At 43.6% G+C, this 61837-nt stretch overlaps 2 protein-coding genes across 2 annotated transcripts; both read left to right on the top strand.

Annotated features, from left to right (window-relative positions):
• Positions 1–20154: 20154 nt before the first annotated feature.
• LOC109210687 (pentatricopeptide repeat-containing protein At5g66631) lies at positions 20155–22836 on the top strand. Its single transcript, XM_019374138.1, has one exon. It carries the CDS (start codon positions 20454–20456, stop codon positions 22419–22421), a length of 1968 nt encoding a protein of 655 aa, XP_019229683.1. The 5' UTR covers positions 20155–20453; the 3' UTR covers positions 22422–22836.
• A 995-nt stretch (positions 22837–23831) lies between these two features.
• On the top strand, positions 23832–25757 carry LOC109210683 (serine/threonine receptor-like kinase NFP). The gene has a single exon (XM_019374134.1). The coding sequence runs from the start codon at positions 23892–23894 to the stop codon at positions 25722–25724; it is 1833 nt and encodes a 610-aa protein (XP_019229679.1). The 5' UTR covers positions 23832–23891; the 3' UTR covers positions 25725–25757.
• The last annotated feature ends 36080 nt before the right edge of the window (positions 25758–61837 follow it).

The following is a 61837-nucleotide window of genomic DNA, read 5'->3' as shown; positions in this document are numbered from 1 at the left end:
AAGTTACTTAGCCATACCATGAAAGTCTGGGAGAGAGTGGTGGAGGTGAGGGTGAGGAAGACGATGTCTATATCCGACAATCAGTTTGGGTTCATGCCGAGTCGCTCCACTACGGAAGCTATCCACCTTATTAGGAGGTTGGTGGAGCAGTACAGGGATAGGAAGAAGGATCTGCACATGGTGTTTATTGACTTGGAGAAAGCGTATGGCGAGGTCCCCAGGGAGGTGCTCTGGAGATGTCTTGAGGCAAAGGGCGTGCCGGTAGCCTACATAAGAGCAATCAAGGACATGTATGATGGAGCTAAGACTAAGGCTGGACTGTGGGAGGCGACTCGGAGCATTTCCCGGTTGTTATGGGATTACACCAAGGCTCTGCGCTTAGCCCGTTCTTATTTGCCTTGGTGATGGATGTATTGACACACCATATTCAAGGGGACGTGCCATGGTGTATGTTATTTGCTGATAACATAGTTCTAATTGATGAGACGAGGGTCGGTGTTAACGAGATATTGGAGGTTTGGAGACAGACCCTCGAGTCTAAGGCTTTCAAATTGAGCAGGACTAAGACAGAGTACCTGGAGTGCAAATTTAGCGTTGAGTCGAGGGAAGTAGGCAGGGACGTGAGGCTTGGATCACAGGTCATCCCCAAGAGAGATAGCTTCAAGTATCTTGGGTCGATGATCCAGGGGGATGGAGAGATCGACGAGGACGTCACTCACCGTATAGGGGCGGGCTGGATGAAATGGAGGCTTGCATCGGGAGTCTTGTATGACAAGAAAGTACCACCGTTACTCAAAGGTAAGTTTTATAGAGCTGTTGTTAGACCGGCCATGTTGTATGGGGCAGAGTCTTGGCCGGTTAAGAACTCCCATATCCAGAGGATGAAGGTAGAAGAGATGAGGATGTTGAGGTGGATGTGCGGGCACACTAGGATAGACAAGATTAGAAATGAGGATATTTGGAAGAAGGTGGGCGTGACACCTGTGGATGTCATGATGCGGGAGGCGAGGCTCAGATGGTTCGGGCATGTGCGGAGGAGAAGCCTTGATGCTCCGGTGAGGAGGTGTGAGTGGTTGGCCGTGGTGAGTACGAGAAGAGGTAGAGGGAGGCTTAAGAAGTACTGGGGAGAGGTGATCAGGCAGGACATGGCACGTCTGCAGATTTCTGAGGATATGGCCCTTGATAGGAAGGTTTGGAGGTCGAGCATTAGGGTTGTAGGGTAGGGGGTAGTAGGGCTGTGCGTACTTCATACCGGGGGTGAAGCGGGGTTGGATTAGGGTTGATCTTAGATAGCTTGTAGTTTATGTTTCCACACTATCCTTGCTGTTTATCTTAGCCCCGGGCCTTAGTTACTGGTTACTGTTATTGCATGTCATTTATCTTTTGGTTATTATGCTTCTGTTACTATTATGGTTTCTACTGGAGTTACTAATGAATTGTCTTCTTCTCTTTTTCTTTTTTCTGAGCCGAGGGTCTATCGGAAACATCCTCTCTGCCCTATCGGGGTAGGGGTAAGGTCTGCGTACACATTACACTCCCCAGACCCCACTTTGTGCGATTTTACTGGGTAGTAGTTGTTGTTGTTGTTGTTGTCATCCCTTGTATTACAAAAGTGTTAACGGATTACATTTATATTTTTTAGATAGAAGTGATTTTTAATTTTGACCAATGTTGATCTGAAAAGAGACCAACTTTGGTTGCTAATTATCCAGAAATTAAAATTAACGACCAAAGTTGGTCGCTAATTTTCCAGAAATTCAAATTAGCGACCAAAGTTGGTCGCTAAATTTAAATCAGATTTATTTATATTTTATACAATATTTAAAATAATAATATAATTGTTAAACGTTAGAACTGGGTCCCAGATTAGCGACCAAAGTTGGTCTCTATCTTCTTCCCCTTTCGTAAGCGACTAACTTTGGTTGCTAACTTTGAATTTCAGTATTTCTTTGACCAAGCAAGTCTGACCAGTACGGTCAATATTTTGACCAAATTATCGACCAAAAAGCGAATGACATTTTGATAGGGCCTTCGTGCTTTTAATATATTATTATAGGTTATAGATTATAGATAGATTATAGATTATAGATTATAGATTATAGATATAGATAGATGATAATGAATTCAATCAGAAATAGGTGAAGGAAACTCTAATAATAAATAATGTTGTAATCTTTTATGGATACTGAATTTAGTATTTACATATTTAGTTTCACTATCCGAATATTAATTTGTAAATATTGAACACCAATAGTTAAAATATTAAAGCAATTTATTTGAATATATTTCAAGTGAAATAACAATTTCAACTTACAAAAATCTGTAATTTCTTTTCTAAGAGATCTATGTCCTAATACGACTTCAACTTTTTTACTTTCTCAAGTTCTTTTTTTTTTTGAGCAAACAGGAAATATATATAAAAATTACGTAATGTTTGTTACATCATGGCCTTGTTGTGTGCCGCTTAGGACACACTGATTTCCTAAACTTGCTAATCTATTGCAAGTATCCATAGATAGATATTTAACAAAACAACGTTGACTATCTTCGTCATACATAACAGAATTAAAAACAACATTGGGAGGGGATACAAAAAATTTTTTCTTCCTTTCTAGAGTCCTTCCCAGCTTGGCCATGGTGTGAGCGACTGTGTTTCTTTCCCTAAACGTGTGCTGGAGGAGAGTCACCTTCCCTTGGTGCATTAACGACCTGCAAAAATTGACAACATTTTCAAAAAGTTTATTACCACATTGTATAGTTTGTATTGTCTCCGCACAATCCTTCTCTATTTCCAGTGGGAATAAATCCCACTCATGGGCTATTTTGAGTCCTTCCTATATTGCCTTTAGTTCTGCCTCCAAAGAGCCTCTAGCTTGTTTGGACTTAATGAATCCAACAATCAGTGACCATTTGCATTGCAGAATTCCCCCCAGTCCACTTTGGCAGTTGTTATGACTAGCATCAATATTTAATTTGTACCATCCTTTTGGGGGCTTTTGCCACTTGATTTGTAATTGAATCCTTTCAATGGGCAGCGTGTTATTTTCCGTAAGAAACTTGAATTCCACAGCTTTTTGAATAATATGGTTTATGTTAATAGCGTTCCTCAAGTTGCTTTGATTATTTGCGTTTCTGTTAATCCAAATTTCCCATAGGGAGAAAGGGAGGATATAATTCCATTCGAGTAGGTTGTGTCTCATAGAGTAAACTTGATTTTTTAATTGAGCAAGCCAGTGCCCCTTTGTGGGATCATAAAAGGTTACCCCACCCAAATTATCCCAAAACGTTTTGTTCACTTTGCAGGTGAGAAAAATATGAATGATAGATTCTTCTTCTTTCATATCACATATAGGACATTGGGGGTCAATATTAATTCTAATCTGGGCTAGGTATTTCCTACAAGGTAGCCTGTTATGGAGACATTGCCATAAATTTTTTTTTATCTTATTTGGGCAGGATAAAGACCAAATCCAATCGTAGTCCAACTGATTATTAATAATTGGTTCAATAAGATTATAAAAACTTTTGGTAGTAAAAATTCCTTTGGATGAAAGAGACCATATAGGAATATCATTTAAGGGTCCGTTTGTTCGAATTTTAACCTTAAGGAAGTTTTGTTGAATTGCAGTAGGAATATCCACCGATAGCTTTGTGAGATCCCATTTGTTATTGGTATAAATATCTCTTATTTTAAGATTGTAAGTTTTAGGCATAATGGGAACTTCAATTAAACTTCTTAGGTTTGTGGAGTTTGGGATCCATCTTGTATCCAAAATGTTTAGGTTTGAATTTAGGTGGGGTGACCATGTGATTCCTTTAGAGCATAATTCCCATCCTTTAATGATAGCCTTCCAGATGAAGGAATAATTTATTTTAGAGCAACTCTCTCCATATTTAGTAATAATCAGCCTTGCCCAAGGAGAGGTGGCTTGTGTAAGAAATCTCCAAGCTAGGCTAGCAAGGTTAGTCAAATTCTTTGTATGTGCACTATGGATGCCCAGTCCCCCCGAAGACTTTGGTTGACAGATATTTGTCCATTTTACTAGGTGAAGTTTTTTTCTATTCTCATTGGTACCCTAGATAAAGTCCCTCTGAATTTTGTCAATCTTCTTAATGGTCTTTTTGGGAGAAGAGTATATTGCATGTAAAAGTTAGGTATATAGTTGAGGCATGCTTGAGCCAGGGTGGTTCTCTCGGCTATATTAATGAATCTCATTTTCCAAGAGGCAAGTCTTGTCCTCATTTTGTCAATTATAAATTGGTAATCAGACGGCTTTGGATTTTTATTAAGAATTGGAAAACCTAAGTATGTACCAAAGTTTTCACTTCTCTTAAAACCTAATGTATTGATTTGTCACGACCCTAAACCCAATCCGGTCGTGATGGCGCCTCTCGTGAAGACAAGGCCAGCCGACACACTTCCAATTCACTTTAAGCAATTAAAATAATAACTACTACGTCTTTAATCAGAAACAAAATCCCAAATAAGCATTTAATAGCATAATTTGCGGAAATAAAACCAACACAGTCCGACATCGGGGTGTCACCAGTCATGAGCATCTAAAACAATACTAGAAGTCTGACTAGTCCACTTCTACATAACTGAATCAAAAAGAACTAAGATAGAGGGAGAATGCACTGGGCTGCGAATCGCCAAGCAGCTACCTAGTAAATCTCCGAAGACCTGCTGGAACTATCAACCCTCAGGAGCAGAACCTGTAGTGCCCGAATCTACACACAGGGGTGCAGGGAGTAAAGTGAGTACTCCAACTCAGTGAGTAATAAAAATAAATAAAGACTGAGCAATATAAAATCACGTAAGGCACAACATTAAGCTAAAAGAGGCTCAACACAATCAGTAAATATAATTAAGCAGTGAAATCTCATAAACATCCTTTAAACAGTTATACAATATACAAGAAAAAAACAACTAAAAAGGTAAACACATAATAACTGCCCCTCGGGCATAGTAACAACAGAATCAGCCCCTCGGCCAATATCACAGAATAATACCAGCCCCTCGGGCTATGTCTCATATCACAATGGGTACCCGCACTCACTGGGGGTGTACAGACTCCGGGAGGGGCCCCTTACGGCCCAAGCACAATATCAAGCCAACTCGTGGCATCATAAACAGGCTCTCAGCCTCATATCAATCTCAAGCCACCTCGTGGCATACAATCTCAGGCATAAGTCAACATCCAATTGACTTTTCCAACTTAAGCCTTCTTAAAAGAGACTAAGTGTTTCAAACCTTCTCAAAACCTTTCCGAACCCGAGCCAACCAACCCGATCACATATAAAACCGATAATTAAAGCAAATAGAAGCAGAAATGGTGAAAACGGAGGGGTAACTCATGAGACGACCGGCCGGGTCGTCACATCCTCCCCTCTTAAACAAACGTTCGTCCTCGAATGAGTCAAGAAACTTACCTGAAGCCTCAAATAGGTGAGGATATCTGCTCCGCATCTCCTGCTCGGTTTCCCAGGTAGCCTCCTCCACGGGCCGACCTCTCCACTGCACTTTCACTGAAGCTGTATCTTTTGATCTCAACTTCCGAACCTGACGCTCCAAAATAGCTGCTGGCTCCACATCATAAGTCAGATCACCCTCCAACTGAACCGTGCTGAAATCCAGAACATGAGACGGATCCCCAACATACTTCCGGAGCATAGAAACATGAAATACTGGGTGCACACCTAACATGCTGGGTGGCAAAGCAAGCTCATAAGCCACCTCCCCAATCCTCCGAAGTACCTCAAAAGGTCCAATGAACCGTGGAATCAATTTACCCTTCTTTCCAAACCTCATAACACCCTTCATGGGTGAAACCTTCAATAGAACCTTCTCACCAACCATGTAGGACACATCACGAACCTTCCTGTCAGCATAGCTCTTTTGTCTCGACTGCGCTGTACGAAGTCTCTCCTGAATCACCTTCACCTTGTCTAAAGCATCCTGCACCAAATCTGTACCCAATAGCCTGGGCTCGCCCGGCTCAAACCAACCAACTGTAGATCTACACCGTCTCCCATACAAAGCCTCATATGGAGCCATCTGAATACTCGACTGGTAACTGTTGTTATAAGCAAACTCCGCGAGCGGTAGAAACTGATCCCATGACCCTCCAAAATCAATAACACAAGCGCGTAACATATCCTCCAATATCTGAATAGTGCGCTCGGACTGCCCGTCCGTCTGAGGGTGAAAAGTTGTGCTCAACTCAACCTGAGTACCCAACTCTCGCCGTACCGACCTCCAAAACTGTGAAGTAAACTGAGTGCCCCTATCTGAAATGATGGAAACTGGGACACCATGCAACCGAACAATCTCCCGGATATATATCTCTGCTAACCGCTCAGAGGAATAAGTAGTACAAATAGGAATGAAGTGCGTGGACTTGGTCAGCCGATCCACAATCACCCAAATAGCGTCGAACTTCTTCAAAGTTCGTGGAAGTCCAACCACAAAGTCCATAGTGATCCGCTCCCACTTCCACTCTGGAATATCCATCCGCTGAAGCAAGCCACCCGGTCTCTGATGCTCATATTTCACCTGTTGACAATTGAGACACCGAGCCACAAATCCCACAATGTCTTTCTTCATTCTTCTCCACCAATAATGCTATCTCAGATCCTGATACATCTTCGCGGCTCTTGGATGAATGGAATACTGTGAGCTATGGGCCTCCTCCAGAATCAACTCTCAAAGCCCATCTACATTGGGCACACATATCCGGCCCTGCATCCTCAACACCCCATCATCACCGATGGTCACATCCCTGGCATCATCATGCTGAACTCTGTCCTTAAGGACAAGAAAATGTGGATCATCATACTGGCGCTCTTTGATGCGCTCATATAAGGAAGACCGAGAAATCACACAAGCCAATACCTTACTAGGCTACGAAATATCCAACCTCACGAACCGATTGGCCAAAGCCTGAACATCAACTGCAAAAGGTCTCTCCCCAACTAGAATATACGCCAAACTCCCCATACTCACCGCCTTTCGGCTCAAAGCGTCGGCCACTACATTGGCCTTCCCCGGGTGATACAAGATAGTAATGTCATAATCCTTAAGTAACTCCAACCACCTCCGCTTCCTCAAATTGAGATCCTTCTACTTGAACAAGTGCTGGAGGCTACGATGATCAGTATACACCTCACAAGACACACCATACAAATAATGCCTCCAGATTTTCAACGCGTACACAATGGCAGCCAACTCCAAATCGTGAACAGGGTAGTTCTTCTCATGAGGCTTCAACTGACGAGAAGCATAAGCAATAACTCTACCGTCCTACATCAGAACACACCCAATACCAACTCTCGAAGCATCATAATATACGGTATAAGAACCTGAAGTCAATGGCAATACTAGCACTGGAGCTGTGGTCAAGGCAGTCTTGAGCTTCTGAAAGCTCTCCTCACACTCATCAAACCACTGAAATGAAACACCCTTCTGAGTTAACTTGGTCAAGGGCGATGCAACGGACGAGAATCCGTGAACAAAAAGGCGATAATAACCCGCCAAGCCAAGAAAACTGCGAATCTTTGTAGCTGAGGACGGCCTGGGCCAACTCTGAACCGCCTCTATCTTCTTCGGGTCCACCTGAATACCCTCGCTGGACACCACGTGCCCCAAGAAAGCCACTAAACTGAGCCAGAACTCACATTTGGAGAACTTTGCATAAAGCTTCTCCTCTCTCAATCTCTGCAACACCATTCTCAAATGCTCCGCGTGCTCCTCCTAACTACGCGAGTATACTAGAATATCATCAATGAAGACTATGACAAATGAGTCGAGATACGGATGGAACACACTGTTCATCAAATGCATGAGCGCTGCTGGGGCATTGGTTTGCCCGAAAGGCATCACCAAGAACTCATAATGACCATATCGGGTCCTGAAAGTTGTCTTAAGAATATCTAAGTCCCTGATCTTCAACTGGTGATAACCTGAGCGGAGATCAATCTTGGAGAATACTCTCGCTCCTTGAAGCTGGTCGAATAAATCATCGATACGAGGCAAAGGATACTTGTTTTTAATTGTTACCTTATTCAACTGCCTGTAATCAATGCACATTCTCATCGTGCCATCCTTCTTCTTCACAAAGAGAACCGGCTCACCCCCCGGCGACACACTAGGACAAATGAACCCCTTATCCAGAAAGTTCCTGAAGCTGTTCCTTTAACTCCTTCAGCTCCGCAGCTGCCATACGATATGGTGGAACAGAAATGGGCTGAGTGCCCAGCACCAGGTCAATACCAAAATCTATATCCTTATCCGGTGGCATACCCGGTAGGTCTGCAGGAAATACGTCGGGAAAATCCCTCACAAATGGAACAGAGTCAATACTGGGAGTCTCTGCACCAACATCCCTCACAAAGGCTAGATATGAAAGACAACCTTTCCCAACCATACGCTGGGCCTTTAAGAAAGAAATCACTCTGCTGGGAACATAATCGGTCGAACCCCGCCACTGGCATAGCCAAAGTCACTGTCTTTGCATGACAGTCCAGAATAGCCCGGCACGGAGATAACCAGTCAGTGCCCAAAATAACATCGAAGTCCACCATACATAATAACAATAGATCCACTCGGGTCTCCAAACCCCCAATAGACACGACAAACGACCGGTACACACGGTCTACCACAACATTATCGCCCACCAGCGTAGAAATGTGAACAGAAGAAACAAGGGACTCGCAGGGCATATCCAAATAATGGGCAAAATAAGACGACACATAAGAGAAAGTAGAGCCAGGGTCAAATAACACAGAAGCATCCCTGTTGCAGACTGAGATAATACCTGTAATCACCGTATCTGAAGCAATCGTATCAGGCCTAGCTGGAAGTGCATAGAAGCGAGCCTAGCCACCTCCGGATCGACCTCCCCTTCTGGGGAGACCCCTAGAAGACTGTCCCCCACCCCTAGCTGGCTGGGTGGATGGTGAAGTGGCTGGGGCTGAGGCTGATGACTGACCCCTCTGCTGAGAACGACGAGGGCACTGCCTCCATAAGTGGCCCATCTCTCCACACTCATAACAACTCCCGGGTGCTGGAGACGGGGACTGATGCGAACCCCTAGCACCGGTATGACTAGCAGACGCCTCTAGCATAGAAGAATCCTGAAACGTTGGAGCACGGGACGAACCCTGGGCTGGAAGTGCACTAAGTGAAGAATGGCCCTACTGAGAACCGTGAGAACTATGGCTTGATGATGCCCCGCGATAACCTGGGCGAGCTGACTGAGCATGTCGGAACTGTTGGCCTCTGCCGTGCTAAAACTGGCCCCTCGAAGGAGTACCCTCAAAACTACCATGTCCTCGAGGCCTCTTAGCCTCCCTCTCCTCGCGCTCCTGGCGACGAACTGACTCAACCTCTCGCGCACTATCCACAACCTCCTCGAATGTAGCACCTGACACCCTCTCCCTAGTCATGAGAACCCGAAGCTGGTAGGTGAGGCCATCAACAAACCTCCTGATCCTCTCTCTCTCAGTAGCAACCAGCCAAATAGCATGTCGATCCAACTCCGAGAGCCTCATCTCATACTGGGTAACTGTCATATCCCCCTGTCGAAGCTGCTCGAACTGCCTACGCAGCTCCTCCCTACGGGACTGTGGGACATACTTCTCCAGAAATAGAGTGGAGAACTGCTGCCAAGTCAGAGGTGTCGAACCAACAGGCCTACGCCTCTCATATGCCTCCTACCATGTGAAGGCAGCTCCGGTAAACTGAAAGGTCGTGAATGCAACCCCACTGGTCTCTAGAATACCCGCAGTGCGAAGAATCCTCTGACATCTGTCTAAGAAACCCTGGGCATCCTCGCCCTCTGCACCACTGAAAGTAGGAGGCTGGAGCCTGCCAAACCGCTCCAATCGACGATGCTCGTCCTCCAGCATAACAGGAGCTACATAACCCTGAGCAGCTGCCACCGGCTGGGCTAGTGGTGCCTCCGGTGTCTGCACTCCCTGAACCACCGGATCGGGTGTGCGGGCGGCGGGAGTCTAAGAGCCTCCCCCTACCTGAGAAGTGGTTGCAGCAGTAGAAACCGCGACCACCTCTAGTACATACTGTCAATATTTGAGCCAATGTTTCCTGAAGACCCAGAATCACAATGGGCACAGCTGGTGCCTGAGCTGGTGCTGCTGGAACGTCTACCACTGGGACTTGACCCTGAACTGGGGCGGCTGGTGGATCTGCAGGTGTTGTCCCAGCTGCTGTGGGGGCTGTACCTCTGCCCCTACCACGGCCTCGGCCACGTCTTCGGCCTCTCGTGGCTCCCGCTGGTGGTACTGGTGGTCGTCCGTCCTGACCGGTAGCGCGTGTCCTCACCATCTGTGAGAGAATAGAATAACAGAAGTTTAGTACTCGGATCAATAGTTTCGCACGATAAGAATTTCAAGAATATGGAATTTTCCTAAAGGTTCTGCAGCCTCTCGAGGATAAATACAGACGTCTCTGTACCGATCCGCGAGACTCAACTAAACCTGCTCATGACTCGTGAGACCTATGTAACCTAGGCTCTGAAACCTACTTGTCACGACCCTAAACCCAACCCGTTTGCGATGGCGCCTCTCGTGAAGACAAGGCCAGCCGACACACTTCCAATTCACTTTAAGCAATTAAAATAATAACTACTACGTCTTTAATCAGAAACAAAATCCCAAAATAAGCATTTAACAGTATAATTTGCGGAAATAAAACCAACACAGCCCGACATCGGGGTGTCACTAGTCATGAGCATCTAAAATAATACTAGAAGTCTGAAGTCTAATCCACTTCTACATAACTGAATAAAAAAGAACTAAGATAGAGGGAGAATGCACTGGACTGCGAATTGCCAAGCAGCTACCTAGTAAATCTCTGAAGACCTGCTGGAACTATCAACCCTCAGGAGCAGGACCTGTATCGCCCGAATCTGCACATAGGGGTGCAGGGAGTAAAGTGAGTACTCCAACTCAGTGAGTAATAAAAATAAATGAAGACTGAACGATATAAAATCACGTAAGGCACAATATTAAGCTAAAAGAGGCTCAACACAATTAGTAAATATAATTAAGCAGTGAAATCTCATAAACATCCTTTAAACAGTTAAACAATATACAGGAAAAAAACAACTAAAAAGGTAAACATATAATAAATGCCCCTCGGGCACAGTAACAACAGAATCAGCCCCTCGGGCAATATCATAGAACAATACCAGCCCCTCGGGCTATGTCTCATATCACAATGGGTACCCGCGCTCACTAGGGGTGTACAGACTCCGGGAGAGGCCCTTTACGGCCCAAGCGCAATATCAAGCCATCTCGTGACATCATAAACAGGCTCTCGGCCTCATATCAATCTCAAGCCACCTCATGGCATACAATCTCACGCCCTCGGCCTCATTATCATAATTAGTACATCACTGTCGCGGCGTGCAGCCCGACCCAAAGTATCCTCACAATATAGGCCCTCGGCCTCAGTCAGAATCTCATAAACCCCTCGGGCAGTAGTAAAACATGAAGCTCAGCTCAAATATCTTTGAAAATATCATTTAAAGTGTTTAAAATCAGAATAGCGCAGCTGAGTTTTGAAAACAGTGAAAATATGGCATGACTGAGCCCAAGTATGAATCAAACGGTGAGGAGAATATCGTTTAAAATTCCCTAAGGGTTCAAACAGTTGGCACGAAGCCCACATATGGCATTTAGCCCAAAATATAATATATCAAACAATTAATTGTCAAATACGCAGTAAAACAGTCATTCGGGATGGACTAAGTCACAATCCGCAACGGTGCACGACCCCACGCTCGTCATCTAGTGTGTATCTCACCTCAACATAGCCGAACGCTATAAAATTCCAGGGTTTCATACCCTCAAGACAGCATTTAAAATCATTACTTACCTCAATTCGGCCCGAAATTTAGCTCGCAATGCCTTTGCCCTTTGAATCGATCTCCGGATGCTCCGAATCTACCAAAATCAGAATGTAACCATTAATTTATGCTAAAGGGACGAAGCCCACTCGAAAATAATCGAAAAACATCACAATATCCGAAATTACCAAAACCCGACCCCCGGGCCCACATCTTGGAATTCGATAAATTTTACATCTTTAGATTTCTTATCTCCCCACGATTTCATACATATAAAAAGTTCCAAAATCCGACCACAAATGGTCCTCCAAATCCTCAATCAAAGGCCTAGGTTTCTAAGCCCTAGTTTCTCAACTTTACCTTTAATTACAGCTCTAATCCATGCATTAACACCATAAAGACGAGTTTTCATAATCCAAAATATTACCTCAATGATGTCTCCTTGATTTCTCTCTTCAAAATCGTCCAAAGCTCCAAAATTCGTGTTAAAAAGTAAGAAAACCTTCTGAAAATCGCGAAGGAAATAACTTATATTTATGTCCAGACATTTCCGCATCTGCGGTCTAATATCCGCTTCTGCGGTACCGCATTTGCGGCCAATGAACCGCTTTTGTGATTCTTCACTTAACTCCGCATTTCCGCATCTGCGGTTCCATATCTGCACCTGCGCCATCGCAGGTGCGGTTCCTCCAATTGCATCTGCAGTTTTCTATCTCCCTAGCTCCCTTCCGCTTTTGTGGCTCCTCTCTCGCATATGCGGCGTCGCACCTGCGGTCCCCAATCCGCAGGTGCGGAAATACCAGAAGCAACATAATCTGCAGCTGCAACAATTCCTCAAACTCCCCGTCAACCATCCGAAATTACCCCGAGGCCCCCGGGACCTCAACCAAAATCACAAACATATCCCATAACCTTATTCAAACTTGTACCAATCTTCAAAACACCTCAAACAATATCAAAATCACCAAAACTCATCGAATTCAAGCCTAAGATTCTAAATTCTTCCGCATTCCGCTTTTGATCAAAAAGTATACCAAACCACGTCCGAATAACCTGAAATTTTGCATACACATCCCAAATGACATAATGAAACTACTGCAACTTCCGAAATTCCATTCCGACTCGATATATCAAAATCTCACCTGTCAACCGGAAAACGCCAAAAACTCAGTTTCGCCAATTCAAGCCTAAATTTACTCCGGACCTCCAAAGCACATTCTGATCACACTCCTAAGTCCCAAATCATCTCCCGAATCTATCCGAACCATTGGAACCCACATCCGATCCCTCTAACACATAAGTCAACATCCGGTTGACTTTTCCAACTTAAGCCTTCTTAAAAGAGACTAAGTGTTTCAAACCTTCTCAAAACCTTTCCGAACCCGAGCCAACCAACCCGATCACATATAAAACTGATAATTAAAGCAAATAGAAGCAGAAATGGGGAAAACAGAGCGGTAACTCATGAGACGACCGGCCGGGTCGTCACATGATTATAATTTGTGTGATGGTAGGGTTACAGTTTCGGGAGAATATGATTTTTGACTTGGAGTGGTTTATGTTTTGATCAGATAATGAACAAAATAATTCTAGACCTGTTTTAATAGCATAGCATGATTTTTCGTTTGCCTTAGCCGTTAGTGTTAAGTCATCTGCAAAAAATAAATGGGAGAAGGTAGGGCTTCTTCTTCCTATGGTGATTGGATCCCACTTACAAATGTCGACCTAATTTTCAATATACCTAGATAGCATCTCTAGACAAATGTTGAATATGTAAGGTGATAGAGGATCACCTTGCCTAATTCCTCTACTAGGTTAAAAAAAAATTGTGGTACAACCATTTACTAGGATTGCAATAGAGCTTGATGAGAAACAACTAAGAAGTAGGTTAGAGAATTTTGGTGGGAATTTGAAAAACCTAAGGGTACGATAAACAAAAGACCATTCTATACGGTCAAAGGCCTTTTCCAAGTCGATTTTTAATATCATATGGCCATGTTTGCCCTTGACCCTTTTTAGGTTACAAATTAATTCTTGGATTATTACAGCATTGTCCGAGGCTCTTCTATTTTTCATAAAGCTGGCTTGGAAGGGACTTATCAATTTTTCTAGGAATGGTTTGAGACGATTTGCAAGAATTTTGGTAATAATCTTGTAGATAGTATTACAAAGACCAATAGGTCTAAAGTTTTTAATGTTGTTAGCATTTGGCATTTTTGGGAATCAGACAAAGTTATGTCTTATTGATTTCCTTAGGAATTACCTGCGTGTTGAAAATAACATGGCAAAACTTAGTAACTGACTGACCTATGATATTCCAGTATCTCCGATAGAAAAAAGGGTGAAGTCCATCTGGCCCCAGGGCTTTGAAAGGTTTGAAGGAGAATATAGCCCTTGACCTCATTATCTAATAGAGGATTATCCAGGGATTTAAGGTCAATTGAAGTATGGCTAGAATTTGCTAACCCTAAGTCCTTCCAATGAGTACATGTATGTGAGGATGTAAAAACTTTTGTAAAGTAGTTTAAGACATGAGAAGTGATTAATTGATGATCATTGATCCAATTTCCCGCCTCATCCTTAAAATAAGTAGTTTTATTTTTTCTTCTTCTATTTGAGACAGATATGTGGAAGAACTTGGTATTCGCATCCCCATCATTTAACCACATTATTCTAGACCTCAGTTTCTAATAATCCTCTTCAATCTTGAGAATGTCATTATATTCATTATTAAGAGTACTCTCTAGATTTTGGAGGAAGGTTCTACAAGTGTAGTTCCTAGAATTTTGGATACCTTGGAGTCTTACCATTAATTTTTTTTTCTTTTTCCCATTAATCTCCAAAGGTCCTATCTTTCCAGGATTTAACACTACTAATAAAGGATTTGCTGGCCCTGAAATAGTCATTGCCAAGCCAGTTTGATTTAATAAAATTTTGAAAATCGGGGTGTTTGCACCAATAAGTCTCTAAACGAAAAGGTGGTACATGTTTATGTCTACTTCTAGGGATTAGTTCTACTAAAATAGGATTGTGGTCTGAATAGGTTTTAGGGAGATGAATTATAGAGTAGTTTGGAAATAGATCATACCATTTTTCATTTCCTAGTGCTTTATCCAATCTTTCCATAATTAGACCTTTATTTCTATGTCTATGATTTGAACAAGTGTATTTACACCCTTTATAACCTAAGTCCATTAGGTTACAATTTGAAATCTTTGATATAAGGTATTCTGCCCTATTATTGTTAATAGGTCTCCCCCCATATTTCTCGTATGAACCTAAGATATCGTTGAAACCACCCCCTATCAACCAAGGCCCATTATAATTGTTAGAGATGTTTTCTATGTTATTCCACAAAATATTCCTATATTGATAATTAGTTCTACCATAAATAGACAATAATCAAGTTTTGTGAATGGGTAATACCTCAATTGTAGCATGGATTTCCTGGTTCCTACGAACAAAATTGTGCTATGACCACCTCATGGTTCCACATAACAACCATTCCACCTGACTGCCCCTCCGCTAGAACCTCGATTAGCTCAGAAAATCTAAAATCCTCAAGCCATTGTTCATGATTAAGCATCACAGTTTCCATCAGGGTTACCATGCAGGGTCTATGAGTATCGATCATCTCCCTAAAATTTCTTCTGAAGTTGTCATTGTTCCCTCCCCGTATATTCCAAACAATAAAATTAGTTGGACGATTCATCGGATGATTTAAATTCCCGTTCACTGCCTCCCCATTCTCCCTCACCCCTCCCGGAAAGATAGGTTTCCTTCGTAGAGTTGGCACAAGTATCATGGCCCTGTTACCCACAGTTGGATCCTGTAGTGGCCTGATATCCATTGAGCACTTGTAGAGTGCTAGGGGACAGTTGAGTACGTGCCTCTTCTCCTGCATCTCCCTGAATAAAAACACCTTTACCCCGTTTAGATTTGAGAATTCTAGGACTTGCTCTAAGGCTAGGTTAAGGGGCTCTTCTACTTCTTCCTCCATTGCTACTTCTACCAGGCCTTGTTCTTGCATTGCATGTGGGTGGGGTGGTGGTGCATGAGGGTTCTCTTGGTTGAGAGGTTGTTCCTGTGGTTGATGATTGATTTCCCAAGGCATGAAGATGGGATTCAGTTGAGTTAGCATCTCTGATGGGAAGAAGGGAAGGTCTGGGAAGATATTTTGTGGTTGAATTGGGTTGAAGTGAGGTGGCATGTCCCACTGTTGTATCATTGCATGAACTAGATTGTGGTTCAATGATGGTGCTAGAGGGTGGAGGACATTGTTGAGCCAAATTCGGTTCAAGTAGTTGCTCATTGCCAGACCCATCCCCTCCGATATTAGTTGTGCTAGGTATTGAGTGTTGTGGAGGATTACTATTGCCTCCTGGCCATTGACGTGGATGCTGAACGAGACTGCATGTCTCATTAGCCCCATTTCCATCCACAAAAGTGGTTGGTAGTCTTGGGCTTGGGGAGGGGGGGGGGGGGGTTGGACATAGATCACTTGACTGTTTGCTGGTTGTGGTGGGTCTTGGGGTAGATTTTCCATGGTTGGATTTCTATGTTGCCTTAGTATTTGGATTAATCTATTCCTCCTTCTTAGAGAAAATGAGATTCTTGGCATTTTGAGTGGATTGATTGGTATTTAATGGGTTTCCAACAGGCGTGGGATTTGGGTTATCAATAAAGGGGATGGGATTGGTGGTAGAGGTAATGATTGGAGGATCTTCTTGCATGGTCTCTGAATGATCATCTTTTAGATTTATAGAGTGAATTTGAAAGGATTTGGTATCCTTGCCGTGTTCCCTTGGAATGGCCATTTGTTTATCTTTTGGTTCCTTAGAGGCCATGCGGACAACATGCTAAGGGGGTTTGATATTCTCAATTTTTAGGGAAAGATTGTTGCTTGTATGATCAATAATAGGAGGATTTGTAGTATGTTGATTAGCTTGTTTAGTGGCTTGCCGTGTAGTGTTAGTAGTCTTATTAGGGTTAATGATTTTATTGTTTATATCTAATAGCATGTCACGCTTTTTGTTGCTAGTAGAGGTAGGCACGTATGAGTCTGGTATTGCCACGTCACTCGCCAAAGAGTCCAAATGGCTAATTGCATGGGAGGTTTTAGGAGAAATATTATTTTTATTTATTTTAATTTTGTCCAAAACCATGTGCTCTTCATCTAAAATGGTGAAGTGGTTTTGGACTGGAAGAGTGGTATCATCTATGTTCTTCTTGGTCGTGATGTTCTTAGCAGGATCTTTTGATTTATATTGTAAAACTTGAGTGTCGATGTATTTACCTATGTTTGCATTGAATAGATTTACTGAGATACCTGGGCCTTGGAGCTTCTCCTTTGGGGTGTGGTTATTTTGCCGTATCGTTTGTCACATACTGTCTCTTGCCTTTGTTGAAGGTGACAATTTTTCATTCACCTTCTTGGTTCTCCTTAATTGATCTTGGTGTAGTAGTATCTGGGCAGGAGTTTGTTTTTGTATTTTGTTGGATAAACTTACACATGGTAGAGGTGTGCCCCAATCTTCCACACTTCATACATAGTAGATTTGTTTCTTCATAGTGAATATACTGCTTGTGAGTATCGATATAGATGAATGGTTGCACTGGGAGATCCAACGGAATTTACACACAGAGCCTAGCGTAGCGACCCCTCATTGTTGTTGATGTACAAACATCAATTTTTAGTAATCGACCAATAGAGTTGCCAATTTTTTCTAAAAGTTTTCCATCATAAAACTCTGTTGGTAATTGTGGCAATCTAATCCATATTGCTGAGGTAGTTAGTTTTTCGTTGGTAGCCACAAAATTTGGTTTCCATTTGATCACAGATAGATAATGACCATTTACAAACCATGGACCTTGATGAAGTGCTTCATCCATATTTTCCTTTTTTTGAATTTGATGATAAAATAGTCTTCTCCCAGATTAATTAAGGAGAAGATTTCCGTTGGTTTCAAAGCTCCTGAATTTTCTTTTTTAAGTATTGATGCATCATGCGTTTTCCAAACAGTTTGATAATGATGGAACATTGTCATGGTTCATAAATTATTTGCTTATCCTCCTCCGTAAGAGTGATCGATCTAATGCCTCGTGTGGGGGTGTGTATTAAAATTCCCAGTGCTTCTCCTTCTTCTGAAAAAGATTCTGACACCTCTATGTTGGATTGGCTAACATTTGGGGTAAATTCCATATGGTCTGAAGAAGTGACCATGTCCCTATATGACGTTTTAGCTTCTCCACCATCCTGTCGTGTTATAGATTGGGAGGTAATGTCAGGTGGTTTGGGGGTTTATTGAAGATAAAGATTCATAGGGTTGAGGGTTCATAGTAGGAGAACAGTAAATTTTGAGTAAATTTATTTATTATGTAATTTTTTCAAGTCCATATACTCTATTTTCTATCGAATCAGTGAAAACTCTCAACATTTTTTTTTTTTTGGGTAGGAGTATTCTGTCATGGATGGAGCATATTTTTGTTCCATTGCATTACATTAAAATGTACAAGAAAAGGTAAAAATAAGAGGAAATTGCTTTCTGCTTAGTAAATGAACATATTTGCGAGGAGTTAAACATATAAAATGCTTCCACCTCTAACGATAGATTATTGATTTTAGTCGGGTAAAATAGTGAGCACATGTGTTGATCTCTAATGGTAAGTAAAAAGAAAAAGAAAATTAAAAAAAGGTAAATGTTAATACTTGTAAGTTGTAACTCTCAACAGTAGCCCCCAAATTAATATATTTTGGACCATTTGTAGAACAAGATTCAAAATGAATTAATTTCTGTCCGTTACAACTGTAAGTCAGATAATAATCAAAAGAGTAAGTAATACTAATAACAAGGGGTATTAGGTAAAAAATTTACGGGGCGCCATATTTGGTCGTCGCTCGCTCCCATTTAACTTGTACCAATTTTTTTGAAAACGTTTAACTGGCACCTATGTAGTGGCATTTCATATTTTTCCGTTTTTCTGGCTTTTTATGCTTCTCTTCTTCTCCTTAGAAAAGTTTTATGGGCTATGTTGTACTTGCTGAAAAATCCAACAGGGTCTATTGTTTTCTCGTCATCTGCCGACGATCCTTTTCGTACTTCGCTAGTCGTTGTTTGCGCCATAAGAGAAGTTTAGCTTAAATGTGAAGAAATTCGAATTGAATTCGTTAGAGAGAGATAGCGCATGGTTGATGCTAATTAGGAATACCTATGGTTTAAGAAAAGAAGATAAGGTATTTACTCCAGAGTATGAAGTTAGAACTGCTTCACGTAAACTTCATACGCGATTTTAAAGTTAAATGGAAGTTATAAAGAACTTCAAATCCGACTTTTTGAAGTTAGATTGAAGTGATGGAAGAACTCGATTTTCTGAAGTTGCATTGAAACGATGTAATAACTACAGATCCGATTTTGAAGTTGCACTTTGAAGCGATAGAAAAACTTTAATTTATAATACTCTAAACTTGTAACTTCGGGGGCAAATTCTGTAATATAGTTTGAAGTGGGTAAATTTTACAAATTTTATGCAATATGGGTATGACTTTAATGATGGCCCAAAAATCAAATATATCTACACTACCCCGGGATAGGCAGTAGCTTCATCTGCATCCACAGCCCATTGCATGAAGCCCAAAAAGGATAGAACATATGCTCGATAATTTAGGGTAAAGTACACAAATAGTCCTCAAAATGCATTGTCTTGATTTTTTTCCTGCTTGAGCAAAATTTCAAATTTAACAAGTGTTGCCCCTCTCTTGCCCCATGAGCTATACTTTTAACTTTCGATCTTAAAGTTCTGCTCACGGGACAAGCAGGGTTCAAAAGTTAAATTATCGTATTTCTGCAATTTCTTAGATAATTAAAGATCGCGGCCCACAACAACTCATCCCGAATCTTTAGAATTTAGCCCTAAATAATGGGCTTAGTCCCTTTATCTACTCATCGTGAATGATAATTAAGAAATTGCCACTGTTTTAAAAGTAATCGAAGTTTAACAATTTTTTCATGTAAAGATAAAATCTAAACAAAAGCATCCTTAAAAATTTAGAGAAAATCCAGCATAATATGTTGGAGTTCGAATTTTTTACATAAGAGATTCAAGCATAATATGCTTAAATTTCATAATATGCTGGAAGTTTATTCGCAGGACTTAACAAAATAGCTGTTATTTTTCAATGTCTTTGTAAATCCAGAATATTTTTTAATTACCAATACGAAAATTAGCTAGCTTGTGTTATTTTCAGAGAATTTAGCCTTATAACGGGCTTAGTCCCTTTGTCTTGCTCTTTGTTATCTAACCACGGCCTTATCTGTTTTTCGCAAAATCGTCGAAATTCCTAAAGAGCGGTATCCAGGCACACCACCTGTTTGATATTTGTCGTAAATCGTTGAAGTTCCTAAAGAGCTGTCCACGCACACCACCTGTTTGATATTCTGTCGCGTCACTTTACCCTCGTCTCCTTCCTGGTAAAAATCCTGAACTTTCGTCCTCGTAACACCTTTCAAATTCTAGTAACTCTTCTGTTCCTTTAACTACATTCTTACCTAGCTTTTCTTAGGTTGTCATTTGCATGTAAGCTATATGTACTTCAACCGATTCTACAAAATAAACAGTACCTTCAATAATTTATCTTTGCAGTTTCGCCGTTTCTTGAGAACCCAAAATGTAAATAAAGTAGATTTGTATTTCCAGAGAGCGAGACTTATTGATTCAATCAGACTCGCTCTTCGGTCTAATTCTTCAGATAATCTTATTCCCCATCTCGAGAATCCTACTTTGGACTCTTTCGTAGTCACTAATGCACTTCAATCAGCTCCCTCTCCTGATTCAGCTCTCAGTTTGATTGAGAATCTCAAAACAATTCCCCATTTCGCGCATACCCACAACACACTTTATGCATTGGCCAAGGTTCTTGCTAAGGCGCATGAAACTGCTAAACTCCAAGCCCTTATCAATGCCATTAATTCGGGCAAGTTCATTAATGTTGCGCGTGTTAGTTATATGGATCAGATGCGATGGTATGCTATTAGTAAAGAGTTTAAGGAGGTTGTTCGTGCCTGGGACGAGTGGAGGATAACCCTTCAAAAGCATCCGTGTACTGAGTCTTATAACATTGTAATGGGACTATGTGTTCAGTTGGGTAAGGACAGTGATGCTGTGAGGGTATTCCATAGAATGATCGAAGAAGGGGCACTTCCTAATTGTAGGACGTACACTATTCTAATTGAGCATCTTGTTAGATCGAGAAAGTTGGATTCAGCCATTGAGCTTTTCCACATGTTGCCTCATGTTAGGATGAAACGGACATTAAAGCAGTATTCTGTTCTAGTGGAAGCATTCAGTATTGCCAATCAATTAGATGTTGTCAAAATTTTGCTTGATCAGATGAAGAGTGATGGAATATTGCCTGGTGAAGCTATGCTTTGGTCATTCCAGCAGATGCAGGATGCTGGTTATGATGCTGAGACAAATGAATTGCTAAGGGACATGTTACCGGATGGGAGGATTAAGAAGATAGGTTACTCTATGGACAGTAGTGAAGACGATAATGATGATGAAGATGAAGATAAAGAGAGTGACTGTGACCATACTAATGTTGTGGATCAACCTCACCTGAAGCCATGGTTGGATCCAGCTTCTTTAGCTAATGCTTTGCGGAAATGGGGAGCTGAGGAGGTGTCAGCATTGGAGGATGCAAAATTAGTTTGGACGACTAGGTTGGTTTGCAAGATGATCAGGAGCTTCAAGTCAGCAGAAACAGCTTGGCAATTCTTCTGCTGGGTTGCTTGTCAGCCAGGATTCAATCATGATATATACACAATTTCAAGAATGATCACAAGATTAGCTCGCCAAGGATGTGTCGATTTGGTTGATCAACTTTTGTCCAAGGTTGAAAGAGAGGGCATTCAATTGTCATTCAGCACGGTTCAGTTAATTATAGATTTTTATGGGATTTCTGGTAATGGGGATCCCGCCCTTAGGGTTTTCAATAGCATTAAAACGATCTGTGGTCCGATATCTAAAAGCAGTCAGCTGCTTCTGTACTCATCTCTTCTAAGGACTTTGGTAAAATGTAATATGAACCCGGACGCCTTAAATATTCTCGAAGAAATGAGTTTACTCGGAATTGTTCCAGATTTGCAAACATATTCTGGACTAATGAACCATTTTGCGCTTCATGGAGATATAAAAACTGTGCAGAGGCTTTTTGGGATGGTCAGGCAGAGCGGTATAGAGCCTGATGCTTATATGTATAAAGTTCTCATCCATGCTTATTGCAAATGTGGAAGAGCTGCTCTTGCACTCAGGGTTTTTGAGGACATGAGGAACTCGAGGTTGTTGCCTGATGCTAACACCAAACAATTGCTTGTCAAGAGTCTCTGGAAGGAAGGCAAGCTACGAGAAGCTGCTTCTGTAGAAGAGAGAACCGAGGAAATAAGTGATGCTCTTCCCCTTGCTTTGCCTGGACATATGTTTACAGTGAGCTCTGCAGATCTTTCAAGAGTCTATAACATTTACTCCAAAAGTTTCCAGTCGACATGTAGTTGAAGGACTTTGTCATTGATCAGGATATAGAGATGTAGTGCTTTTCCAGGTCAATAAGCGTCTTCCTTCATATTTCAGGTCAACATCATCAACATCAAGCCTCATTAAGGAGGTCTGGTTATATGTTTATAGCATTTTAATTATGTTGATCAGAAATGAAAGCTTGATCTTTGTAATACTGTTGCTGAAAATCACGAACGATCAACCAGCCTTTTACTTGGCATCTGACCAAAACTCCTAGTTGTCGATAATGTTGCTGTTTACTTATATGTGGTGATATCGCAAATCACCTATTTGCTAGGGTTTAGTTTCTATCTTGTATTTCTACTTTGTAATCAAGATATACTCGTGATATATGTTTTATCAGAGCGTAGAGCTTTTGCTTTTTCGTACGCTCTCAGATTTTCGTACGTCCACACATGATGGATGCCCATTTTTCTGCCTCTAATGCTTTTTTTTTTCTTCTGCCTCTAAGACATAAATTATAGTTCTTGGGTTTTTACCTTATTTCCATGTAAAATTAGTTTTCTAGATTCTCAATATTTTTATCCTGGAAACTAAGCAGCCCTCAGTCCCTCATATCATTTCAGTGGGAAGGGCAGAAATCTTGTCAATAGAGGACCCTTCAGTTGGTATTTGAAGAAATTTTTAGTAGAAAAGATTGATAATAACGGCCAAGTGTTGGTTAAAATAATGATATTAAAGAGTTAATTGCGAAGATGGGAGAAGGCATTTTCCTCCTTTTAGTGAAAAGTGTTTTCTTTGGAACATATTTTTTAGCAATCAAGCACCAGAAGACGACTTATTTCCTGAAAATATTCACCGAAAACTATTCTTCGTCATACCAAATACACCTGGAATATCTCCAAGTAACTGACAATTGAAATATCTCCAAGAAATTGACAATTGGAATTTTTGCTTGCGTTATTATGTCCCTTTCTCCTAAGTAAGAGAGTGACACAGGCTCGACTTGCATGTGTTAAGCATATACCTAGGCTCCTAGCATCTATAACCACCTCTAAGACTTCATGCGTATCTCTAATTTTTTATTCTTAGTTGTTTACTTTCTGAACTTTGATAGGAAGGGGGAATCCGTGCCGTCTGGATTTGGTTCTAGCATTAATCTAATAGCTGAAGCTTCCATAGAAAAGGTTTGAAAGGGAATGTCATAGTCAAGGAGAAAGTAATGATTATATATACAAATGATTTCCTTTTGCTTGTTGAGAATATTTTATGAAACATTGTTGCATAGTGACAGAGACAGCTGCATAGAATATGAGAGTAGGCAGAGAAGACGAGGGTATCTCACAGACAAAGCTACAAACAAGGTCTCCTAGACAATATTATATCCTTCCAAACTTCAAGAATTTCTGTAGCTTTCAGATTAACGTTTCATAAATCCCTAAAATCAACTCTTGCTAGAGCTACCAAATAAACTTTCTAGTTGGTGCCTTGCTATCTAAGCTTGCAGCAATGGGAGTTCCTCTTGTCTCCTTGTTTTACAACTTTTTCCTCTTTCTCGTACTGTCATCCTCTAACATAACTGCTCAAACATCTAGTACAGACACAGACTTTTCGTGCTCGATAAACTCTTCCTTGTCTTGTGATACTTATGTCACATATCGTGCTCGTCCACCAAATTATTTTGATGTGGGAAGTATCTCCGATCTTCTTGAAGTAAGTCGTTTAAGTATAGCTAAGGCCACAGGTCTAGTCTCAGAGGATACCGAGCTATTCCCTGACCAGCTTTTACTCGTACCTGTTAAGTGCGACTGCAATGGTTCTCATTATTTCTCCAATGTCACCTATCAGATCAAGAAAGGTGAGAGCTTTTATTCAGCTTCAGTAGGAGCTTTTGAGAACCTTACTGACTATCATGTGGTGCAAGATATGAATCCAACACTAGATCCTACCAACTTGACAGTTGGGGTGGAAGCTGTTTTTCCTTTGCGTTGCAAATGCCCTGCACATTCTGATCTCGAAAAGGGACTTCAGTACCTTGTTACTTATGTGTGGCAGCCTTGGGATGATATATTGCCTGTAAGCAATATGTTTGGAGCATCTGCAGCTGACATTCTGGCCGCAAACAATAACAGAAATTTCACTGCTGCAATATGTCTTCCTGTCTTGATACCGGTAAAATTTCCTATTATTCTGCAATCTTATCCCTCTCCTACGAGCAGTAGTAAATCCAAACGTGGATGGATCCTCATTGCTGTTTTAAGTAGTATGGGGTTTCTTGTAGTTTTCTCATTGTGCTTGATGGTATACATGCGTCTTTTACATGAGAAGAGGAGAACATTAGCCCGTAATACTTCTACTCTGGAATCTTCTGATCTTATTCAGACCAAGAAAGCCTCCAAAAATGAAATTGTGGAGCATAAGACCATTCAAGATAAGCTTCTTCCTGGAGTTTCTGGCTATATTGGAAAGCCAATAATGTATGACCTGAAGATCATCATGGAGGCGACGAGGAACTTCAATGAAAGATACAGTATAGGAGGATCAGTCTACAAGGCCGCGATCAACGACCAGGTTGTAGCTGTCAAAAGAACTAACCGAGCCTCAGAGGAATTGATGATACTTCAGAAACTAAATCATGCAAATCTGGTGAAACTAATGGGCGTTTCATCAGACAATCACGGGAATTTCTTTTTGGTTTATGAATATGCTGAAAATGGCTCACTAGATAAGAGGTTGTTTCCCGAATCATCTGCTTCTGGCTCAGTGGTAATGCTCGGTTGGAGCCAAAGGTTACATATAGCATTGGATGTTGCAAATGCTCTGCAATACTTGCATGAACATAGTCAACCTAGCATTGTTCATAATGATATCCGAACGAGTAACATACTTCTTGATTCAAGGTTTAAAGCCAAAATTGCAAGTTTCTCTACAGCCACACATGCTACCAACTCAATGATGTTGAAAGTCGACGTGTTTGCTTTTGGGCTTGTGCTTTTGGAGTTGCTTTCAGGAAAGACAGCAATGGAGTCAAAAGATAATGATGAGATTCTGATGCTGAAAGAAATTAAGGGAATCTTAGAAGTTGAAGATAACAGTGAGGAGAAATTTAGAAGGTGGATGGATCCCAAGCTGAGCTTTTACCCTGTTGACGATGCTCTAAGCTTGGCTGCCTTGGCGAAGGCGTGCATATCCGAGAAATCAACAGAAAGGCCTAAAATGACAGATATTGTCTTCAACCTCAGTTTTCTTACTCAATCATCTTTTGAAATGTATGGAAGGTATTCAACTTCAGGTGAAGCTGAGGCGGCTTTTCAGATCGTCAGTCCAGTAATAGCTCGTTGACTTACAGATGCAGAGTATATGTAGCCAAGAATGTTGTCAGTTCATCTCAAATTTGTAACATATTCTGGATTATAAAGCAAGAGGAATTATAAGCTCTCTCCAGAATATATTGCAAATTCGAGTTCTCATGTGCAGTTATTCCCTCTAGTTCTCTTGCAGCTATAACGCAGTTGCTATTGTAAATTCTTGTGTAGGATGCTTTGCTAAACCACTCAGCTTTGGAATAAGTGAAGAGTAATTTGATATGTATTTCCATCTTTCACCCTCCAAAACAAGAAGAAAAACTATATTTCTGACAGATGTTAAAAACTCGTTCTTATTTATATCAAACTTGTTCTTTTTATATCTGGGATCTAAACGATACAAGTTTATTTTGTAAACTAGTTCTCTAATTTTTTGCATCCATCTGTATTTGATCAAGGTTGATGTTATTTTTCCCGACCAGTGTTTCCAGGTCGAGTCCCATATATATATGTGCGAAATGAAGTATAGATAATATGCTATATATGCATTTTAGAGCCAACTCTATCAACTCAGAACCCACGACGTCTAAATTCTGAATCCATTAAAAATAACCACTTTGCCCCTCCTTATTTCAGTCAGAAGAATCCCAAATGGCCAAATGTATAAGAAATCTGTCCTCAAATTAACCTGACTAGCTTCAAGGTACTCAGGTGCGAAGAAATTCTTTTCCACCCTGGATAAACCTTTTAGATTAATCTTTGTTCCTGGCCGTTCCAGCCAGAGACAAATATAGGACGGGTTCTAAATCTAATACCTTCGGCTTGAACTATGTTTACTAACGCCAAAAAAATAAATAAAAAAATAAAAAATAAAAAAAATAAAAATAAAAAGGTGAGATCGTGCTTATTCCAGACCTATTGACTCTAGATCCTGGATTTCCCTATTTTCAGTTCCAGCTCTGAGCGTCTGGATATTCATTCTTGGAGAGCTACATCTTTAGAAGTCTATGTTCTACATAAACTAAAAAATAAGAGCATCTATGAACCACCTAGAACATATACTTTTGTAGAGTTGTTCAGAAGTTGTGACAAAAAATTCCTACTTCAAAATTATACCATTCAGATGTTAAGGAGTGGATTCCTCTCCATCTTATTATAGATTCATCAGTGTATTACACATACTACAACGACATGCACTTGCATCCAAATTGTATTGAGTTGGGCATGTCCACCTCACATATAGCTCTTGAGGAAGTTCGATTTGATGTCCTTTTTGATACTTTCTTAATATACCGACCACCACACAAGGCGGTTTTAATTGAAAACTTAACAACAATGTCATGCCCCAAACCTGAAAAAGCGTGGCCGGCACTCGGTGCCATACTCAGCCCGAGTGTACAACTCTATAACTGTGAACTCTGGAGGGCTAACCATCAACTTAGGCCGAAGAGGCCATATTCTGAATCGTCTGAACATAACGTCTACAACCAACCATACCAAACTAAACATCTACATATGGCTGGTAAAACCACAATACTGATATAAAAAATGTACAGCACTCGTCTCCAAGACTCTAGGGATAACTGAACTGTATCATGGTCGGGACAGGGCCTCGACCTACCCATCAAACCTGTATATATAAAATGAACTCCAAGGTATAGACCTGGTAACTCCAACGAAGTGGAGACTACCAACCAAGCTGATGTTTGATTTTGTATACTAGGAAGGTCTATCCAGCTGTCTATCAGGACCTGCAGGCATGAAATGCAGCGTCCCCAGCAAAAGGGACGTTAGTACGAAATAATGTACCGAGTTTGTAAGGCAACAGAATAACTGACAGCTGAAACTGAACTGATAATATAATAACTTAAAGTACCTGGGAGTCAAAAATAATTTGAAAATATGCTTACCTGCTGATACTTACTCATCTCTCTCAATATAGTAAGTAAAATAGTTGTTCGGCCCTATAAGGCTCGGTATGTGTAACTGCTCTACCGTAGTAGGCTCGCTTATAGGCGCTCGACCATACTAGGCTCTGTATCTCAGCCATTTCGGGCTTGCTCATAGGTGCTCGGCCATAGTAGGCTCGGTATATAACTTACCATCTGATCTGAGGTTGCCCAATAGGGCCTTAATTAAGGAAATTAAGGAAATGTTTAGCCTTAACATTCCTTAACTCTGTTGAGTCCTTAATACCTTCCAAGCAATTCTTCAAACAACTCAACTCAATCTACCATAGCATAAGGAGATTCAAAATCAGTGCTGAGTAAAGGCTAAGTCCGTAACTTAAACTAGTAGCTCGTTTACGTAAATTTGGGCAGTATCTCCCCTGTAACAAGGCCCTCGTCCAATACCATATACCATCAACAAGATCACAACACTAACAGCATGTATGAATAATTTTCCAACCTTATCTCCATCACAATATACCACAAAATATCCCACACACCCTAATCACTTCATATATAAAACGACAACCAAAGCAGTGCCAAACAACCTAAAAAATATAACGACGAACGATCAGCCCACCATTCTGTCATTATGTGGCATTTCTCCACTCCTTTTCTCCTCCAAAACTCCGTAAAACATCAGCACAAGAGGCCAACATGAGTGGATTATAAAACAGTCCACTAAAAGTGAAATAAATCGAACTCACGGCTTTCGATCACCGTCCCGTGAGTTCTAACTATTAGGAAACAAATTTATCAACCTTCCTTGACATTTAAATGCTTAAATACATAAATTAGAAGTTTTCTTAACTATAAAGTACCTTCCGAAACTCATACTACAAATTAAAAAAGAGGTGATATAGCGATACTTACATCGTAGGGATCGTTCTAATGTTATCGCTCCTTGATTTTGTACCCGGGATGTTAATATTCTTTGGAACCCTTGTAGAGAGCGTAAGGGTAAGTTTTTGGTGGTTCTCTAGTCGTGTTCTATGAAATATGAAGATAAAGACGATTTAAAACCCTATATATATCAACTTTTGAAAAGTCAAAGAGGTGCTAGCTTGGCACCCTAGCATTGGCCTTTCTTCCGACGCTTATATCTTTTTATTTGGGCGTCATATGAATGAATGGTTAAGATCATTAGAAACTACATTCCAAGACCTTCAATTTGGTATATAATATGTCCCAAAAAGACCTCATATAACACACAAAATGTATTGCTCAAAAAGCATTAGTGACACACCTACTTGTCACCTATGCAGCCTGCATAGTCTCGCAAAACTGCAGATATCTCTCTACTCCTATGTTGTACCGACGAACGGTTTAATGCATTAGAAACTAGAATCGTAGATCATCAATTAGGTAGGTAGAAGTAACGATTAGGTAGAAGTAACGATTAGGTAGGTAGAAGTAACGACCCGCCCGGTCGTTTCGATAGCTGTAGCCCCGCTACCTTATTTTCTACTTCTTTAGTGTTCTACAGCTGTAGTTTAACTTACCGGGTTAGTTGGTTCAGGTCCGGAGTGATTTCGGAATGAACTGAGACACTTAGTCTCTTATTTGAAAGCTTAAGTTGGAAAAGTTGACCGGATATTGACTTATGTGTAAACGACCTCGGATTTGAATTTTGATGGTTCCGTTAGCTCTGTTAGGTAATTTTGGACTTAGGAGCGTGTCCGAATTGTGTTTTGGAGGTCCGTAGTATAACTTGGCTTAAATTGTCGAAAGATTAGAATTTTGGAAAGTTTGACCGGGAGTGAACTTTTTGATATCGGGGTCGGATTGGATTTCCGGAAGTGTGACTAGGTTCGAGGTGTCATTTATGACTTGTGTACAAAATTTGAGGTCAATCGAACGTGATTTGATAGGTTTTGACGTCGTGAATTTGGAAGTTTAGAAGTTCCTTAGGCTTCAATCCGGGTGTAATTGGGTGTTTTGATGTTGTTTTGAGTGATTCGAAGGTTCGACTGAGTTCACATGGAGTTATATGACTTGTTGGCATGTTTGGTTGAGGTACTGGGGGCCTCGGGTGGAATTCGAGAGGTTTCAGACTTGGTTTTGGAATTGAATGAGCAGCTGAAGTGTTGCTGTTGCTGGTGTAATCGCACTTGCGGAGTGGGAACCGTAGGTACGAGTCCGCAGAAGCGAAGAAGGAGACGCAGATGCACCCTAGAAGGAGCTGGGTAGAAGCCGCAGGTGCGAAGACTTTCCCGCACCTGCGAGGGTCGCAAATGCGGGTAGCTGGGCGCAGGTGCGTTGGATGGCCGCAGGTGCGATGGACTCCCGCACCTACAATAGGCGCAGATGCGGTCATGAAGCTCTGGAGCGAAGTCAAGGATTTTAAGTGAAATCTGCACCCGCCATGGAATTTCTGCAGGTGTGGCGTCACAGAAGCGACAAGAGGTCCACAGGTGTGGTATTTCTGGGAAGAAAGACATCAACTCGAGGGTTGGACTTCCATTTTCGATTTTTGGACTTGAGAAGCTCGGGAGAGAGGCAATTTTTTGAGGATTTTCAAGGAAAATGTTGGGGTAAGTGATTCTAACCCGGATTGGTCTAAATTTCGTGAATCTATGGCTTTCTTCATCTTCTGATTAAATATTAGAGTTGGGAATTTGGGGGTTTAGGGCTTGAAAATTGGAGAGTGAATTTTGGGGTTTTGGATGACCAAATGGTGTCGGATTTTGATAAATTTAGTATCGATAGACTCGTGAGTGAATGGGAGCTATTACGTGCAAACAATGGAAATTCAATAATAAGAGTCTGATCTTCTCGCTTAAGAATATGCTAGGGTTTTGTGACCTTTATCGAATTTTGATACGTGGGCCCGGGGGCCGGGTTGAGCCAATTTTGGATTTTGAGGTCTAATTTAGTAGTTTTCTTGTGGAATTGATCCCTTTAGCCTATATTAATTGTATTGTACTGTTTGTGGCTAGATTCGGGACATTCGGAGACCGACTCGCGAGGCAAGGGCATTTTGGAGTAGAGTTTCCCTCGGATTGAGGTAAGTAACAGTTATAAATCTGGTCCTGAGGGTATGAAAGCCCGGATTTTGTGTCGTGTGACTTTTTTGAAGGTGACGCACATGCTAGGTGACGAGCATGTGGGCGTGCACCGAAGGGATTGTGACTTGGTCCGTCCCGTGAGACTGTAGAATCGAATAGCTTACTGCTTACTACATGTTCCCTCTATTTTTATGGAAATTGATTGCACTTCATGTTAGAAATAATGTTTAGGCCTTATGATATCACTGTTGGGACCCGTTGAGGTCGTGTGCTTGTTGAATTAACTGCTATTTGCTATTTTTTTCTCAGTCATGATATTACTTGTGTATCACACCTCCGTCCCTTCTTATTTATTATTGATATATGTTATTATCTCTGTTTGGGCTGAATTATATGCTTTCTAAGAGCCCGAGGGACTGGAGAGGTTGGTGAATGAGATAGGGCCTGAGTGTCGAGCTGTGAGCTATGTAAGTGTATATGGATTGGGTTGCATGCCGCACGAGCCTCAGGGCTATATATGTATATGTTGGATCGGGTTGCACACCATGATGAGCCTCAGTGCTATATATGTATATTTGGATCAGGTTGCACACCGCAACGAGCCTTATGGCTGTTTATATATTGGATCTGGTTGCACGCCGCAGTGATTTAGCGCTTGGGCTGAAGGAGACCCTCCAGAGTCGGCACACCCCTAGTGAGCGTAGGTACCTATTGAGTGTGAGTACTGAGGGCTGAGAATCGAGTGATTGAGCTGTTGAGATGAGTTGGGTGACTATTGTCGTGATAGGCTGTACTTGCTTTCAGTTATTGTTGGACTTAGTTGTTATCTGTCCTTGTTGTGCAAATTTCTGGAAGACTTGATATCTGGTTTACTTGAGCACGAACTAATTTGACCTAAACTGCTAGATTCGAAAGCATGTCTATACTTTATTGTAATTTACTGAAATAAACTGTATTTGCATAGCTCGTCACTACTTCTCAGTTCCTTATTAGTTTCTGTTAGTTACTGAGTTGGAAGTACTCACGTTACTCCCTGCACCTTGTGTGCAGATTAGACCGGTCGCGGAGGTCGTTGAGTTCGTGCGCAGTCGACTATCAGAGACATACGAGGTAGCTGCCGGCATCCACAGTCCTTGTATCTCCTTCCATTGTTATCTTTTCTTTCTGTTTTCGGCATTTGGCAGACTATTATAAACTCTGATTCTAGACTAATTGTAGTTGCTCATGACTTAGTGGCACCCCGATGTCGTGCTGTCTTTTCCGCATTTTATTTTGAGTTTAACTCTTTTTATGAAATCTCTATTATGAAAAAGCTTTGACTTATCTTTTACTGAAATATCGAAGTGTTTTGAAAAGTGTCGGCTTGCCTAGTACCAAGATAGGCGCCATCACGATAGGTTAGAGTTTTGGGTCGTGACAAGTTGGTATCAGAGCCTAGGTTACATAGGTCTCACGAGTCATGAGCAGGTTTAGTAGAGTCTTGCGGATCGACATGGAGACGTTTGTACTTATCTTTGAGAGGAAGCGGAACCCTTAGGAAACTTCACATTCTTGAATTCTTATCGCGCAAACCTGTTGATTCTGGTAATTAAACTTCTGTTATTCTATTCTCTCACGGATGGTGAGGACACGCGGTACTGGTCAGGACGGACAGCCACCAGTACCACCAGTCAGGGCCGCGAGAGGTCGAGATCGCGGTAGAGGCCGTGGTAGGGGCAGGGGTGAAGCCCGCACAGCAGCTAGGGCATCACCTGCAGATCCACAACTGTCCCAGTTCAGGATCAGGTCCCGGTTGTAGATGTACCAGCGGGACCAGCTCAGGCACCAGCTGTCCCATTGTTATTCAAGGCCATCAGGAGGTCTTGGCTCAGATCTTGACCGTGTGCACCAGTCTTGCTCAGGCGGTCTATGTTCCGAGCGTAGCAACTACTTCTCAAGCCGGGGGAGGTGCTCAGACTCCCGCCGCCCACACACCCGAGCAAGTGATGTAGGGACTTCAGACACTAGGGGTACCACTAGCCCAGTCAGTTGCAACTGCTCAGGACTATGTGGTTCTAGTCGTGCCTGATGATGAGAAACGTTGATTGGAGAGGTTTGGGAGGCTCCAGCCTCCGACTTTCAGCGGTGCAGAGGGCGAGGATGCCCAGGGTTTCTTGGACAGATGTCAGAGGATCCTCTGTACAACGGGTATTCTAGAGACCAGTGGGGTCTCGTTCACCACTTTTTTGTTCACTGGAGCTGCTTTCACTTGATGGGAGGCTTATGAGAGGCGTATGCCGGTTGGTGCAGCGCCACTTACATGGAAGAAGTTCTCTGTTCTCTTCTTGGAGAAGTATGTGCCGCAGTCCCGGAGAGAGGAGCTGCGTAGATAGTTCGAGCAGTTACATCAGGATTATAAGACTGTGACACAATACGAGATGAAATTTTCTGAGTTAGCCCGTCATTCTATTTGGTTGGTTCCCACAGACAGAGAGAGGATCAAGAAGTTCGTTGACGGCCTCACATTCCAGCTGAGGGTGCTTATGACTAGAGAGAGGGTGACGGGTGCTACGTTTGAGGAGGTAGTTGGCATTGCTCGGGAGATAGAGTCTGTCCGCCACCAGGAGCGGGTTGAGAGGGAGGCCAAGAGGCCTCATGGATCAGGTAGTTTTGGTGGTGTTCCTTCCGGAGGTCAGTTTCACCATGGCAGGAGTCGCCCCTTCAGGCATGCTCACATGGCTCGTCCAGTTCATCGTGGTGCATCATCTTGCCATGGTTCTCACAGTTCTCACCATGGCCACTCATCTCTTAGTGCCCTTCCAGCTTAGAGTTTATCCCGTGCTCCATCGGTTCAGGGCTCCTCTATGCCAGGTCCTTCTACCAGTTATCCTGGTGCTCGGGGCTCCCTTCAGTCCCCACCACCAGCACCGGGGAGTTGCTACAAGTGTGGAGAGTTTGGTCATATCAGGAGGCAGTGTCCCCGTCTAGTGGGAGGTCCAGCTCAGCAGCAGAGGGGTCAGCCTTCGACTTCAGCATAGTTACTTCGCCACCCACTCAGCCAGCTCGGGGTGGAGCTCAGTCAGCTAGAGGTCTCCCTAGAGAGAGAGGACGATCAGGTGGTGGTCAGACCCGTTTCTATGCACTCCTTGCCAGACCAGATGCTATTGCTTCAGACACAGTGATCACAGGTATTGTCTCAGTATGTCACCGAGATGCTTTTGTATTATTTGACCCTGGTTCCACCTATTCATATGTATCCTCATATTTTTCTCATTATCTAGATATTCCCCTTGAGTCTTTAGCTTCATCTGTTCATGTATCTACTCCGGTGGGCAATACTGTTATTATGGATCGAGTATATCGGTCGTGTGTAGTGACTATTGGGGGATTGGAGACTAGAGTTGACCTTTTGCTACTTAATATGGTTGATTTTTGATGTGATATTAGCATGGTTTGGTTGTCTCCCTGTCATGCTATTTTAGACTGCCATGCTAAGACCGTAATATTGGCGATGCCGGGGTTGCCTCGAATCGAGTGGCGAGGTTCTTTAGATAATGTCCCCAGTAGAGTGATTTCATACTTGAAGGCCCAGCGGATGGTTGGGAAGGGTTGTTTATCTTACTTGGCTTTTGTGAGGGACGTTGGTGCTGAGACCCCTACAATTGATTCTGTTCCGGTGGTGCGAGATTTTTCGGATGTGTTTCCTACAGACCTGTCGGGCATGCCGCCGGACAGGGATATCGACTTCGGTATTGATTTGGTGTAGGGCACTCAGCCCATTTCTATTCCTCCGTACCGTATGGCAATGGCTGAGTTGAAGGAGTTGAAAGAGCAGCTTTAGGAACTCCTTGAGAAGGGGTTTATTAGGCCTAGTGTGTCACCTGGGGGTGCACCGGTTCTGTTCGTGAAGAAGAAGGATGGCACTAAAAGAATGTACATTGATTATAGGCAGTTGAACAAAGTCACAATCAAGAACAAGTATCCCTTGCCTCATATTGATGATCTATTTGACCAGCTTCAGGGAGCGAGGGTGTTCTCCAAGATCGATTTGAGGTCAGGGTATCACCAGTATAAGATTTGGGACTCGGATATTCTTAAGACAGCTTTCAGGACCCGTTATGGTAAATATGAGTTCCTATGATGTCTTTTGGGCTGACCAATGCCCCAACAATGTTCATGCATTTGATGAACAACATATTTCAGCCATATCTCGACTCGTTTGTTATTATATTCATTGATGATATCCTGGTGTACTCTCGTAGCCAGGAGGAGCATGCCCAACATTTGCGGATTGTGCTGCAGCGGTTGAGGGAGAAGATGTTTTATGCTAAGTTCTCCAAGTGTGAGTTCTGACTCACTTCACTGGCATTCTTGGGCATGTGGTGTCAAGTGAGGGTATTCAGGTTGACCCGAAAAAGATAGAGGCGGTTAAGAGTTGGCCCAAGCCGTCCTCAGCTACAGAGATTCGAAGCTTTCTTGGTTTGGTTGGTTACTACCATTGGTTCATGTAGGGTTTCTCATCTATTGAATCGCCCTTGACCAAATTGACCCAAAAGGGTGCTCCTTTCAGGTGGTCGGATGAGTGTGAGGCGAGCTTTCAGAAGCTCAAGACTGCCTTGACCACAACTCCAGTTCTGGTCTACCATTAGCTTCTGGTTCCTATACAGTACATTGTGATGCTTCTCGGATCAGTATTGGTGTGTTTTGATGAATGAGGGTAGAGTGATTGTTTATTCTTCGCGGCAGTTGAAGCCCAATGAGAAGAACTACCCTGTTCATGATTTGGAGTTGGCTACCATTGTTCATGTGTTGAAGATTTGGAGGCACTATCTCTATGGTGTGTCTTGTGAGGTGTTTATTGATCATCGTAGCATCCAGCACTTGTTCAAGCAGAATGATCTCAATTTGAGGCAGCGGAGGTGGTTGGAGCTACTAAATGACTATGATATTACTATTCTGTATCATCCGGGAAAGGCCAATGTGGTAGCCGATGCCTTGAGTAGGATGGCAGTAAGTGTGGGCAGTCTTGTATTTATTCCTGTTGGGGAGAGACCTCTTGCAGTTGATATTCAGGCTTTGGCCAACCAACTCGTGAGATTGGTTATTTTGGAGCTCAGTGGGTTCTAGCTTGTGTGGTTTTTAGGTCTTCCTTATTTGATCGCATCAGAGAGCGCCAGTAAGATGATTCTCATCCGTCTGTCCTCAAGGACAGAGTTCAGCACGGAGATGCCAGAGATGTGACTATTGGAGATGATGCAGGGTCGAATATGTGTGCCCAATGTAGATGGGCTACGAGAGTTGATTCTTGAGGAAGCCCAAAACACACAGTATTCCATTCATCCGGGTGATGCGAAGATGTACCAAGATTTGAGACAACACTATTGGTAGAGAAGAATGAAGAAAGATATAGTTGGGTTTGAATCTCGGTGTCTCAACTGTCAGCAGGTAAAATATGAGCATTAGATACCAGGTGGCTTGCTTCAAAAGATAGAGATTCTAGAGTGGAAGTGGGAGCGGATCACCATGGATTTTGTAGTTGGGCTCCCACGAACTTTTATGAAGTTCGATGCTATTTGGGTGATTGTGGATCGGCTGACCAAGTCTGTGCACTTCGTTCCTATGAGTACTACCTACTCTTGAGACGGGGTTGGCTGAGATTTACATCAGAGAGATTGTTCGCCTGCACAGTGTGCTAGTTTCCGTCATTTCAGACAGAGGCACACAACTTACATTGCAATTTTGGAGAGCCGTGCAGCGAGAGTTGGGCACTCAGGTTGAGTTGAGCACAACATTTCATCCTCAGACGAACGGACAGTCCGAGCGCACTATTCAGATATTGGAGGGCATGTTACGTGCTTGTGTCATTGATTTTGGTGGTTCATGGGACCAGTTCTGCCGTTTGCGGAGTTTTCTTACAACAACAGTTATCAGTCGAGCATTTAGATGACTCCGTATGAGGCTTTATATGGTAGGCGGTGTAGATCTCCAGTGGGTTGGTTTGAGCCGGGCGAGGCCAGGTTATTGGGTACTAACTTGGTTCAGGATGCATTGGACAAGGTGAAATTGATTCAGGAGCGGCTTCGCACGGCGCAGTCGAGACAGAAGAGTTATGCTGACAGGAAGGTCCGTGATGTGTCTTACATAGTTGGGGAGAAGGTTTTGCTGAAGGTTTCACCCATGAAGGGTGTTATGAGATTTGGGAAGAAGGGCAAGTTGAGCCCTAGGTTTATTGGGTCATTTGAGGTGCTTCGGAGGATTGGGGAGGTGGCTTATGAGCTTGATTTTCCACCTAGCTTATCGATTGTGCATCCAATATTTTGTGTTTCTATGCTTCGGAAGTATATTGGTGATCCGTCTCATGTTTTGGACTTCAGCACGGTCCAATTGGATGGTGATTTGACTTATAATATAGAGCTAGTGGCCATTTTGGGGCGGCAGGTTCTAAAGTTGAGGTCAAAGGATATAGCATCAGTGAAAGTGCAGTGGAGAGGTCAGCCCGTAAAGGAGGTTACTTGGAAGACCGAGCGAGAGATGCGGAGCAGATATCCACACCTATTTGAGGCTCCAGGTATGTTTCTAGACCCGTTTGAGGACGGACGTTTGTTTAAGAGGGGGAGGATGTAACGACCCGGCCGGTCATTTCGAAAGTTATAGCCCCGCTCTCTCATTTTCTACTTCTTTTGTGTTCTACAACTGTATTTTGGCTTACCGGGTTAGTTGGTTTGGGTTCGGAGTGATTTCGGAGTGAATTGAGACACTTAGTCTCTTATTTGAAAGCTTAAGTTGGAAAAGTTGACCGGATGTTGACTTATGTGTAAACGATCTCGGATTTGAATTTTGATGGTTCCGTAGCTCCGTTAGGTGATTTTGGACTTAGGAGCGCGTCCGGATTGTGTTTTGGAGGTTCGTAGTAGAACAAGGCTTGAATTGCCGAAAGATTGGAATTTTAGAAAGTTTGACCTGGAGTGGACTTTTTATATCGGGGTCTGATTGGATTTTTGGAAGTTGGACTAGGTTCGTGGTGTCATTTATGACTTGTGTGCAAAATTTGAGGTCAATCGGACGTGATTGATAGGTTTTGACATCGTTTGTCGAATTTGGAAGTTTAGAAGTTCTTTAGGCTTGAATCTGGGTGTAATTTGGTGTTTTGATGTTGTTTTGCGGTGATTCGAAGGTTCAACTAAGTTCGTATGGGGTTATATGACTTGTTGGCATGTTTGATTGAGGTCCCGGGGGCCTCGGGTGGAATTCGGGAGGTTTCGGACTCGGTTTTGGAATACGATGAGCAGCTGAAGTGCTGTTGTTGCTGGTGTAATCGCACCTGCGAAGTGGGAACCGCAGGTGCGAGTCCGCAGAAGCGAAGAAGGAGACGCAGATGCGTCCAAGAAGGAGCTGGGCAAAACCCACAGGTGCGAAGACTTTCCCACACCTGCGAGGGTCGTAGATGCGGGTAGCTGGGCGCAGGTGTGTTAGATGGCCGCAGGTACGATGGATACCCGCACATGCGATAGGCACAGATGCGGTCATGAAGCCGCATGACAGAAGTCAAGGGTTTTAAGTGAAATCCGCACCTGCGTTGGAATTTCTGAAGGTGCGGCGTCGCAGAAGCGATAAGAGGTCCGCAGGTGCGGTATTTCTCGGCAGAAAGACATTAGCTCGAGGGTTGGACTTCCATTTTTGATTTTTGGACTTGAGAAGCTCGTGAGAGAGGCGATTTTTTGAGGATTTTCAAGGAAAACATTGGGTAAGTGATTCTAATTCGGATTGGTCTAAATTTCGTAAATCTATGGCTTTTTCATCATCTAATTAGGGATTTGAGTTTGAAATTTGGGGGTTTACGGCTTGAGAATTGGAGATTGTATTTGTGGGTTTTTGATGACCAAATGGTGTCGGATTTTTATAAATTTAGTATAGATAGACTCGTGAGTGAATGGTCTTTCGGGTTTTGTGACTTTTGTAAGATTTCGAGACGTGGGCCCGGGGGCCGGGTTGAGCCAATTTTGGATTTTGAGGTCTAATTTAGTAGTTTTCTTGTGGAATTGATCCCTTTAGCCTATATTAATTATATTGTACTGTTTGTGGCTAGATTTGGGACATTCGGGGGCCGACTCGCGAGGCAAGGGCATTTTGGAGTAGAGTTTCGCTCCAATTGAGGTAAGTAACAATTTTATAACTATGTATGAAACCCCGGATATTGTGTCGTGTGACTATTTTGAAGGTGACGCACATGCTAGGTGACGGGCGTGTGGGCGTGCACCGATGGGATTGTGACTTGGTCCGTCCCATGAGACTGTAGAATCGAATAACTTACTGTTTACTACATGTTCCCTCTGTTTTTATGGAAATTGACTACATTTCATGTTAGAAATCATGTTTAGGCCTTATGATATCACTGTTGGGACCCGTTGAGGTCGTGTACTTGTTGAATTAACTGCTATTTGATGTTTTGTTCTCAGTCGTGATATTACTTGCGTATCACACCTCCGTCCCTTCTTATTTATTATTGATACATGTTATTTTCTCTGTTTGGCCTGAATTATATGCTTTCTAAGAGCCCGGGGGACTGGAGAGGTTGGTGACTAAAATAGGGCCTGAGTGTCGAGCTGTGAGATATGTGAGTGTATATGGATTGGGTTGCATGCTGCAACGAGCCTCAAGGATATATATGTATATATTGGATCGGATTGCAAGCCGTAACGAGCCTTCAGGCTAATTATCTATATTGGATCGGGTTGCACACCGCAACGAGACTTATGGATGTTTGTATAATTGATCGGGCTGCACGCCGCAGTGATTTAGCGCTTGGGCTATAGGAGACCCTCCGGAGTCTGCACACCCCCAGTGAGCGCAGGTACCTATTGAGTGTGAGTACTAAGGGCTGAGAGCCGAGTGATTGAGCTGTTGATATGAGTTGAGTGACTATTGTCTTGAGAGGCTGTACTTGCTTTCAATTATTGTTGCACTTAGTTGTTATTTGTCCTTGTTGTGCAAATTTTTGGAAGACGATATCTAGTTTACTTGAGCACGAACTGATTTGACCTAAACTGCTAGATTCGAAAGCATGTCTATACTTTATTGAAATTTACTAAAATAAACTGTATTTGCATAGCTCGTCACTTCTTCTCAATTCCTTATTTATTTCTGTTACTTACTGAGTTGGAAGTACTCATGTTACTCCCTGCACCTTGTGTGCAGATTCAGGTGAGACCCTGCACCTTGGGATGATGAAGGCTTTCTCTCGCGCTACCCCAAACACTATCAACCCTTTGCAAACCCTTAGAGCAGGTTCCCTTTCTTTGATTACCCTCTTTGGAACCTGGAAGTTATTATTTAAGAAAATGAAAAAATGAAAAGAAAAAGAAACAAAAGAAAAGAAAAGAAAGAAAAAGAAAATCAGAAACAAAGTTTCATGAACTACGTTCGACTTGAATTCGAAAGGATATGTATGCAGCCTCTCTCTAGGGTTCAGTCACACCAAAATGAAAATCCACATTCCGCAGAAGTTGAAACTGGGGCAAATGTTATTATGATTTGGCGATGGTTTCGCTTGAAAGGTTCCAAAGTTGTAATTTAATCCAAATCCTTTTCAAGTCCTTCCTATCAATCGGCAAAAATGTTCAAAGTTGGAGGATATAGTTGCTTGGATTTAATGCCACCAAAATGAGAGAAATAAAATGAGAGTCTTATTGGTGAAAATCCTCACGGGCACCGTAAGGCGATGGTAAGTAAAGAAACCAAAATGAGAGCCTTGTTAGTGAAAACTCGCAAAGAGCACTACAATGCGATGGTGAGAAGAGAAATGAAAGAGGCCAGCTGGTGAAAACCCGCAAAGGGCGCCATTGATCGGAAAGAGGACCCTCACGGCCATGAGCATCAACACGGTCCTGGGCAAGTTTCTCGGTTTCGAGGCACGAGTTGTGATGAATTTCTGAGAGTCGTACGGCTTACACAAATCAGGCATGTAGTCCAAAAGGCATGTCATATTCATTGAAGTCCGCATGTCCTCCAGATAAGTCATTCTTTCCTTTCCCCAAAAGGGATACCTCTTGTCTAAATTCATTGTCCATTCCATTGTTTGTTTTTCTTTGAATCCCTTTTGGTCTAACTCTCTTCCGAAACTAGGACAAAGAAAGGATGGCAAGACTGATTTACAGGGCTCCTATTTGATACAAGCTAATATGCAAAAAGGCACCCAGCCTTGGTACAGGCATCAAGTCGACCCCGACCGGCCATGGCGGCCGATGCTTTGAAATCAAAAACTCTCGAAAGAAGGAAATCAAATTGAAGTGCCTACAAGGGCGAAAATGAAGTTGAAAAGGTTGAGTCCCACGCGACTAACCGTCTTGACAAGGCTTGAAAAGCCAAGGATTCCCCAATGCTTTGAAGTTAAAAATTGGAAGAAATAAGTCAAATGCCTATGAAGGCAAAATAAAGTTGAAAAGATTAAGTCTCAAGTGGCTAACCGTCTTGGTAAAGTTCGAAAAGCCAAAGATTCCTTAATGCTCCAAAGTTAAAATTGGAAGAAAGAAGTGAAAGGCCCACGAAGGCAAAATAAATTTGGAAAAGGTTAAGTCCCACGCGACCAACCGTCATGGTGAATTTTGGAAAAGCCAAAGGTTCTCCGAGGCCAGAAGTGCAACCGGTACCAGGAAGCAACCATTAGCAATTGAAATCATCATCAAAAAAGCCGGGCCGAGATCAAGTGACTAAAACACTCAAGGCCGCAAAACCAACCATCATTTCAAACTGACAAAATGTGCTTTGTTTAAAAAACAGGAAACATGTGCAATCCAAAAGCAACCTTGCACGAAGCAGTTGCAACCAAAAGAAACTGTGGAGACTGAATTAGCTCGGCAACAGCAACTACCCCAAAAGGGAAGTTTTCTCCAAATTCTTTTCCACAATTTACTCATTCTTTTAATTAAAAGAAAAATAAAAGAAAGAAAGTTCAAAATCATGGCAGTATGGGGTCTCCAATCCCTAGCTGCATTTTCCCAACATAGGGTCTCCACTCCTTAGTTGATCTTATTTTAGACATGGGTCTCCACTCCCTAGTCTCTTTTTCCAACATAGGGTCTCCACTCCCTAGTTGAAGTTATTTTAGACATAGGGTCCCCACTCCCTAGTTGAAGTTATTTTAAACATAGGGTCCCCACTCCCTAGTCTCCTTTCCAACATAGGGTCTCCACTCCATAATTGATTTTATTTTAGACATAGGGTCTCTACTCCCTAGTATTCTTCTCCAACATACGGTCTCCACTCCCTAGTTGATTTTGTTTTAGACAAAGGGTCTCCACTCCTTAGTCTCTTTTCTAATATATAGTCTCCACTCCCTAGTTGAAGTTATTTGTAATGACCCGGCGGGTCGTTTTGAGAATTTATGCCCCGATCTCGTATTAACTGCTTTCCCCGTGTCTTTTTCTTGCTAATGTAATTTGATGGGATGGTTCATCTTGGGTTTCGGAGTATTTTGGAACACTTAGTCCCTAAATGAGAGTTTATGTCTTAGAATTCGGATCCTAGTCGGAAAAATGTAAAGACGGCTCCAGAATGGAATTCTGTCGATTCTGTTAGCTCCGTTGGGTGATTTCGAGCTTAGGGGCATGTCCGGATTGTGTTTTGGAGGTCCATAGCTTATTTAGGCTTGAAATGGCGAAAGTTGAATTTTTGGAGTTTCGGGCTGATAGTGGAAATTTTGATATCGGGGTCGGAATCCGATTCCAGAAGTTAGGATAGGTCCGCAGTGGTAATTATGACTTGAGTGCAAAATTTGGGGTCAATTTGACATGGTTTGGTTGGTTTCGACATCAGTTGTAGAATTTTGGAAATTCAAGTTCATTAGGTTTGAATTGGAGGGTGATTCGTGGTTTTAGCGTTGTTTGATGTGATTTGAGGACTCGACTAAGTTCGTATGATGTTTTAGGATTGGTTGGTATGTTTTGTTGAGGTCCCGGGGGCCTCGGGTGAGTTTTTGATGCTTAACGAATTTGATTTGGACTTAGGCATTCTCTGAAATTTGCTGAACCTGATATAATCGCACCTACTGATGTGGGACCGTAGGTGCAGTGCCGCAGAAGCGGCTGGGTAGTTGCAGAAGCCGAAAGGGATCAAGGCAGCAGGAACCACATGTGCAGTTAGGGGACTGCAGATGCGTCTCAGAGACCGCTGATGCGGGCCCAGCCCGGATAAGTGACTTTCGCACCTGCGATGCTTTTTACGTAGGTGCGGGACCAAAGATGCGTCCCCATGAGCGCAGATGCGGAAATTGTTGGGCAGAAAAAAGGATTTCGAGGGTTTGAGATGTCATAACACCAACTTCAATTTTTAGCTCGGGAGAGGGCGATTTTGTGAGGATTTTGAAGAGGAAGTCAGTGGGTAACGATTCCTAACCCTATTTCGTTTATATTTCATCAATCTATACTAAATTTTCTCCATATAATCAAGGAATTTGAGTGGAAAAGATGGGAATTTGGGGGAAAAGTTCCCCAATCGATTTTTTGGGTTTTGATCTGGTTTTAAGCGTCGGAGTTAAATAATTTTTGGATGAGTGATCTCGTGAGTGAATGGGTGTTCTAAATTGGTAACTTTTACCCGATTCCGAGACGTAGGAGCGGGGAAGATTTTTGGGCGTTTTTCTATTTTCTTACCCTAGCTTTGATTTCATTAGGTAAATTAGTTACTTGTAGTTATATTTACATTATGCAATTGGTTTGATTAGATTTGGGCCATTCGGAGTCGGATACTCGTGGCAATAGCATGATATCGGGTCGATTTGAGCAGTTCGAGGTAAATGGCTTGCCTAACCTTGTGTTGGGGAACTTCCCCTTAGGATGTTTGGTATTATTTCATGTGTGAGTGACGTGTACGTGAGGTGACGAGTACGTACACGGGCTATTGTTGTAAAAATACCGTTTTTCCTCCTTAGCCATAACTGTTTTCCCTTATTTGACTGCACTACTATGTTTAATTACTGACATTAGATTAGGAAAGCATGCCTACGTGTTTTAACTGCCTATTGATTTCTGTGCGACATGCTTAGGCGGAACCCTTTTTCCCTCAATTGTGTTTTGTCTAAATTGTATAATTTGATGTCGTACCTATCATTTTATCTTGAGCGGCATATTTACTTTGGGAATACGGACGTATTCGGGGAGATCCCCCTGTCTTACATATTTGTTTTGGGACTACAGACGCATTCCGGGAGATCCCCCAGCACTGCATATTTATTTTGGGACTACGGACGTATTCCAGGAGATCACCCAGCACTGCATATTTATTTTGGGACTACGAACGTATTTCGGGAGATCCCCCTGTACTACATGATCATTTCAGAACCTACAGGACGGTATCCGGGAGAGTTTCCTATTGTGTTTACCTTGTTTTGAGCCGAGGGCTCCCTTAACTGTTAAAAATTTGTGCATTTGTTTAATTGTTTCATCGTAAACTCTATTTATATGTTTTACTATTTTATTTATTATGTATACTCCAATAGGGCCTTGACCTGACCTCGTCACTACTTGACCGAGGTTAGGCTTGGCACTTACTGGGTAACATTGTAGTGTACTCATGCCCTTTCCTGCACATGTTTTCGTCCAGGTACAAGCTATCAGCCTCTAGTTTAGTGCGTGCTTGCTGATTCCAGGAGACTTCAAGGTATTTCTGCCCGCGTTCGCAGATCCTCGGAGTCCCCTTCTATTCCCTCCTAGAGATTCCCTTTGTTTATCTTCAGACTTTTGTATAGAGCTACATAGATTATAGAAGCTTGTAACTTAGCGATATTCCGATTCTTGGGAGATTATTTTGTATATGCCGGGAGGCTCTATCCTTGTTATTTACAATATGCTGTTTTAGTTTTTGTAGTAGTGTTTTCTTTAAATTTTCCGTAATATTTGGCTTACCTAGTCGTAAGGACTAGGTGCCATCACGACATCTTCGGAGGGGTTAAATTGGGTCGTGACAAGTTGGTATCAGAGCTCTAGGTTGATAGGAGTCGCGAGTCACGAGCCAGTTTATTAGAGTCTCGTGGATCGGTGCGGAGACGTCCGTACTTATCTTCGGGAGGCTATGTAACTGTTAAGAACAATCATACTTCTTTGATTTCCTTGTCGCGCGAGTTATTGACATCAAAAATCCTAAAAATTCTATTCTATTCTATCTCACAGATGGTGAGGACCCGTACCGGGAGGACTGACGACTAGGCACCCGAGCCCCCTTCCAGAGTCGCTAGAGGCGAGGGTCGGGGTAGAGGATGACCATGCGGTGCAGCCCGAGCACCTGCGAGAGCTGCGACAGAGGAGCCCCCAGTAGCTCCAGCTGAAGGGCCTGCTCCGGAGATCCCTATTGCTACTCCAGCCCTCCAGGAGACATTAGCTCAGTTCATGAGCATGTTCAGCACTTTAGCTCAGGCTGGACTACTTCCGATAGCTCCCGCTACATCTCAGGCTGGGGGAGGGGCACAGACTCCTGCAGCCCGCACTCCTGAGCAGAGGGTCCAGGTTGAGTAGGCCCTAGTGTATATTTCTATGCCCCTAGTGGCTCTGGTTTAGCATGAGACCAGGGAAGCTGCTTCTGAGGTTGAGCCGCTCAAACTTGAGAGGTACAAGAAGTACCACCCACCTACCTTCAGCGGACTAGCTTTAGATGACGTTTTGGGTTTTCTTTAGGAGTGTCATCATATTCTCCGCACTATGGGCATTGTGGAGATGAGGGGGGTTTCTTTCACCGCCTTCCAGCTGAGGGGAGCGACATATCAGTGGTGGCGTGCCTATGACTTGAGTAGTCCGGACGAGGCAGCCTCACTCACTTGGACTCGGTTTTCAGAGATGTTTTTGCGTGAGTATGTTCCCTAGAGCCTCAGGGATGCTTGGCACGCAGAGTTTGAGCAGCTGCGCCAGGGTGCCATGACTGTGTCGGAGTACGCAGTCCGATTCAGTGAGTTAGCTCGTCATGTACCGGCTTTGGTTTCCACCGTCAGAGAGAGGGTTCGTCGCTTCATCGAGGGACTTCACCCAGTATTCTGACCAGTATGGCCAGGGAGTTGGAGATGGACATTGCTTATCAGCAGACAATGAGTATTGCCAGGAGAGTGGAGGGCATGCTTGCCTTGGACAGAGAGGAGAGAGAGGCCAAGAGGTCTCGAGAGACTGATCATTATCAGGAGCCCGTGCACCAGCAGTACGCTAAGGTAGGGTTTTGTGAGTCGCCCTGTTCATTCAGCTCTACCAGCAACCAGTGATGTTCCAGCTCCTCCTAGACCTCAGGAGCTCTATTATGCACCGCCAGTATCCAGTATGCCTCCTGCTCGAGGTGCTATTATCGGCCAGTCCAGTAGGCCAAGTCCGAGTCAGTCTCAGCCACCGCGTCTCCGTGGGGTTGCTTTGAGTGTTGTGACACCCGTCACATGGTTAGAGATTGCCCCAGTGCCAGGAAGGGCGCACCTTCACAAATTTACCAGCCTCCACGTGCTCCACCAGGTCCTCCAGCCATTCCCCCAGCCCTAGCTGCCGCTCCGCCTCCTCAGGCAGATCGAGGTGCAGGCCGGGGAGGCCGAGGTCACCCTAGAGGGGAGGCCAGGCCAGATACTATGCCCTTCCAGCCCGTTTAGAGGCCTTCGCTTCAGACTCAGTCATCACAGGTATCATCCCTATCTGTCATAGGGATGCATCAGTATTATTTGACCCAAGCTCTATGCATTGATATGTGTCTTCTTATTTTGCTCCACATTTGGGGATATCTCGAGATTCTTTAAGCTCCCCTGTTTATGTTTCCACTCCTGTGGGAGATTCTCTTGTTGTGGACCACGTTTATCGGCCGTGTTTGATTACTCTTAGTGGTTTTGAGACTAGAGCCAATTTATTATTGCTCAGCATGGTAGATTTTGAGGTTATCTTGGGCATGGGCTGGTTGTCGCCTCGTTATCCTATTCTTGATTGTCACGCCAAGACCGTGATGCTGGCTATGCTGGGTACCATGAGTAGAGTGGAGGGGTACTTTAGATTACACTACCAGTAGAGTTATCTGATTTCTTAAAGCTCGGCGAATGGTTGAGAAGGGGTGTGATGTGTATTTAGCTTATGTGAGAGATGTCAGTATTGATACCCCTACAATTGATTCAGTTCCAGTAGTGTGGGATTTGCTGATTTGTTCCCAAATGATCTTCCAGGCATGCCGCCTGACAGAGATATTACTTTTGGCATTGATTTGTTGCCGGGCACTTAGCCCATTTCTATTCCTCCTTATCGTATGGACCCTCCTGAGTTGAAGGAGTTGAAAGAACAGTTATAGGAATTGCTTGATAAGGGCTTTATTCGGCCCATTTTGTCGCCTTGGGGTGCTCCTATCTTGTTTGTGAAGAAAAAGGATAGTTCTATGCGTATGTGCATTGATTATCGCCAGTTGAACAAAGTTACAACGAAGAACCGGTATCCTTTGCCTCGTATTGATGACCTATTTGATCAGTTATAGGGTTGTCAAGTGTTTTCTACGATTGACTTGCGTTCAGGTTATCATCACTTGAAGATTCAGGAGCCAGATATCTCGAAGACTACTTTCAGGACTCGGTATGGTCATTACGAGTTCCTTGTTATGTCATTTGGGATGACAAATGCCCCAGCAGCTTTTATGCATTTGATGCACAGTGTGTTCTGGCGTTATCTTGATTCTTTCGTCATTGTATTTAGTGACGACATTCTGGTATATTCCTGGTCTTGGGAAGATCATGAGCAACACCTGAGGACAGTGCTTCAGACCTTGAGAGAAAAGAAATTATATGCGAAGTTCTCAAAATGTGAGTTCTGGTTGGATTCAGTGGCATTCTCTGGCCACGTAGTGTCTTGTGATGGGATCAAGGTAGATCCGAAGAAGGTAGAGGCGGTGCAGAGTTGGCCTAGACCGTTATCAGCTACGGAAATCCGCAGTTTCCTTAGGTTGGCAGGGTACTACCATCGCTTTGTAGAGGGGTTTTCATCTATTGCAGCACCTATGACCAGACTGACCCAGAAGGGTGCTCCATTCAAGTGGACCGAGGAGTGTGAGGAGAGCTTTCAGAAGCTCAAGACAGCTTTGACTACAGCCTAGTATTAGTATTGCCTACAGGTTCGGGGTCTTATACTATCTATTGTGATGCCTCGAGGATTGGCCTTGGAGCGGTATTGATGCAGGACGGTAGGGTGATTGCCTACGCGTCCAGACAGCTGAAGGTTCATGAGAAGAATTATCTTGTTCATGATCTCGAGTTAGCAGCTATTGTTCACGCCTTGAAGATCCGGCGTCATTATTTGTACGGTGTTCCTTGTGAAATCTACATTGATCACCGGAGCTTGCAGCACTTGTTCAAGAAGAAGGACCTTAATTTGCATCAACGGAGGTGGTTGGAGCTACTTAAAGACTATGACATCACTATATTGCCGGCGTCATTATTTGTACGGTGTTCCTTGTGAGATCTACATTGATCACCGGAGCTTGCAGCATTTGTTCAAGAAGAAGGACCTTAATTTGCATCAACGGAGGTGGTTGGAGCTACTTAAAGACTATGACATCACTATATTGTACCACCCGGGGAAGGCCAATATAGTGATCGACGCCTTGAGTCGCCGGGCGGAGAGTTTGGCGTATCTTTTGGCAGCTGAGAGGACCTTAGCCTTGGATGTTCTATCCTTAGCCAGTCAGTTTGTGAGATTGGATATTTTAGAGCCTAGCCAGGTATTAGATTGTGTGGTTGCTCAGTCTTCTCTATATGACCGTATCAGGGAGCGCCAGTATGATGATCCCCACCTTTTAGTTCTGTAGGACAGAGTTCGGAGAGGTGATATTAGAGATGTGACTATTGGTGATGATGGCGTGATGAGGATGTAGGGCCGAATCTGTGTGCCCAATGATGGGATTCGGGAGTTGATTCTTAAGGAGGCTCAGAGCTCGCAGAACTCCATTCATCCGGGCCGCGAAGATGTACCAGGATTTGAGGCAGCACTATTGGTGGGGGAGGATGAAGAAGGATATAGTTGGGTTTGTTGCCGAGTGTCTCAACTGCCAGCATGTTAAGTATGAGCATCAGAGACTAGGTGGATTGCTTCAAAGGTTAGAGATCCCGGAGTGGAAGTGGGAGCGGATCACCATGGACTTTGTAGTTGGACTTCCGCAGACTTTGAGGAAGTAAGATGCTATTTGGGTGATCGTGGATCGGCTGACCAAGTCAGCTCATTTTATTCCATTGTTGACACGTACTCTTCAGATTGGCTGAGATTTATATCAAGGAGATCGTCCGCCTTCACGGTATTCCAGTATCCATCATTTCAGACAGAGGTACTCAGTTCACATCACGATTCTGGAGAGCCGTACAACAGGAGTTGGGTACTAGTGGAGCTTAGCACAGCCTTTCACTCTCAGAAGGACGGGCAGTCCGAGCGCGCGATTCGGATTCTTGAGGATATGCTCTGTGCTTGTGTGATGGAGTTCGGAGGGTCATGGAACCAATTCTTGCCTCTTGTAGAGTTTGCCTACAACAATAGTTACCACTCCAGCATTCAGATGGCACCGTACGAGGCTTTGTATGGTAGGCGGTGCCGGTCCCTGTTGGGATGGTTTGAGCCGGGCGACGCCCGATTATTGGGTACAGATTTGGTTCAGGATGCCCTGAATAAGGTGAAAGTGATTCAGGAGAGATTTCGCACACCCTAGTCCAGGCAGAGGAGTTATGCAGACCGGAAAGTTCGTGATTTGGCATTTATGGTAGGAGAGCGGGTCTTGCTTTGGGTATCACCTATAAAGGGAGTCATGAGATTCGGGAAGAAGGGCAAGCTGAGCCCGAGGTTCATTGGTCCTTTTAAGGTATTGCGGCGTGTTGGGGAGGTTGCTTATGAGCTTGCCTTGCCTCCTAGCCTAGCAGGAGTTCATTCGGTATTCCACATTTTCATGCTCCGGAAGTATCACGGTGATCCGACTCATGTATTGGATTTCAGCTTAGTCTAGTTGGACAAGGATCTATCTTATGTTGAGGAGCTAGTAGCCATTTTGGACAGGCAGGTCAGGAAGCTCAGGTCAAAGAATATTGCTTCAGTAAACGTCCAGTGGAGGGGTCAGCCGGTCGAGGAGATGACTTGGGAGACAGAACAGGATATGCGCAGCCGTTATCCTCATCTTTTCACCACTTCATGTATGTCGCTATGCTCGTTCGAGGACGAACAAATGTTTTAAGAGGGGAGGATGTAACGACCCGGCCGGTCATTTTTAGAATTTACGCTCCGATCCCCTGTTAACTGCTTTCCCTGTGTCTTTTTCCTGCTAATGTGATTTGCTGGGACGGTTTATCTTGAGTTTCGGAGTGATTTGGGACACTTAGTCCCAAAATGAGTGTTTAAGTCTTAGAATTAGGACCGTAGTCAGAACAATGTGAAGATGGCTCCGGAATGGAATTTCGTTGATTATGTTAGCTCCTTTGGGTGATTTCGGGCTTAGGGGCATATCCGGATTGTGTTTTGGAGGTCCGTAGCTTATTTAGGCTTGAAATGGCGAAAGTTGAATTTTTGGAGTTTTGGGACGGTAGTGGAAATTTTGATATCGGGGTAGGAATCCGATTTCGGAAGTTGGGATAGGTCCGTAGTGGTGATTATGACTTGTGTGCAGAATTTGGGATCAATCGGACATGGTTTGGTTAGTTTCGGCATCGGTTGTAGAATTTTGGAAATTTAAGTTCATTAGGTTCGGATTGGAGGGTGATTCGTGGTTTTAGCGTTGTTTGATGTGATTTGAGGGCTCGACTAAGTTCGTATGATGTTCTAGGATTGGTTGGAATGTTTGGTTGAGGTCCCGGGGCCTCGGGTGAGTTTCAGATGCTTAAAGGATTTGATTTGGACTTAGGAATTTTATTAAGTTTGCTGAACCTGATATAATTGCACCTGCGGATGTGGGACCGTAGGTGCGGTGCCACTGAAGCGGCTGCGTAGTCGCAGAAGCGGAAAGGGATCAAGGCAGCAGGAATCGCAGGTGCGGCTAGGGGACCGCAAATGCGTCCCAAAGACCGCAGATGCGGTCCCAGCCCGGATAAGTGACTTTTGCACCTGCGATGCTTTTTATGCAGGTGCGGGACCGCCGATGAGGCCCCATGAGCGCAGATGCGGAAATCGCTGGGCAGAAAAGAGGATTTCTAGGGTTTGAGATTTCATAGCACCAAATTCGATTTTTAGCTCGGGAGAAGGCAATTTTGTGAGGATTTTGAAGAGGAAGTCAGTGGGTAAAAATTCCTAACCCTATTTCGTTTATATTTCATCAATCTATAGTAATTTTCTCCATCTAATCAAGGAATTTGAGTGGAAAAGATGGGAATTTGGGGGAAAAGTTCCCCAATCAAACATTTGGGTTTTGATCGGGTTTTAAGCGTCGGAATTGAATAATTTTTGGACGAGTGGTCTCGTGAGTGAATGGGTGTTCTAAATTGGTAACTTTTACCCGATTCCGAGACGTGGGCCCGGGGAAGATTTTTGGGCATTTTTCTATTTTCTTACCCTAGCTTTGATTTCATTAGTTAAATTAGATACTTGTAGTTATATTTACATTATGCAATTCGTTTGATTAGATTTGGGCCATTCAGAGTCGGATACTCGTGGCAAGAGCGTGATATCGGGTTGATTTGAGCGGTTCAAGGTAAGTGGCTTGCCTAACCTTGTGTTGGGGAACTTCCCCTTAGGATGTTTGGTATTATTTGAGGTGTGAGTGCCGTGTACGTGAGGTGACGAGTACGTACACGGGCTATTGTTGTAAAAATCCCATTTTTCCTGCTTAGCCATAACTGTTTTCCCTTATTTGACTGCATAACTATGTTTAATTGCTGAGATTAGATTAGGAAAGCATGCCTACGTGTTTTAACTGCCTATTGATTTCTGTGCGACATGCTTAGGTGGAACCCTTTTTCCCTCGATTGCGTTTAGTCTAAACTGTATAATTTGATGTCGTACCTTTTTATCTTGAGCTGCATATTTACTTTGGGACTACAGACGTATTCCGGGAGATTCCCCTGTCTTGCATATTTATTTTGGGACTACGGACGTATTCTGGGAGATCCCCTAGCACTGCATATTTATTTTGGGACTACGGACGTATTCCGGAAAATCCCCCAGCACTGCATATTTATTTTTGGGCTATGGACGTATTCCGGGAGATCCCCCTGTACTACATGATCATTTCGGAACCTACGGGACGGTATCCTGGGAGAGTTTCCTGTTGTGTTTACCTTGTTCTGAGCCGAGGCCTACCTTAACTGTTAAAAAATTGTGCATTTCTTTAATTGTTTCATCGTAAACTCTATTTATATCTTTTGCTGTTTAATTTATTATGCATACTCCAGTAGGACCCTGATCTGACCTCGTTACTAGTTAACCGAGGTTAGGCTTGGCACTTACTAGGTACCATTGTGGTGTTCTTATGCCCTTTCCTACACATGTATTCGTGTGCAGATCCACGTACCAGCTATCAGCCTCGAGGTTAGTGCATTCTTGCTGATTCCAGGAGACTTCAAGGTATTTCTGCTCGCGTCCGCAGATCCTTGAAGTCCCCTTCTATTCCTTCCTAGAGATTCCCTTTGTTTATCTTCAGACTTTTGTATAGAGCTACATAGATTATAGAAGCTTGTGACTTATCGATATTCCGGTTCTTAGGAGATTATTTTGTATATGATGGGAGGCTCTATCCATGTTATTTACAATATGCTGTTTTAATTTTTGTAGTAGTGTTTTCTTTAATTTTTCGTCGTAAGGACTAGGTGCCATCACGACATCTTCGGAGGGGTTAAATTGGGTCGTGACAATATTTAGACATAGGGTCTCCAATCCCTAGCTGAATTTTCCCAACATAGGGTCTCCACTCCCTAGTTGGTTTTATATTAGACATAGGGTCTTCGCTCCCTAGTCTCTTTTCCAACATAGGTCTCCACTCCCTAGTTGATTTTATTTTAGACATAGGATCTGCACTCCCTAGTTGAAGTTATTTTAGACATAAGGTCTCCACTCCCTAGTCTTTTTTCCAACATAGCTTCTCCGCTCCCTAGTTGGAGTTATTTGATACATATTGTCTCCACTCCCTAGTCTCCTTTCCAACATAGGGTCTCCACTCCCTAGTTGAAGTTATTTTAGACGTAGGGTCCCCACTCCCTAGTCTCCTTTCCAACATAGGGTCTCCACTCCCTAGTTGATTTTATTTTAGACATAGGGTCTCCACTCACTAGTCTTCTTTTCCAACATAGGGTTTCCATTCCCTAGTTGATTTTATTTTAGACATAGGGTCTCCACTTAGTCTCTTTTGCAACATAGGGTCTCCACTCCCTAGTTGATTTTATTTTAGACATAGGGTCTCCACTCCCTAATCTCTTTTCCAACATAAGGTCTCCACTCTTTAGTTGATTTTATTTTAGACATAGGGTCTCCACTCCCTAGTCTTTTTTTCTAACATATGATCTCCACTCCTAGTTGATTTGATCCTAAATCAATGACACACCGTTCCCGACCTTTTTATTGATTTCAATAGTGAAGTAGTATAGAGTTCTGTTACAAATAACTTACAAAAGTTTCCTAGTGAAAACTGGGGCCGAAAAATTTCGTTTGTTTGTTTTGTTTTGTGTGTTTAAGCACGTTTTACCTTAAGGCACGGGTTTGAGATGACCAAAAGAAGAAGTCTCAATCCAAAAAAAAAGTAAATCCAAAATGCAGAAGCGAATGAAAGGATATGGACTGCTCAAGACATGACTGAAGTCAGAGCATTGCGTTTCCCGTTTTGATCAGAAAAAATCATAGAAGAATGAACTAGCAACTACAGTTAGCCAGCATCAAAAATTCAGATCAGAGTCTACATGAAGAACCAGTCAAGACTCAAGATTCAAGTTTCAAAAGACTTATAGATAGGAATTTTGTAACTCATAGCTGATAGACTTGTTTAGTTTCTTTTGATTTTGATTTTGTTGTAATAAGCAGTTCAGTAAGTAGTAACAGCAGCAACAACAATGAAATCGCAGCTTCCTGGTAGTCCCAGCTACCAAAACTTCCAAAACTACATTAACCTAATTCCTTTATAGCCAAGGATATGTAGGCAACCTTCGAAGCAAGGTTCAGTCGAACTTTTACAAAATGCTTCCCATGGAGTGTCAAACGGGCAAAAATTGCTCGTAATTGCTTACTTTATCTGTGCTCGAAAACTCTTCATGCTTCCGAGCAAAGAAGGGTAGCTGTGAGCACGTCATTTTTGCCCTATGAAAATATTCCTACAAAATCCACAAAAAATAATTTTTCTTATTGGTTTTATTTTATAGAATTTTTAGGAATTTCTTTTTAAATTTGTATATAGTTGCATTTTTGTGCACATTTTGCATGGGGTCGAATTTGACCAACCACGTCCTTCAAGCCAGCACGACCGACCGAGTGTGCGCGAGTCCGGCTAGAAGGGCGACCTATGAGCAACAAGAGGGACGACTTCATGATCACGTCGGCCGCTCCGTAGCATGTACTTTATTTTCTGCCTTTTAATATTCGAGCAAGGATCCTCTATTATATAAAGAGGATCCAAGCCTTGTAAAAGGGAGGATTCATGACTGGAAATACAATCTCTCTATTTTCTCTCTCTCTAGCGTTATCTCTCCCTTATCTTTCAGAGTTTATCACTTTCTCTCATTAATCTTGTTCATACTATTGTCATCTGATTCTATATTCAAGATCATCCTAGGGTTTATTATCTTCAACTACGATTTACCTCTTCATTTACATTGATTGATTTGATTAGAAAGTATTAACTTACTTTTGGGTCAAACAATTTGGCGCCGTCTGTGGGGATTTCGGTAGTCGAAATCATAGTTCACATCTAGGATATCAGGAACAACCATCGCTGTTCTTCAGATCTCATAGAAACTAACAAATAGCAGACAAAGAGTAAAGGTTGAAGATGATAGCAGACATCTCACCCAACCTCATAGGCCCACTCAACGAAGCCGGTAGAGAAAACACCGCGAATGTAACACCAAGTAACATACCGGAGGGGGAGATCTCACCCTCCTCACTCGAAGATCTAATGATTTTGCACGAAAGAGGGACTTCTACATCTGCAGCAAAGGAAACACCCCCAGTAGTCAAAAAGCTACTAGAGGAATGGTTGACGAACACTCTAAGTAGCAAGCTCGAGAAACCACCTCAGGGAAATATCAAAGATCCATCGATGGCAGAAATCGCCACCGCCATCGGAGAGCCCAGCGTTGTACGAACAGGTAATGCCCACACTGATTCCAATACAAGCAACGATGCGCTCACAGCCATCCTTAAGAAAATGGAGGAAATGGAGAACGAGAATAAAGTACTTCGTGCTCAAATGAAGGACCACCAGGAGAGGGTAGACAAGATACTTGGCGCCACTAAGCTACTGCCGAAACGCGATATAGGAAGATTCGTCGAGCAACCATATAATGAGGAAGCTGCTCCTTACCCAATCCCCAAAACCTTCAAGATGCCACCATACTTGAAAATATACGACGGGACCACGAACCGAGAAGACCACCTGATTCATTACGTGACCGCCGTAAAAGGCAATGACCTATCGAAAGAACAGGTGCCATCTATGTTGCTGAAAAAGTTTGGGGAGACTCCGACGGGAGGAGCACTCACATGGTACTCTCAGTTACTGGCCAGATCGATATCGACGTTCGAAGAGATGGCGGACAAGTTCGCCACTACCCACGCAGGAGCAAAGAAAGCCGAAGCTAGGGTCAACGATATCTTCGCCATCAGGCAAACAACGGGTGAAGGACTCAGGAACTTCCTGGCGCGATTCAACAGGGTAAGAATGGGACTACCAAACGTATCAAAAGGAATGGCGGTCGCAGCTTTCCAAAACGGGCTGAATAGAGACGGATTCAAAGCAACCAAAAAGCTGCTCAATCGGCTCATGAAGTATCCCCCCACCACGTGGAAGAGATTCATAATGCCTATTGCGCCGAAGTAAGAGCGGATGAGGACGACCTTAACGGCCCAACCCAATGACTAACGTCCGTACAATCAGAAGTAAGGAAGGACCGATGCAACGACGGGCGACGGGAACCACTCCCACGCTTCAACAAAGAAAGGCATCAGCCTTACGTCAGAACTCCTAACCCGTCTCCTCCAAGATATCCAGATGCCGTGCAGCGACATGCCCCCGCTTCGAAATGAAAGAGGTATGCCCCCATTATTATCCACTCATAGCTTTTGTGTCTCCCCTTCAGAAATAGTGTACGCACTGGAAAAGCTGGGCACGAAGGTGCAGTGGCCACAAAAAATGAAATCAGACCCTAGTGCGAGAATGTCGAACGTCCTATGCGAATTCCATCAGGAAAGAGGACACAAAACCGAAGATTGTATAGGTCTACGGCAGGAGGTGGTTAGAATGCTGAACCAGGGATACCTGAAGGAGCTACTCAGCGATAAAGGAAGGACTAATTTCGCCAGAGGACGCGACCAATCCCAAGGACCACCAAAACCACCTTCTCCAGCGCGCACCATACAGATGATCGTCGGCGGCGGCGACGACTCAGCAATCAACCATGTAAAGTTTACCACCACAGACAAGTTGAAACGCACGATCGCTCACGAACGGTATGATGACTTCGAAGATGGTATCAGCTTCGATAAGTCTGATGCCGACGGTTTGTCTTTCCCTCATTATGATGCTTTAGTTATAACTTTACGCATTGCTGATACCGATGTGAAAAAAATCATGGTAGACGACAGAAGCGGCGCGTGTATTATCCACTCAAGAGTCCTCATGCAAATGAGGCTCGAAGATAAGATAATACCGCGTTGCATAACACTAACGGGTTTTAACAATGCAGTAGAGCGAACCTCCGGAGAGATATCACTGCCAGTCCTGGCGGGGGGAGTCACGTTGGAAACCACGTTCCACATCATGAACCAGGAAATGGCCTACAACGTCATCATGGAACGTCCATAGATACACGTCATGCGGGCCTATCCCCTCGAGCCTCTATCAAGTAATCAAATTTCCCACCCCATGGGGAATATTCACCATTCGAGGTGAGCCACGTACCGCCCAGGAATGTTACCGAATTGCCCGACTGCACACATACCAAACAGCTGAAGGGAGCAAGCACAGAAGCATAGCAATTAGCCATGTCGGGAACCAAAATCAACCCGACGACAGAGGTTATTAGGGACCCAGATGTCGTAGAAGCCTGCAAGGTGACTGTTGAGAACCTCGACCCTGTCCGACTGGACGGTACCGACAGTTCAAAGAAAGCCTACATCGGACACAACCTCTCCGACCCAGGTAAGTTAAGATCTATTTGCGAGAAGGCAAATAGTTCTTAACTAACCATGCAGATCTATTTGCCTTCTCTCATCCAGATATGCCAGGGATCCCGAAAGACATCACCACTCACAAGCTAAACGTTGACCCACTTAATCTGCCCGTAAGGCAGGTAAGAAGGAAATTCAACTCCGCAATCAACGAGGCGGTCAGCGAAGAGGTAGATAAACTACTAGCCAACGGTTCCATTAGGGAATCAAAGTACCCCCAATGGGTCGCCAACGTGGTCATGGTTAAAAAGAAAAATGGGAAATGGAGAATGTGCGTAGACTTCACCGACCTAAACAAGGCATGCCCAAAAGACTCATTCCCGTTGCCCCATATCGACCAGCTGATCGATGCAAGAGCGGGGCACGAGCTGCTAATTTTGTTGGACGCCTACTCTGGCTATAACCAAATCTTAATGGCCGAAGAGGACCAAGAAAACACAACTTTTATCACCCATCAAGGGACGTAATGCTACAAGGTGATGCCCTTCGGACTCAAAAATGCGGGTGCAACGTACCAAAGGTTGGTCACCAAGATGTTCAAGGAACAACTCGGTAAGACAATGGAGGTCTATATCGACGACATGTTAGTGAAGTCGGTTAAGAAGGAAGAACACATCGACCATTTAAAGCAAGCCTTCGAGATACTGAGGCGGTATGGGATGAAGTTGAACCCAGAAAAATGCGCCTTCAGCGTAGCCTCGGGGAAATTTCTAGGCTTTCTCGTATCGCAACGAGGCATCAAAGTCAACCCAGACCAGATTAAGGCTATAGACACAATAGTCGAGGTTCTGCACAGCAAGAAACAGGTACATAAACTAACGGGGCGAATAGCCGCCTTATCGAGGTTTATCTCGCGGTCCTCGGGCAGATGCCATAAATTCTTCAGTGTGCTGAAGAAAGATCATGGACTACAATGGAACGAAGAATGCATCGAGGCCCTGAAGAAATTGAAAGCATATCTATCTTCGCCACCACTGCTCGTCAAAGCAGACCCCGGCGAGTGCCTACTTGTGTATCTGGCAGTATCCGAAGTCGCTGTCAGCGCCATCTTGGTCCGCGAAAACAAAGGTACGCAATCCCCTATTTATTATATCAGCAAAACATTAGTAGATGCCGAAACGAGGTACCCCCACCTCGAAAAACTGGCTCTGGCACTAGTCGTGGCTTCACGAAAGCTCAGACCTTATTTTCAATGCCATCCCATAAAGGTAATAACAACCTTCCCCCTAAGAGGCATGTATCCTACACAAACCCGAGCTCTCGGGTAGGCTCGCCAAATGGGCCATAGAGCTCAGCGAGCATGACATAACCTACCACCCAAGAACCGCCATCAAGTCACAGGTACTTGCCGACTTTGTCGCCGATTTCAGTGCAGGGATACTGCCAGAGGTGGAACAAGAGGCCCTCCGCGCCTCTGCTCGTACTGACCTCTGGACCCTCTACATTGACGGCGCTGTGAATGCCTCGGGATCGGGACTGGGACTCGTCCTCGAGGTCCCCACGGGCGAAGTAATTCGCCAGTCCATACGATGCCCCGAGATGACTAACAACGAGGTCGAGTATGAGGCTGTGATTGCAGGCATGAAATTAGCCATCAAATACGGGGCCCGTCGACTCATCCTCCACTGCGACTCTCAACTTGTCGTAAATCAAGTCACCGGGACTTACCAAATCAAAGAACAACGGCTACAAAAATATTAGTCAGAGATCCACAAGCTGATGCATGAGTTCGACGAATGTCGCTTCGAACAAATCCCTAGGGCACAAAACGTTGAGGCAGATAGCCTAGCTAAACTAGCCGCAGCCACCAGAAATATCAACAAGGAAAATGAGGTGACTCTCCTCCATTCGGCCGTCGACCATGTCGAGGTATTCTCTTTAAACTTGACTTGGGACTGGCGCAAATAGTTTGTATCCTACCTGCAGGACGGAACGCTCCCACGCGACAAAAAGGAAGCCAAGAAACTCCGGGTACAGGCCGCCGATACAGCCTGATCAATCACGATCTCTACAAAAGAACATACGAAGGTCCCTTTGCCAAGTGCCTCGGGCCGCGTCAAACGAGGCAAGTATTACAGGAAGCGTACGAAGGCCATTGCGGCGCCCACACAGGGAACCGCGCCCTTGTTCGATGCCTCATCCGCGCCGGCTATTACTGGCCTACCATGAAGAAAGAGGCAGCAGATTATGTTCGAAGATGCGAGCAGTGCCAAAAGTACGCCCCCATGATACACCAGGCAGGGGAACTCCTCCATTCAGTCACCTCGCCATGGCCCTTCATAAAGTGGGGAATGGACATAATCGGCCCTCTACCGACAGGACGAGGAAAGGTACGCTTTCTTCTAGTTTTGACTGATTATTTTTCTAAATGGGTGGAAGCAGGTGCGTACGCACAAATACGCGAGCAAGAGGTCATCGCCTTTATATGGAAAAATATCATATGCCGCTTCGACATCCCTAAAGAAATCAGCTGTGACAATGGACCCCAGTTCATCGGTAGAAAAACGATAGAATTCTTCGGGAGATGGCACATCAAAAAGATACTCTCCACCCCGTATCATCCTGCGGCCAACGGCCAAGCCGAGTCTTCCAACAAAACAATATTGAACATATTAAAAAAGAAGCTCGAAGACGCTAAAGGGTTATGGCCCGAATTATTACCTGAAGTATTATGGGCCTACCGGACTACGCCCAAATCCAGCACGGGAGAAACACCGTATTCACTGGTCTATGGGACCGATGCAGTCATACCCATCGAGATCGGAGAGCCAAGCCTAAGATATTCCCATGCCAGTGGAGCGGATAAGGATGAAAACAGGCTACAAGATCTGGACGAATCCGAAGAACGAAGAGACATGGCTCATATAAGGATGACAGCCTAGAAACAGCAAGCGGAAATGTATTACAACAAGAAAGCCAAAGTAAGATCACTCAAAGTCGGCGACTATGTCCTCAAAGCCAAAACACTGCCATCAAATCGAACGAAGGGAAATTGGGAACCAATTGGGACGGGCCATACAAAATCATTGCAGCGGCGAACAAAGGGGCATTCCAACTAGAAACGATGGAAGGAAAACCGCTCCAAAACAATTGGAACGTCGCCCACCTCAAATACTTCCACTTCTGAAAGGTATCTCCTGAGTCGTACTCTTTTTCCCTGACCCGAGTTTTGTCCCAATTGGGTTTTCTCGGGGAGGTTTTTAACGAGGTGGCAAAGGGTATACCCGGTGGAACAGGAGTGCAGATTCACCATATCGGCCAACTGACACGAGCCATAAGCCAATATAGTGAAGGGACTACACTAGTTATTCTCCATTGTATGCACAGAAATCTCCATTGTATGCATAGAAATCTCCATTGTATGCACGAAAAATCTCCATTGAATGAACAAAAATCTCCATTGAATGAACAGAGGTCTCCAATAAATGAACAGGAATCTCTATCCCACGACAGATACTGCTTCGACGACAGTCGGAGCAACATCTTAATGGCCAAGGTCATCGACATTAGTTCGACCTCGTTCGAACTACGACGGGTACTGCTTCGACGACAGTCGAAGCAACATCTTAATGGCCAAGGCCATCGACATCAGTTTGACCTTGTTCGAACTACGACGGATGCTGCCTCGACGACAGTCGAAGCAACATCTTAATGGCCAAGGCCATCGACATCAGTACGACCTCGTTCGAACTACGATGGATACTTCTTCGACGACAGTCGAAGCAACATCTTAATGGCCAAGGCCGTCAACATCAGTTCGACCTTGTTCGAAATACGATGGGTACTGCTTCGACGACAGTCGAAGCAACATCTTAATGGACAAGGCCATCGACATCAGTTCGACCTAGTTCGAACTACGACGAATGCTGCCTCGACGACAGTCGAAGCAACATCTTAGTGGCCAAGGCCATCGACATCGGTTCGACCTCGTTCGAACCACAACAGATACTGCTTCGACGATAGTCGAAGCAACATCTTTACGGCCAAGGCCATCGACATCGGTTCAACCTCGTTCGAATCACGGCACGACCCTTCGACGAACGATAAAAACAACCCTTACGGAGGTTAAACATTACAAAAGAAAAATAAAGGGGAGGCACCAAATGGACGAAGCAGCGAAAATAAAATTTATATTACAACAAAAATATATTTACATCCGCCCCCGTGGACGAGCTCCAACACACTATACAAGCCTAATATATACATTATACAAGTTCACAACTGCTCGTCATCCCCTGGGAGGTAAACATCATTGTACCAGGAGCTGGAGTCGAGCCGGTTGACGTCTTCAGAAGCAGGCCCCTCTCCATCAGGAGAGTCAGGGTAATAACCATAAGCCTCACGAGCAGCGCGAGCCTCGTCTCGCCGTGCCTGAACCTCCTCCTCCGTCGCCCGGCCCGCGGCATAAAGCTCTCTATACACATCGAGCTTGGCCTCCGCAAACACCCACATTTCATGCGCGTTACGACGCATATTCCTACCAGGCGAAGGACGAGATGAGGAAGGCTGAGAAAGTACATTATTCTCCGCCATCCTAGCGTCGAGTTCGGCGGTTAGATCCGCCACCCTCCGCTGCAGGTCGACGTTCTCCGCCGCCACCCCACGGCTCAGCTCAAGCTCGTCGTCTTTCGTTCTGAGAAGCTCCTCCAACTCGCTGTTGCGGGCTACGGCCTTCATCAGCTCGCTATCCGCCTCCTCCAGCTCGGCCCCCCTACGTTCCAACTGGGACTGCCTCCGTTCGACCATCGATCTGTGCTTAGAGTGATACCTTCGATACTTTTTCAGCATCTTCTTGTAGAGGGCCGTCCGTTTCTGCTCACGGCGCCCCCTCTCCACCTCCAAAACAAGGGTCTAAAAAGAAAAACAGAAGTGAGCACACCTCAAATCAGTCTTACAACA

The sequence above is a fragment of the Nicotiana attenuata genome, unplaced genomic scaffold (assembly GCF_001879085.1).
Source record: "Nicotiana attenuata strain UT unplaced genomic scaffold, NIATTr2, whole genome shotgun sequence".
Lineage (NCBI taxonomy): Eukaryota > Viridiplantae > Streptophyta > Magnoliopsida > Solanales > Solanaceae > Nicotiana > Nicotiana attenuata.
This window is presented reverse-complemented; position numbering and strand designations above follow the sequence as displayed.

Coding starts and splice junctions, on each gene's coding strand:
- LOC109210687 (XM_019374138.1), top strand. CDS start 20,454: ATGTACTTCAACCGATTCTACAAAATAAACAGTACCTTCAATAATTTA.
- LOC109210683 (XM_019374134.1), top strand. CDS start 23,892: ATGGGAGTTCCTCTTGTCTCCTTGTTTTACAACTTTTTCCTCTTTCTC.